At 41.2% G+C, this 72,089-nt stretch overlaps 1 protein-coding gene across 1 annotated transcript; it reads right to left on the bottom strand.

The window, feature by feature from the left end:
* Window positions 1–28,896: 28,896 nt before the first annotated feature.
* Window positions 28,897–62,313, bottom strand: LOC132391540 (methylsterol monooxygenase 1-like). The gene is made up of 5 exons (XM_059964861.1): window positions 61,963–62,313; window positions 44,671–44,819; window positions 42,629–42,755; window positions 39,645–39,799; window positions 28,897–30,095 (listed from the first exon to the last, which is right to left on the bottom strand). The coding sequence occupies exons 1-5, from the start codon at window positions 62,212–62,214 to the stop codon at window positions 29,891–29,893; spliced, it is 888 nt and encodes a 295-aa protein (XP_059820844.1). The 5' UTR covers window positions 62,215–62,313; the 3' UTR covers window positions 28,897–29,890.
* Between the last annotated feature and the right edge of the window lie 9,776 nt (window positions 62,314–72,089).

Raw genomic sequence — 72,089 nt, 5'->3', positions numbered from 1 at the left:
AGTTGGTTATATGCTAACAAACTATTGGTAACTTGCAGTTATCACAACTTGAAGGAAAGTATCCCGGCCCAAGCCATTGGACACAACTGGCACCCACTTACTCATAAGCAAGCCATTTTCCTCAAAGTAAGCATTCTTCTTGCTCCTGACTGTATCACCCTCCCTCACAACTGACCAACAGACAGTGAGGGAAGGATCTGCCCATTGATCGCTAACAGTTGCTCAGAGGTGGCCAGCAACTCAAGCATCACACTTCTGGATGGAATTCCCTTACGATGCTTCGCGGCAGAGTCCAGTGCTACTGGAGCCCTTGTGACTGAGCCCGGGTGAGGTGACACAAAGAAGGAGTTGGAGAGTTCCCCACTGCATCTCCAAATTTGTGGGATAGGAAACACAGAGGGGATATTGCGAGCAGACCCCTCATTCTGGGTTGATCCAAGGGTGTAGCTGCCACCTCTGGCTGTGGCAGCACTTCTCACCAGCCAGATTAGGGTGAACCCTCTGACAGGTGGCAAAGGCCTTACTTCAACTGTGACGAACACACTCACTGCAGTAGGTCCAACTGTAAATGGATCGTGTGTAGCGGAAATTTTAGACAACCCATCTCAACTCCCTGCACTTAGACGTGACCCACAAAACGTGTCCTCAGGAGAAATCTAGTGCATCAGAGCAGATAAGAGAGCAGTATCACGCAACATGGTCACTGAGACCTGTTCATCTGACAAATAAACCAGACTTGGAAACTAGCCCATGAAATATGAAAGGCATAAATCTAGAATCCGACTTGGGATTCTACATCAGCGAAAGCCCTAGGAACACCATGGACAATTTTTAATCAGTACCATGCTATGATCTAGTTGGGCTGTTGCCGCCACTGTTTACACTTCCGGCTCACTATTAAATGGCCTCACCAGTTAGAATAAAAACACAAAGATCTCTTCCATAGAACGACGTGAAGTGGGAGAAGGCTGTTTCTCATCATGAGCCTTAGCGACATTGACTCTTTTCCCATTGCTCCAAACTACTGCGCGGCGAGACACAAATACATTATTATGCCCAAGGCTAAATTCACCCATGAACATAGCAGCTTGAGACAAGGAACATACTTCCTGTTCTTTCAGATACAGCACAATACGTTCAGGTAAACCGTTTCAAAATCCTCCAGAAGTATCAGCTCCTGAAGAGAAGCAAAATCCACCCCATTTATCAAAGAGATGGCAATTCTCCCTCGCAAACTCAACATACAGTAGGTCTGAATTGTGATCTTTCTGTAAATCCTAAAGCTCTATCTATACGCCTCAGGAACCAGCTCATATGCACACAAGACAGCAGCTTTAACAATCTCCTAATCGGATAGCGACAGAGCAGAGCATACCTCCTGCGCTATTCCCACAAATTTACACTGTAATAAGAAAGGCTAGACATCTTTAGGCTTTTGCAATGACACTAATATGCGCTCAAAAGCGCTGGAAGTACAAATCCACCCATTCTCACAAAGTAGTGGCACTAGTTTGATGTGCTTACCTACATCACATCCAGTCTGTGGGGTCACTGGGCCAGAGCTCACAGCGGATGGGGAAGATGAAGTCGACCGCGCAACTGGAGCTGCAGCCATTTTCATCGCCTCAAACTCCAGCACTGCATTTTGATCTCCATCTCAGGCTCTAGCTCCAATCTGCAAACCTCCAGCCATTAGTTTAGCTTGGTGTGCAGCGCATGCTTTTTCTCCTCTGAGGCGAGTTGAAGATATGCCAGATGCACCCTCAAATGAGGATCACAGATTCTGGCCAGTGAACCTTCACCCTCAGATACAGTGGATGCATAAGGTGGCAACATGACTTTGGCCTCAGCCTCCACTTGCTCTACCTCTTGCCCCTCAGACTTCTCAGCTATGGGTACCTCTCCCTCATCAAGTGCCTGCACACCAAGCACAGAAACGCCACACTCCAGCAGACCTTCACACACAGCATGCTCAATGACCTTTGTTAGGGCTTGTTTCACCACAGGAATAGTAAAGTGCTCTGCCAGGGCCATCAGGTCATCCCTAAGACACTTGTCTAATTGATCTGCTGAAAGATCACTCAAAAACACCTGCACACTAAACTGGTCCTACGCACACTGAGAGATTTTCACTCGAATGGCAGTGAGTTTAAATACAATGGGTGACACAAACCAAACCAGCCAGCATGGTTTCAGTACACTCTCTGTCCCCGTCCACCTAACCAACAAACACTAACTAAATCCTAGCTGTTCTTCAAGGACTTTCTGGGTTAGGGGTGGCCTTAAACACTGGAGTATCCAGTGGAGTAATCCAAAAGCCAAAATCCACAATATGTAAACACAGGTAAGAGTACAAAGACTACAAGGTTGTCAATATGGAAATTAGTATGAGCCTTTAGCTATCAATTCTTCCCAAATGGCTCTTCCCCTCTCTCACATCCCAGGTGCTAGCTTCTTTAAATTGCACTCTCTAAACCCAAATTGGATGATTCCTGACAAGGAGACAGGACCAGCAGTGCTCCAAATGGAGTTTGACTGTGGCTCAGCACACCTGAGAGGGAGAGAACAGAATACTAACACATGGGCATGCAGTGCACACCCCTGTAACACAAAGGCAAACTGAAAGTGAATGTGAAGTATGGAGGCAAAACACAGCAGTTAGAGCTTTGTGTTGAAAACCAAACCAGACCAATGGAAGGAAGTGCAGAATAACTGGTTCAGCCAGTTGCCAAGTAAGTCAGAAATGAGTTTTGAGATTGGACAGGAAGTCCTAGCATGCGATTACCAAGAAGATAAGTGCACACACACCTGGTAGGATAGCTACAAGAACTGCATCACTGATGTACAAGGTGGATGTTGGAGTACACAATACATCATGTGGACCTGAAACTGGATACTCAATTGAAGAACACACCTGAGTCGACTGCATCCAGCAAGAAGGTCACATTAGTCACTGGACTTTCTTCTCAGTGATAATCACGTCATTAACAGCAGCATGACACCAGCAACTGAGAATGTTGTCTTTGACAAGACACCTGCCAAAGCTGATGCCTCTCCAAAGGCCCAAAGGCACTATCCTGAAAGAAACAGAGTGCTAACCAAATGACTGGATCTTCAGTACAGTGAACTTAGTTATGGGTTGTTATTTTTTTTAATTGAGAAAGCATTGTTATTGTGAAATCATGTTTATTTGAACATGGTCTGTTAAAGGGAAATTCAACATTTTGTTATATATACAGTCTTATGTTACAGTTACCTAAAGGATGAAGAAGTATAATGTATGGATCTATTTCTTTTAGTGGGGAAGCAGTGTATAATATCCCCTTAACTCTAATTATTGACTGATAATTTACCCATGTGCATTGGTTCATAGCTCTCTTTGCAAAGTGAATAGACAGGTTAACCACCTCTGTGTATGTGACTTTACTTATGTGATATGTAGTTGTAGTTGTACAGACACGACAGGAACGCTTATAATTTAATTCATATTTATGAAAGGGATGAGCGGAAAACAGTCTTTAATATGCCAAGAGGTCCTTATGAATATTTAGTGATGTCCTTTGGTCTGGTCAATGCTCCAGCAGTTTTTCAGACATTTATTAATGACGTTCTGAGGAAAATGATTAACAAGTTTGTCTGTGTACCTCAATTACGTTTTGAGTTTCTTCAAGCTCCTATGAGGAGCATGGTTCTTCAGTGCTTGGGAACAGCTAATTTCACAAACCTGTTGTGAAATTAGAGAAGTCTTGGTACACTTGGGGTTAATTTCATCAGCAGTTTGAACAGGGCAGGACTGCACAAGCATGTGAAGGTCAGCCTCTGAGAATAGCGGGAGAGTTTAAAAAGCGAGCCAATTGAGAAGGGGGAAGGTCATTGCTTCGGCAGCTTGAACGGGGCATGACTGCGCAAGCATGTGAAGGTTGGCCTGTGAAAACAGTGGGAGAGTTTAAAAAGCGAGCAGATTAACAGAGCGGGGATTGTAGGAGTGGGCAATGGAGTAGAGGGAGACAGAGTAGGAAGGCTTTGGTTCGAGAGGCTTCGGCGAGCAGAGGCTGAGGACGAGCTTGCTCCCAGTGAGGGAAGGCTGGGTAAGCTCCTTTAATTAATCTAATTAACTTAGAAATAGGTAATGGAGGCAGCAGTTAGGGCAGTCGGGTGCTCCGTTTGCAGTATGTGGGAAGTCAGGGCAAGCACAATTGTCCCTGATGTCTACTACTGTAAAAGGTGTATCCAGCTGCAGCTCATGACAAACCGAGTTAGGGAACTGGAGCTGGAGCTGGAGCTGGATGAACTTCGGATCATTCGTGAGGCAGAGGCAGAAATAGACTGGAGTTTCAGGGAGATAGTCACCCCTAAAAGTCAGGAGTCAGGTAGCTGGGTGACTGTCAGGAGAGGGAAGGGGAATAGACAGGAAGAGCAGAGCACCCCTGTGGCTGTTCCCATCAACAATAAGCATACCGTTTTGGATGCTGTTGGTGGAGACAACCTACCAGGGACAAGTTGCAGTGGTCACGTCTCTGGCACCAAGACTGGACTCTCAGCTCAGAAGGGAAGGAGGAAAAAGAGGAGAGCAGTAGTGATAGGGGATTCGATAGTTAGGGGGACAGATAGGAGGTTCTGTGGGAGAGGTCGAGAATCTCGGATGGTCTGTTGCCTCCCTGGTGCCGGGGTCCGCAATATCTTGGATCGAGTTCTCGGTATTCTCAAGAGGGAGGGTGAAGAGCCAGATGTTGGGGTCCATGTAGGGACCAATGACATGGATAGGAAGAAGGAGGAGGTCCTACAAAGAGAGGTTAGGGAGTTAGGTGCAAAGTTGAAGGACAGAACCTCCAGGGTTGCAATCTCAGGATTGCTACCCATGTCACGTGCTTGTGAGGCTAGAAATAGGAAGATAATGCAGCTAAATATGTGGCTAAGGAGTTGGTGCAGGAGGGAGGGCTTCATGTTTCTGGACAATTGGGCCTTGTTCCAGGTAAGGTGGGACCTGTTCCGACAGGACGGGTTGCACCTGAACTGGAGGGAGACTAATATCCTTGCGGGAAGGTTTGCAAGTGCTGCTCCGGGGGGTTAAATTAGATTTGCAGGGGGAGGGGAACCAGAGAGTTAGAGCAGATAATGAGGTGGAGGAGGATAAATGTCATGCGAGACCAGGTCCGGTCACAGATCTCTCAGTGGGTGAGCATCTGGGGGACAGTGACCACTGCTCCCTGGCTTTTAGCATTATCATGGAAAAGGATAGAATCAGAGAAGACCGGAAAATTTTTTATTGAGGAAGGGCAAATTATCAGGCTACAAGGCTAGAACTTATGGGTGTGAATTGGGATGATGTTTTTGCAGGGAAATGTACTATGGACATGTGGTCAATGTTTAGGGATCTCTTGCAGGATGTTAGGGATAAATTTGACCTAGTGAGGAAGATAAAGAATGGTAGGGTGAAGGAACCATGGGTGACAAGTGAGGTGGAAAATCTAGTCAGGTGGAAGAAGGCAGCATACATGAGGTTTAAGAAGCAAGGATCAGATGGGTCTATTGAGGAATATAGGGTAGCAAGAAAGGAGCTTAAGAAGGGGCTGAAGAGAGCAAGAAGGGGGCATGAGAAGGCCTTGGTGAGTAAGGTAAAGGAAAACCCCAAGGCATTCTTCAGTTATGTGAAGAACAAAAGGATAACAGGAGTGAAGGTAGGACTGATTAGAGATAAAGGTGGGAAGATGTGCCTGGAGGCTTTGGAGTGAGCGAGATCCTCAATGAATACTGCTCTTCAGTATTCACCAATGAGAGGGAACTTGATGACGGTGAGGACAATATGAGTGAGGTTGATGTTCTGTTGACATTAAGGGAGAGGAGGTGTTGGAGTTGTTAAAATACATTAGGATGGATAAGTCCCCGGGGTCTGACGGAATATTCCCTAAGCTGCTCCACAAGGCAAGGGAAGAGATTGCCGAGCCTCTGGCTAGGATCTTTATGGCCTCATTGTCCACGGGAATGGTACTGGAGGATTGGAGGGAGGCGAGTGTTGTTCCTTTGTTCAAAAAAGGTAGCAGGGATAGTCCGGGTAATTCTAGATCAGTGAGCCTTACGTCTGTGGTGGGAAAGCTGTTGGAAAAGATTCTTAAAGATAGTTTCTGACAAGCCTGATAGAGTTCTTTGAGGAGGTGACCAGGCATATAGATGAGGGTAGTGCAGTGGATGTGATCTACAAGGCATTTGACAAGGTTCCACATGGTAGGTTTATTGAGATAATCAAAAGCATGGGATCCAGGGAAGTTTGACCAGATGGATTCAGAATTGGCATTGCCTGCAGAAAGCAGAGGGTCATGGTGGAGGGAGTACATTCGGATTGGAGGGTTGTCACTAGTGGTGTCCCACAAGGATCGGTTCTGGGACCTCTACTTTTCGAAATTTTTATTAACGACCTGGATGTGGGGGTAGAAGAGTGGGTAGAACAAGTTTGCAGACAACACAAAGGTTGATGGTGTTGTAGATAGTGTAGATGATAGTCAAAGATTGCAGAGAGACATTGATAGGATGCAGAAGTGGGCTGAGAAGTGGCAGATGGAGTTCAACCCAGAGAAGTGTGAGATGGTACATTTGGAAGGACAAACTCCAAGGCAGAGTACAAAGTAAATGGCAGGATACTTGGTAGTGTGGAGGAGCAGAGGGATCTGGGGGTACATGTCCACAGATCCCTGAAAGTTGCCTCACAGGTAGATAGGGTAATTAAGAAAGCTTATGGGGTGTTAGCTTTCATAAGTCAAGGGATAGAGTTTAAGAGACGCGATGTAATGATGCAGCTCTATAAAGCTCTGGTTAGGCCACACTTGGAGTACTGTGTCCAGTTCTGGTCGCCTCACTAAAAGAAGGATGTGGAAGCATTGGAAAGGGTACAGAGGAGATTTACCAGGACACTGACTGGTTTAGACAGTATGCATTACGATCAGATATTAAGGGAGCAAGGGCTTTAAGCTCTGGAGAGAAGGAGAATGAGAAGAGACATGATAGAGGTGTACAAGATATTAAGAGGAATAGATAGAGTAGACAGCCAGCGCCTCTTCCCCAGGGCACCACTGCTCAATGCAAGAGGACATGGCTTTAAGGTAAGGGGTGGGAAGTTCAAGGGGGATATTAGAGGAAGGTTTTTTACTCAGAGAGTGGTTGGTGTGTGGAATGCACTGCCTGAGTCAGTGGTGGAGGCAGATACACTAGTGAAATTTAAGAAACTACTAGACAGGTATATGGAGGAATTTAAGGTGGGGTTTACATGGGAGGCAGACACATTGTGGGCTGTGGGGCCTGTACTGTGCTGTACTATTCTATGTTCTATGTTCTACATACTGGCACCAATGAGATAGGTAGGAAAGTTGAGGTCTTGAAGAGAGATTTTAAGGAGATAGGTAGAAAGCTGAAAAACAGGACCTCCAGGGTAGTAACTTTTAGACTGCTGCCCATGCCAAGTGCCAGTGAGGATAAGATGCATAAGTGATGATTTGGCAGGTGAATGTGTGGCTGAGGAACTGGAGTGGGAGCAGGCGTTCAGATTTATGGATCATTGGGATCTCTTCTGGGGAATGTACAACCTGAACAAAAGGGATGGGTTACCCATGAATCTGATAGGGACCAATATCCTTGCAGGCAGGGTTTAATTCCGGAGGGTTTAATCTAATTTGGCAGGCGGATGGGAACCAGAGTGATAGAGCTGAGGATGAGTTAGTTGGTTTACAAACAAGGGCAGTGTGTAGTGAAACTGCTAGCAAGGAGAGGCTGATGATGGTGCAAAATTGCAGTCAGCAGGATGAGCTGCAATGTTTTACAACTGAAAAGAGTGACTATAGGACTGAAGGTGCTATATTTGAATTAATGCAGTATACGGAATAAGGCAGATGAACTTGTAATACAGCGACAGATTCGCATGTATGGCATTGTGGGCAACACTGAATCCTGGGTGAAATAAGATTATAGCTGTGAGTTCAATGTCCAAGGATACCTATTGTATCAAAAGGACAGGCAGGTCGGCAGAGGGAGTAGCGTGGCTCTGTTGGTAAAAAATGAAATCATATTAGAAAGATATGACAGAGGATTGAAAGTTGTTGAGTCATGGTGGGTAGAGCTAAGGAACTGCAAGGGGAAAATGACCCTGAGGGGGTTGTATATAGACCCCCAAACAGTAGTAAAGATGTGGAGTACAAATTACAATGGGTGATAGAAAATGCATTCAAAAGGGTAATGTTACGATAGTCACAAGAGTTTCAATGTGCAGGTAGATTGAGGAAAATCAGGTTGGTGCTGGATCCCAAGAGGGAGAATTTCTAGAGTGCCTATGAGACAGCTTTTTAGACATCGTTGAGCCCACTAGGGGATCAGCAAGGGATTGGATGTTGAGTAATGAACTGGAATTGATTAGGAAGCTTAAGGTAAAGGAACCCTTGAGGTCAAGTGATAACATGATAGAATACACACTGTAATTTGAGAAGGAGTAGCTAAAGTCAGATGTATCAGTATTACAGTGGAGTAAAAGGCATGAAAGAGAAGCTGACCAAAGTTGATTGGAAAAGAACACTGGCAGGGATGGTGGCAGAGCAGTAATGTTTGGACTTTCTGGGAGCAGTTTGGAAGGCACAGGATATTTCCATCCCAAAGAGGAAGCAGTAATTTAAAAGTAGGATGACACAACCACGACTATCAGAAGTCAAAGCCAACATGAAAGCAAAAAAGGGCATGTAATAGAACAAAAATTAATGGAAAGTTAGAGGACTGGGAAGCTTTTAAAAACCAACAGAAAACAACTAAAAAAGTCATTAAGAAGGAAAAGATGGAATACAAAGTTAAGCTAGCCAATAATATTAAAGAAGTTTCTTCAGATACAAAAAGAATAGAAGAGATGAGAGTAGATATTGTACTGCTGGAAAATAATGTTGGGGAAGTAGTAATGGGGACAAGGAAATGGCGGATGAACTGAATAAGTAGTTTGCATCAATCTTCACTGTGGATGACACTAACGGTATGCCGGAAATTTGAGAATGACAGGGGGCAGAGGTGAGTGAAGTTGTTGTTACTGGGGAGAAGGCACTTGGGAAAACTGAAAGGTCTGCAAGTAGGTAAATCAACTGGACCAGTTGATGTACAACCGAAGGTTTTGAGAACGGTGACTGAAGAGATCATGGAGGTATTAGTAACGGTTTTTCAAGAATCACTAGATTGTAGAGTGGTTCCAGAAGACTGGTGTTACATACTCACAGTTTGAACACGGGACAGTGGGAGTATATAATTGTCTCATGACCATGGGGTGATGTTATGTCACGTGATGGCATGTTCCAAATAGTACTTAAACTAAGCCCGCAGTCTGTGACGCAGTTCTTAATTTTATTTTTGTGCAATGTTGTTGTCGCCGGTCAGAGGAGTGGAGGCTCCATCGGTTTTGTTTGTTGCACGTTTATTTTTCCCTTACAGTCCAGTATCAGAGAGTGAAGGCATTACCGGAGTTGTCCGAGTTCAAAGGATTGGATAAAGTTAATGTTGTTCAGCATCTTGGGGAATGATCAACCGTTTTGAATCTTCATTCAGGAATTGTGGCATCCACATTTGAGTTAAAACCCTGCAAAGTCGGGAAGGTTTGTGTAGTGACCACCCTCCAGTCAAAAGGTCAGTTCCTTTTATTTCCTTGTGGTTTCTTTGAACAAGGCATCTCTTGACTGTGGGATCGGCAAATTCATCATTACTTCGAAGGAATCGTTGTTTCAGGGAAGTCTCTTCTTAATGACTGTATACATCACCTGAACTTTTGAATTTACCACTTCAAGTCTGTGCTTGGATGAGAATTTGTTAAGAACAGTTTCTAAGTTTGACTGTTAGATATAGCCGCCTAACTGTTAACTTCTGGTTAAGTTAGTCATTTGTTTACTTTTCAATGTTTTTGAGCAGAGGTTAATAGATCTCGGGATTTGTTTATAAACCCTGTCTCAGTTTCATATTGATTGCTGCTGCATTTGTAACACTGGAAATTTGCAAATGTCACTCCGCTCTTCAAGGGAGACAGGCAGAAGAAAGAAAATTATAGGCCTTTCTCGTCCCTGCTTGGGAAGATGTCAGAATCAACTGTTAAGGATGTGGTTTTGGGTTCTTGGAGGCAGTAATAAAATAGGCTGAAGTCAGTTTGGTTTCTTTAAGGGAAAATCTTACATGACAGATTTGTAGGAATTCTTTGGAAAAATATCAAGCAGGATAGACAAAGGAGAATCGATGGATGTTGTGTACTTGGATTTACAGAATATCTTTGACAAAGTGCTGCATGTGGCTGCTTAACAAGCTATGAGCCCATGGTATCACAGGAAAAATTCTAGCATGGATTAAGCACTGGTTGTTCGACTGGAGGCAAAGAGAGAGATTATAGGAAGCTTTTCCTGGTTGGTTGCCAATGACTAGTGGTGCTCCACAGAGGTCTGTTGCAGCCAATTCTTTTTAAATTATAGGTCAATGATTTGGATGATAGATAGGTCCCCAGGCTGGACGTAATACAGCCCAGGTTGCTGTGGGAATTGAGAGAAGAGATCGCTGGAGCAAGAAGCTATGATCCTTGATCCTCTTTGGCTGCAGGGGAGGTGCCGGAGGATTGGAGAATGGCAACTGTAGTTCCCTTGTTTAAAAAAGATAATAGGGAGAATCCTGGGAACTATATCTTACGTCACTAGTCTGCAAACTATTGGATTATTAAGGATAGGATCTACGAGCATTTGGAGAAGTACAGTCTACTCAAGGATAGTCAACATGGTTTTGTGAAGGGAAGGTCGTGCCTCATGAGCCTGATTGAGTTTTTTTGAAGAGGTAACAAAAGAAATTGATGAGGGTCGGGCGGTAGATGTTGTCTATATGGATTTTAGCAAGGCATTTGACAAGGTCCCTCACAAGAGACTCATCCAGAAAGTCATGAGGCATAGGATCAGTGGAACCTTGGCTGTTTGGATTAAAAAAAACTAGTTTACAGGAAGAAAGCAGAGGGTAGTAGTGGAAGGAAAGTATTCTGCCTGGAAGTCGGTGACTGGTGAAATGCCACAGGGATCGGTCCTGGGACCCCTGCTCTTTGTGATTTTTATAAATGACCTGTATGAAGAGGCAGAAGGATGGGTGAGTAAGTTTGCAGATGACACGAAGATTGGAGGAGTTGTGGATGGAGCTGTAGGTTGTCAAAGGTTACAAGAGGATGTAGACAGGATGCAGAGTTGGGCAGGAAAGTGGCAGATGGAGTTCAATCTGGATAAGTGTGAGGTGATGCATTTTGGAAGGACAAAGCAGAAGGCTGAGTACAGGATTAATGGTCAGTTACTTAAGAGTGTGGATGAACAAAGGGACCTTGGGGTTCAAATCCATACATCCCTCTAGGTCACTGCACAGGTTGATAGGGTAGTTAAGAAGGCCTATGGGTTGCTAGGCTTTATTAACAGGGGGTTTGAGTTCAAGAGTAGAGAGGTCATGTTGCAACTCTACAAATCTCTGGTGAGACTGCATTTACAGTATTGTGTTCAATTCTGGCCACCTCATTGTAGTAAGGATGTGGAAGCTATGGAGAGGGTGCAGAGGAGATTTACCAGGATGTTGCCTGGTTTGGAGAACAAGTCATATGAAGCAAGGTTAGCAGAGCTGGGACTTTTCTCTTTGGAGCGTAGAAGGATGAGAGGGGACTTGATAGAGGTCTACAAGATTATAAGAGGCATAGATAGGGTGGATAGTCAGTACCTGTTTCCCAGGGCACGAATAGTAAACACCAGAGGGCATATGTGCAAAGTTAAAGGAGGGAAGTTTAGGGGAGCCATTTGGGGTAAGTTTTTTACACAGAGGGTTGTGGGTGCCTGGAATTACTTGCCAGGGATGGTGGTGGAAGCTAAAACATTAGAGGTATTTAAAAGCCTCTTGGACAGGCACATGGATGAAAGAAAAATGGAGGGTTACGGCATAGTGTGGGTTTAGTACTTTTTTTTAAGGAATATATGGGTCGGCACAACATCGAGGGCTGAAGGGCCTGTACTGTGCTGTAGTGTTCTAGAGTCTAGTGTCTAAATTGTATTATAACATATCATTCTGGGTCTGAAAATCAGAAACTTAATGCATTACCAAGACGATTCAAGCCCCCAGATATGGTGGAGAGGTTGGAACACTTTAAACCAGGTGAAAGGCTAGTGGACTAAAATTAGTGGGAAGATAAAGGATTAGGAAGCTTTTAAAAACCTATAGAGAACAACTAAAAGGATCATTAGAAAGGTAAAGATGAAATATGAAAGCAAGCTAACAAATAATACCAAAGTGGATAATAAAAGTTTTTTCAAGTATGCTAAAAATAGAAGAGAAATGAGAGTGGCTATAGGACTTCTAGAAAATGAGGCAGGAGGCATAATAACAACAGACAAGGACATGCCTGATGAACTAAATGAGTATTTTGCATCAGCCTTCACTGTGGAGGACACTGGCAGTATGCCTGATGTTGTAGTGTGTGAAGGAAGAGAAGTGAGTGCAGTTACTGTTACAAGAGAGAAGGTGCTGAAAGACTTAAAGGTACATAAGTCACCCAGACCAGATGAAATGCATCCTAGGGTTCTGAAAGAGGAAGCATTAGAGATTGTGGTGGCATTCGAAATGATCTTTCAGAAATCATTGGACTCTGGCATGGTGCAAATGTCACTCCACTCTTTAAGAAAGGAGGAAGGCAGCAAAAAGGAAATTATAGACCAGTTAGCTTGACCTTAGTGGCTGGGAAGATGTTGGGGTCAATTGTTAAGGATAAGGTGATGGAGTACTTGGTGATGGAGACAAGATAGTTCAAAGTCAGCATGGTTTCCTTAAGGGAAAATCCTGCCTGATGAACCTGTTGGAATTCTTTGAGGAGATTACATGTAGGTTAGATAAAGGGGGTGCAATGGATGTTGTAGATTTGGACTTTCAGAAGACCTTTGACAAGGTGCCACATATGAGGCTGCTTACCAAGTTAAGAGCCCATGGTGTTACAAGAAAGTTATTAACATGGTTAAAGCATTGGCCAATTGGTAGTGGGCAGCGAGTGGAAGTAAAAGGATCCTTTCCTGACTGGCTGCCAGTGACTACTGGTGTACCGCAGGGGTCGGTGTTGGGACCACTTCTCTTTATGCTGTATATAAATGATTCAGATGATGGAATAGATGGCTTTGTTGTCAAGTTTACAGATGATACAAAGATTGGTGGAGGGGCATGTATTGTGGAAATGGGTAGGATGCAGGACTTAGACAGATTAGGAGAATGGGCAAGAAAGTGGCAAATGAAATCCAATGTTGGAAAATGTATGTTCATCCATGCACTTTGATAGTAGAAATAAATTTCTCTAAATGGTGAGAAAATCCAGGAATCTGAGATTCAGAGGGACTTGGGAGTCCTTGTGCAGAACCCCCTGAAGGTTAATTTGCAGGTTGAGTCGGTGGTGAGGAAGGCAAATGCCATGTTAGCATTCATTTCAAGAGGTCTAGAATACAAGAGCAAGGATGTGATGCTGAGGGTTTATAAAGCACTTGTCAGGCCTCACCTTGAGTATTGTGAACAGTTTTGGGCCCCTCATCTTAGAAAAGATGTGCTGGCATTGGAGAGGGTCCAGAGGCTGTACAAGTTGGGCAAGCCCTCCAAGGGAATAACCAGGTTCCAGAGGTGATTCCCTTGGTCAATTATTTGTCTCGCCTGAGTTATGATTTGAGGTTCTCCAAAAGGATCACTCTTCTAAGATAATGAGTCATCCTAGTATCTCGTGGACTCCCGGGTTCATTAATAAAAGATACTGGTAGTCTGGTGTGTATAGACGTTAAGTTATTTGTGCAAGCTTGTGACATCGGTGCCTATTACAAAGATCCCAGTTCCCCTTGTTATGTATCCCGTAACTGGATAACTTACCAGCAAAGATAGAGAGGTCTGTTGAAGTCTGATGTCACTATTTTCAAATGTTTTTATTTATAAAGGGGCACAAAAGTAAGGTTAATGCAAACATTCAGATAATGCACATCACCAATACGCAATCTAAAGCCTGGATATAGTCATAATCATCATTAATCTCGGCTGTTGTCTAGGGGATAATATTTTTGTCCATTGGAAATCTAAAGAGTCATTCAGAAGTCTTTCGAGGAATTGCTGGGTTTCACGTGTCTTAGAGGGATCAGTGAGAACGAAAAGAAGACTTGCCCGTATCTTTTGGACCACTCCGTTAAAATCAGGGGAGCGTTGGTTTCCCCGTTGTTAGTTCGAAGTCCTTCTCGGTAGTATCAGCCACCCGCTCCCCAGGCAAAGGAGTTAGGAGCACACGTGGCACTGAGTGGCTTCCAGCTCTCCCGGGAGCGTTGAGCGAGCAAGTTCCTCTGGTGCATCGCTAGGGTACTGCCTCCTGCAGTCCGCTTTTATCTTTACTTGCAGAGTTGTAGCTGTCCATCAAAGTAGGGGGATGCAATCTCCACCCCCACATGGCCCGCAGGTGTTCAGGTCCATGGTAGTTTTCACATAGCCGGAACTTGCACGTGACACAGGTGCCTCTAAGAACAATGGTCAAAACCGTTGCATTGTCTCTCACTTCCGAGTCCCGAATTAATAGCGATCTTGCGATTCTCCAGTAGGAGGGGGCTGCTCCTGCTCCTTCGGCCCCTCAGAGCTGTGGTACCTTCATAACACCCTCCTCGAGGCCTTCTTCATCCTCTGCCCATTTCTTCACACACCTAGTTTTGTCTTTCTCTTGATTTTGTTAATGATCTGCCCTCATCACATTCCTTTGACACTATTTTAGTTGTGGTTGAGACGTTTTCCAAGGCTTGCCGATTCATTCCTCTAACCAAGCTACCATCAGCCTGAGAGAGCGCAGAAATTCTCATGCACCAGGTTTTCCCAGTGATGCTGTTTCAGACAGATGTCCCCAATTCTACTCTCAATTTTGGCAAGCTTTCTGCAAGTTGATTGGGGCTACCTCTAGTCTTTCCACAGAGTTGCATCCCCAAATTAATGGACAGACTGAGGACAAACCAGGACCTGGAGTGAACCCTTCACTGGCTGATGTCCGGTAATCTGTCCTCTTAGAGTGATCATTTGGTCTGGCTGCAGTTTGACCACAAAATCCCTCAACATTCATGATTGGGTTTCATCCCTTTCAAATGACAGTTTGCTTTTCAACCTCCTCTCTTCCCTGATCAGGAGGCAAAGGTTGGTGTCCCCTCGAGTGAACAATTTGTACAGGGGGCAAGTAAAGGTGGCTCAAGGCCAAAAAAACTCAGAAGGAGATTTCAGCCCAGCAACAGGCCAAGGCCCACAGAAGGAGATGACTGTGTCCTTCTTTCTACATTGATCAGTGGGTCTGGCTTTCAAGTAAAGATCTTCCACTCAAACTAGTGTTACGAATGTGCCACAACTCTGAGGGGCCGAAGGGTACAAAGTAGCCCACTCCTTCTTGAGAATCGCAAGATCACTATTAATTCGGGTCTGGGACCCAGGAAATGAGAGAGAGACATCCAGAATACACAAGGTTTGGAATGTGTCCTGGCCTCAGCAAGATGGAACCACTGATAACGGCTATTGTCTCTTGGAGACGGAATTGTGTATTGAGTACTGTACTATTCATTGAAGCCCTCAGGGGACAACCAGAGTGGGCTGGTTGAGGGATTGCTTCATCCCAAACTGATTGACATCTGAGATCCAGTGAGTAAGGATAAAAGAGGGTCTGGGTAACAACCCCTTTAGATGCACCAGGAGAAACACTAGAAATCCCATGACAGCGTTTAATAGCGACAGCCGGTGGGGGGGCTCGCGTGCGTCCTTTCCCATTGCCTGGGATTGGGGCCTCACCACAGAAGAACGGCTTTAGCTAAAGGACCGGCTACACCAAACGGAACTCTCGAAGGATCGAAATCATAAAAAGGAAAAGCTGGCAAGTTTCTAAAAATCTCTCTTGACTCCAACCAAAGGCTGCAGCCTGAATGAACTGAGTGACTTTTATATTTCCATCGGACAATACATTATCCCCTAGACAACGATAGAGCTTATTTCTTATTGATTATTATTATACCCGCACTTTTAGATTTAGTATTGACGACGTATATTATCTGTATGTTTGCATTGATATTATTTTTGTGTATTTTTACTAATAAATATTGTTAAAAATAGTACCAGCAGACTTCAACGGACCTCTCTATCTTTGCTGGTAAGTGACCCAGTTACGGGGTTCATAACACTAGAATCATGGAAACTACCCCTCACTTTACTGGCTTCTTTAAAAGTCATTCAGAAAATTAATACAGTAACATACAAGTTACAATTTCCCCATTCTACCAGAATTCAGTCCACCTTTCATGTATCCAAATTGAAGCCTTTACATTGTAGCTCTTGGCCCCAATTCCCAAGCCACCTTTCGCCCCTTACAAAGGATCATATGACGGTGAAACTGTCTACACATTTCACAGACAGCTTAATTCGCGAAAATTAAGGGGACAACTACAATAATTGGTGTACTGGGAGAAATATGATCCTGCTTCCTCAATTTTACCTGCCCTCCAGCTATCTCCATATCATCTGCAAACTTGGCCACAAATTCTGTCATCCAAGTCATTGACATATAACATGAAAAGACACAATCTCAAACACTGACCCCTGTAAAACACCACTAGTCACTGGCAGCCAAATAGAAAAGGCCCCCTTATTCCCACTTTGCCACCTGCCAGTCAGCCAATTTTCTATCCATGCTGGATCTATATACTCATGGTCCAAACTTTTTCACTTTTTCAGGTTGGTGACACAAACCACAGACTGAGGCTCACCCATCCCACTTTCTCCTCACTCTATAAACTGCTCATTCTCAATGATAGGTTTGAAGCTGGAGAAGACTAACTTACATGATATACATGCGACAAATAAAACTAATCTCTCTTTAACATGGTGCTCAGATACCAAAGTCACTCACAATTATTTTCTGCTTTGTCATTTCTATCTGGTGAAAAGTCATGAGCATTTTCCCACAAACTCTATTCTTGCTCTTGTTGGATTGGTGATGCTGTATTGATAGATTTATGTCTGCCTACTGTACATAATTTGATGGGAAGTTCAATCCCAACTCTGTCTGTAGAGAGTTTGGATGTTCTCCCTATGACATGGCCATGACCCATGACCATGCAGGTTTTTTCTGGGTGTTCCAGTTTCCTCCCACAGTCCAAAGACACACACTTTTTGGTCATTGTAAATTGTCCAGTGATTGGGCTAGTGTTAAAAATAGGTGGGTGTCTGAGCAGTGCAGCTCATTGGGCCAAAAAAGCATGTTAAACACTGTATCTTTAAATTTAAAAAATATATAAAATCAGACCATGAAAAATACAATTAAAATAGATAAGTGGGATTATTAGCTTTTAGCCAATCATTCAGAATTGATTTGAATCTTCCAAAATTAAAACATTCTTCTACAGAAACTGGTTAAAGCAGCCTGAGATATAATAACATCAGCTATTTAGAAATAATATGCTTTAAACATTATTAATAAACAATGAGGAAAAGGAAAGAGTTCTTTAATATCTAGTCAGATAATTAAGGAGCTGATCACTCAGCAATTACAGAGGAGAGGCAGAACAGGAGGAAACCATTTGGCCAGCTAACTGTGGGACTGGAGTCTTCTCCTGCCTATGTATATTTCCACAGGACCAGAAATGTATGATTACACTCTGTGCAAAAGTCCTTGCAAAGCATTTTAATAAATAACAAAAGACCAAGGTTTCCCATTCTGTGGTGAATGTCTTTTATTCAAGGTTGAAAGATTACAATAAGTTTATTGAAACAGCTGACACTATGATTGCTTTTTCCTATGATGCTTGAGCTCAAATCTGCTGAGGTCTGTCTTCTGCAATCCAATGATATGAGTTCTAGTGCTTGGCCAGGTCACCTTTCCTGAATCACTGGTGTCTTGGTGGCCAAAAAGTCTTATTTTAAGGTAAAACCATATGAGACAAATAACTCTTATTGCAGTTACCTCTTTAATCTAACATAAAGTACCGCATCATCACTTTTCTTAGCTTCAGAGAACCTGTTTGGTTTCTATATAAGCTATTTGATACAATTTTGTATATATATATTTTTTAAAAACATACCCAATTGATCAACAACAAAGGGTAAAGATGAAATATTAACTATGAGGATTTGGGGTATTTGGAAACTAATGATGAAATAAGCCAAAGTCAGCATAGTTCTTGTAAAAGGAAATCTTGCCTGACAAATCTGTTAGAGCCCTTTGAAAAAGTAACAAGCAGGGTGGACAAAGAAGAGGCAGAGGATGTCATTTACTTGGATTTCCAGAAGACATTTGATAAGGTGCCACACATGAAGCTGCTTAACAAGATAAAATCCTGCAGCGTTACAGGAAATACTGGCATAGATAGAGGAATGGCTGATAGGCAGGAGGTAATGAGTGGGAATTAACGGGACCTTTTCTGGTTGGTTGGCAATGATTCGTGATGTTCCACAGGGGTCAGTATTGGGACCACTAGTTTTGACATTGATTGTCAATGATTTGGATAATGGAGTTGATGGCTTTGTGGCAAAGTCTGCAGATGATATGAATATAGGTGGAGGGGTAGGTAGTGCTGAGGAAGCAATACAATTGCAGCAAGACCAAGACAATGGTCAAAAGAAGAATGGGCAAAAATGTGTGTCTTTACTCTTACCTGATAGGTTAAATTTATTCTCCTGGAGCCCTGTATGTCTCTTCATCTGCTCCCCTTCTTGTCCCTCTACTCAACTCCAGCGGCGGTCACCAGCTGGTATGGGACAACTCCGTCTCCAGCGTCCAGTCTGGATTCCTCTTCCTCAAGTGAGTCTCATGGATAGGCACACCCCAATCCCATCTTGACTTCTATCCTTTCAAGCATGTCTCATGGATGGGTTTGTTTGGAATCCTGTGTAATAGGGATCCCATCCGCATCGCCAAATTGCTGTCGAAGAATCTACCCTGAATTATTGTATATTGCTGTAAAAGAATTTTGTTACCAAATTACTATGAGAAACTTTACTCCATTAACGAGCAGAAATAAAGACGCAGACCTCGGTATAAAGGTTAACCCTTTAATACGTGATCACGGGGAGCTGTTGTCTTACAACTCCACCAATGTTAGGTTACATCTTAAATTTATACAGTAAATTTTCAGCAAAAGCCAACATACTTGATCAGCGATTTCAAGAAACACTTGTTAGGTATCAGCCAGTCTACATTTCCTCCCACATTTCAAAGACATTCAGGTTCATAGGTTAATTGGTGGCATGGGCTCACTTGGCTATAAGGGACTATTTTCTATGCCGTACCTCTAAACAAAACAAGGCTAAGCAACTGGACTTCTGAAACACTAGCTTTGGTGGCAAATGAGATGGGCACTGTCCATGTAAGTGTGAAAACTAAATGTATGTTTTCAAATGACATTTCTGAAGATCCTGAGCTGGTGAAAGCCAAGCAGGTCATGGGTGGATTCTGAAAGCAGCCTGAATGGGAGTGAAAATTGATGAGTTGGAACTTTTCTGTGGTCAACCCAATGATTGCAAGGACAGGCTGGGAGGTGAGTGTAACTCTGGGGCAAAGTCCTTCCCACCTTGCATATAGAAACCACCCCAACCCTCCTGTCAATTGATCAAATGGACTGAGAGACTTGTCAGATTATTCCGACAATCTTCTGTTGTGACACGTTGACTGTGAACCTGAAACTAAGATATTTTGTTGTGCCCGGCCAACAGAATAATTACTGATAATCATGGCTGATTGTTTTAGCTATCCGAGATTGAAGGGACAAAGATAAGCATGTGATTAAACTGCAATCGGGCAGCAGAGACAGAGGCAACAAGCACAAATGACAAAACTGCATTTTATAGACTGGTTGAAATCAAGAAGACAAATATGTCCAAGAAGAGGCTGGGATCAAATTTCAAAGGTTCAATTTAATGTCAAAGAGATGTATACAATAGACATCCTGAAATGCTTTCATTTCGCTAACACCCACGGAAACAGAGAAGAGCCCCAAAGAATGAACGACAGTTAAACATGAGATCTCTAAAGTCCACCCCTCCCAGCTTCCCCCTCCCACGCATAAGTGGTGGCAAGCAAAAATCTGGAACATTCCTGGAACATTTTATTGCCTGCAATCTCTGCTTGGTCTTGTCTGTAGCCAAGTAAGGATGATAGATAGTGTAGATACAGGATATGATAGGTTGGTAATTGGGGAAGGAATCTGAAGTGAGAGGCATTTTCACTGCCTTACTTAAATTAGATCCCCCTTAAAGTTTGACCTTCCTGCGACAGACTTCTGGCCAAGAATCAAGAGGAGGGTATTTAGGGAGTATTCTGGGGTCATGTGAACATTAATTCAAACAAGAAACAGGCTTCAGTTCTTAATGTAAATTGCAAACAAGAAACTGAAGTTAAAAACTCATCTTTGCAAAGTAACAATACTATCTACCCACCTCACCACTCTCAGACTAAGAAATATGGTTTGCAAAATGGTGACAATGAGATGACATCAGCCAAACTTTAAACAATGTGTTTGCGTTAATAGGCCAGCATCAATTCAGGCAATTATGGGTTAAAGTAGTTTGTGCTACTGGACACCAGTTTAAGGAAACTTGTGGGCCAGACTGTTATTATCACTTGGCGCATCAAATAGCAAATCTATAAATAATTGGGGTATTTGTGTACTCAGTCAGCAAACAGTAATCTTAAGCATTTGGCGCTGTCTTCAGAAGTTTTCAGAATATGTGTTAATTACTTTGTCCTAGCAGATGTATTTGAACATTCAGTGGTGTCTCACACTGTAGATATGTCATTCATTGTCAACCCAAAATAATGAGGTAAACAATGTCATTGTAAATTGTATTGAATCACCTATCTTTGATCTCAGTATAAAAACGTGATATACTTTGGAGCCTGTGAGACTCTACCATGAAGAGAATGCCTGCATGTTGTGATAAATAAAGATGTCTATATCGCCAGTTTCTGTGTTTCTCCAGCGACTTCAATCACAGCCACTCCAGGAGGCGTAGTTTGTTATTAAATCAGAGAAGTCATTTCATTGATATTGTGGTTCAGGAAGCTGATTAGAGGATGTTAAGTAAGAAGCTACTCTAGGGAAAAAGAGGGCACAGAATCAGTAGGCAAGAGCAAACTAATCAACTTTAGAGTGAAAGGAGAGACTAAAGATGTCAATATTTTTCCCAGAAGTATTGAACATCATTTAAAGGAAAGCTGATAACAGCTGTTTTTAATGTTGGCAAGGAAACTGTTTCTGAGGGGAGGATATGAAATATTCTCTGTCCACTCGCCATGGCTCCCATGACTGATGGTCAATTAGTGATCTCCATAAGATATTACCTGGGTGACCATTTACTGAAAATCCTTAGTGAGTACACAGTCATTGACCAAAATACTTCAGCTTTGTGTGTTCTGATGTGAGGTTGTTGAACTCAACTGTTAGTTTTATTTCTTCCTCACCATCTGACCAACATTTTCTGTTTTTATTTCAGCATCAGCAGTGTGTGCCCATGCTATCTGTTTCAAGGTCACTCCAGCTCTGTGGGGTGCTGTTGATGACTTTGCTCAGGGTTCTGATGCATTTAGTAAAGTTGTTCATACAAGTAACATATCTGAATAAGCAAGGTCATCCAACACTGACTAACTCAGTAAAGGTCACACGTGATGTAAATCCAGGTCTTCTCCACAGGAATGTCCTCTATCAACCTACCTTCAGAGCACCACATCACCTCCTGACAACAGAGATCCAAAACATCCCCTAGAAAATACGGAGCACCTTCCTTGTCTCAGAAGTTGCCGCTAAGTGGACATCAATTCCACTACCACCTGCACAGTAAAGACTTTAACCACCTGAGGAGAGGAGAAGTTGAAGACGAGGCCCTCAGACAGCAGAGATCATTTTGTGAACTGCCTACCACAGTTACCTCAAAACACTGAATCCATAAGTGCCTCCAAATCCTTTGGTTGGATATGTGAATCAATGTGAACATCACTCCCACACAAACGCCAAGTTTGCCAGCCACCCTCAATAGTGTCTGCCAGCCAGACACCGTACTACCAATGGTACCCTGTCTACTCCAACTTCAGTCATTGTATATGATATTCAGAACAAAGGAACCGCTTCAAGGATGTTCTCAAAGCAGTTGTGTGAAAAAAATAGTGCTCTCATTGTTGGTGGGAATCGATGAGCCACAGGAGCATCTGTGGTCTCAGTAAGAACATTACATTTATTCAAGAAGACAGGAAGGTCAAGCCAAAATGCTCTGACCACCTACTGCCCCAGCTGTGGTAGACTGGTGACCCAGCATAGTGCTCCTCAGCCACCTTGCAGTCAAGGAACAGGAGTGTAAGCAAATCACCCCAACCCCACAGAACTTCATCGGAGGGAGTGAGGACAATGGGGCTGGGGTCCAAGGTGACCTCTAAAATGACTGAATGGAAAAGTGTTGTATTAGGATAGTGCAGGTATGAGATTTAAATGTTTAGCATCACACCAATCACAGTTACATACAAGTACTGACACATCATGCCCTGCTCAAATCAAATGTAAGCAGACTCGTTGAAGCAGATCCACTTTATGGCCATGGCATGAATTCAAACATCTGGCATAAAATATCATTACTAATGGTTACATCTGAGTGGTATTTAACACTGCCATCTAGTGATGTTGTTGAAAAATGTATGCTTGTGACATGAGATTTTCAATACATTTTCAAATGGGATATTTTATTTTTATTTAGAGAGGCAGCATGGAACAGGCCCTTCTGGCCCAATGAGCTGTGTTGCCCAGCAACCTATCTATTGAACCCTCACCTAATCACAGAACAATTTATAATGTCTAACTAACCTACTAGTCGGTGTGTCTTTGGAATGTGTGAGGAAACCAGAGCACCCGGAGGAGATCCACAGGGTTCACGGGGAAAGCATACAAGCTCCTTACAGATGACATCATAATTGAATAAACTCTGAAATGCTCCAAGCTGTAAAAATGTTGAGTTAATGCTGCACCACTGTGGCACCCTATAATTCAACATACAGAATCAAGGGAGAAGCTAAGACTGCCTCAAATTCTGTGTCCTTTTATGACAGCATTGCTACAAATCATCGAAAGAGACGTGGCTGAATTTACAAATGCCAGTCATGTATTAAGCTGGAGTTTTGTGTGGTTGGGAAATTTGAATAAATATTTGAATAGGGAATTTTATCAACTCATTAACTAAATATTCAGAAATTGGTGAAATTTGTGATAAATAAAGCCTTATAAAAAGGAGCAATTTAGCTAATGACTCCTGTGGAAGAGTTACTTCATGATCAATATTGTCTATGCAAAATCACAATACAAAAATAAAAGTCAGAATCAGGTTTATTATCACTAACATGCACACAGTGGCCATTTATTACCTCCTGTATCTAATAAAGTGGTCACTGGGTGTACATTCATAGTCTTCAGCTGCTGTAGCCCATCCACTTCAAGATTTGATAGGATCTTCGGCACATCACTGTTCTAACATGTGGTGATTTGAGTTCCTGTCACCTTTCTATCAGCTTGAATAAGTTCAGCCATTCTCTTCCGACCTCTCTCATTCCAAGCCTTTTTTTGCTCATAGACTGGATTTTTTTTGTTTTTCCACACCATTCTCTGTATAATCTAGAAACTGCCGTGCAATGACAATCCAAGGAGATCAAGTTCAAGTTCAAGTTTAACTATCATTCAACCATACATGAATACAGACAAACGAAACAGTGTTACCCAGGGCTAAGGTGCAAACCACAGTACTAACATTCATACAAGCACAAAGTTTACATACTACATATAAGGCAGCAGTAAAATATAATCACATAAAAAATATATAGCCCACATCCCTGAGTCCATGAGTTTTGCAACAGTCAGCAGTCAAACGCAATATATCTTGTCTTCTGCCAAGCAGACACTCGAGGACAGCACCAACTCTTGCATGTATGCCATGCCACACAGCCTTCCACACTCTGGTGGAGCGCACCAACTCTGACTCCTCTCTCCTGGGCAGCCACAAGCAGGTGACACCACAGCTTGAGGCCTGGTCCTTGCTATGACCGAGGTCACTCAGCTCCCTGCCATTCGCCAATAAACTAATGAATTGGACTTGCAGCATTCCACTTTAACAATGTCCAGCAGGGTCTTGCAATCACAGGAAAAGAGACGAAGGTGATCATTTGCTGTTAGACTGCAGACATCCTTCATGCACCCACACCAATGTCTCTCTGACGCAGGCAGGAGCACAGTCTGCATCAAGTCCAGCTCCTCTGGTTTCTCTGCCAACAAGAAATTAGCTGATGGTGTAGGGCTAGAGTACTTTAAGTCCTTAATGTCCAACAGGGTTTTGCAAACATAAAAATACATTAAAAAAGACAATAACACCTTTGGTTTGCCCCATTGAAGCCACTGTGTCCAAGTGCACTGCCATCTTACTGGTAGACAGTTTCTCAAACCACCCCATCTGGCACCAACAAACATTCCACAGTCAAAGTTGCTTACATTTCTTCCCCATTCTGATGTTTGGTATAAACAACAACTGAATCTCTTGACCATGTCTGCATGCTTTTATGCATTGAGTTGCTGCCACATGATTGGCTGATTAGATCATTAACGAGTGGTGTACTGGTGCTAATTTGCAGCAGCAGTACAGTGTGATGCATTAAAATACTAAATGTTATAAATAAAAAAGTAACAACAGTGAAAAAAGAGAGTAAAGTAGTGAGTTAGTGTTCATGGACAGAGATCTGATAGTGGAGCTATCTGATGCTGAAACATTGAATATATGTTATCTTCGGGTCCTCTGCTTTTCCCTGATGGTAGCAGTACTGAGAAGAGGGCATGTCCTGGATGGTGAGGACCCTTAGTGATGGATGCCACCTTTGTGAAGCACTGCCTTTTTGAAGATGTCCTCAATCCTGGGGAGGCTAGTGCACATGACACTCTGCGGCCTCTTGTGATCTTGTGCACTGGAGTCTTCATACCAGAATTTCCCCCATGGTAGTATATCTGTACAAGTTTGTAAATGTCTTTAGTGACATAACAAATCTCCTCAAGCTCCTAATGAAGAAGAACCATTGCCATTTATAGATGTGTTTGAGTTGTGTCTAGCTATGCTGTCATGAGTGTAGAGAGGGTAGAACAGTGGACTTGAGGTTAGTGCCTGTGTTGATTGTCAGCAAAGAGGAGATTGGAGCTGGTAAACAAAGATAAGACAATTAGCCTGATTTAAGAAGAGGGCAAACACAGAGTCACAGAGTAACACAGCAGGGAAACTGGCTCAATCATCCCTGCTGACCAAAGTAGTCATATACGCTATTCCCACTTACCTGTAGTTGACACACATCCCTATAAACTTCTTATCCATCAACCCATTTAAATGTCTTTTTACATATTGTTAATGCAACTGCCTCAAATACTTTCTCTGGCAGCTCATTCCATATAATCATCACCCTCCGGTTCCTATTAAATCTTTCCTTTCTCACTGTGACCATACACTCTCTAGTTCTCAATTCATCAACCCAGGAAAAAAGACTGCGTGCATTCACCCTGTTCATTATGATTTTGTATACCTCTATAAAATCACCCCTCAATCTCCTATGCTCCAATGAATAGACTCAACCTGCACTTCCTGTCTCAGTCTCTTGAGTCCTGGCATTATCCACATCTTTTCTGCATTTTTTCCAGCATAATGGCGTCTCTCCTGCAGTAGGTGACTAAAACTGAACACAATACTCCAAGTGTGGCCTCACCTATATCCCATGCAACTGCAACATAAAATTGTAACTTCTATACTTAATGACAAACAAGAGAAAATCTGCAGATGCTAGAAATCCAAACAACACACAGAAAATGCTGGAGGAACTCAGCAGGCCAGGCAGCATCTATGGAAAAGAGTACAGTCAATGTTTCAGGCTAAGACCCTTCAGCAGGACTGAAGAAAAACAAGTGAGGAGTAGAGTAAAAAGATGGGGGAGGGGAGAGAGAAACACAATGTGATAGGTGAAACCAGAAGGGGGAGGGATGAAGTAAAGAGCTGGGAAGTTGATTGGTGAAAGAGATACTGGGCTGGAGAAGGGGGAGTCTGATAAAAGAGGACAGAAGGCCATGGAAGGAAAAAAAGGAGCACCCAGATGGAGGTGATGGGTGGACAAGAAGATAAGGTGAGAGAGGGAAAAGGGGATGGGGAATGGTGAAGGGGGGGGGACATTACTGGAAGTTTGAGAAATCAGTGTTCATGCTATCAGGTTGGAGGCTACCGAGATGGAATATAAGGTGTTGTTCTTCCAACCTGAGTATGGCCTCATCAGGACAGTGGAAAAGGCCATGGATAGAAATATTGGAATGGGAACGGTACAAATCAATCCATCTTTGCAAATACATATAGATCTCGACTCTCAGAATCCCCTCCAATGACTTGCCTACAGTCGATGTTAGGCTTACTGGTTAATACACAGCTGTTTTTTATTTGCAACTTCCAATTTAAGATGGTGCTGGTGATGTTCAGAAACTCACACAAAATGCTGGTGGAACACAGCAGGCCAGGCAGCATCTATAAGGAGAAGTACTGTCGATGTTTCGGGCCGAGACCCTTCGTCAGGACTCAGACGTTCAGAGACCACTTGCTGGTGGCGAACAAAACAAAGAGAATTTCTAACTACTTTATTAATTACAGCTCTCTAACTTTTGGAGTTGAGCTTTGTGACCTGGTATTTTGTGGGTGAAGTGAAGCCTTGAAGGTGCAAGACAGTTACGGCATGGGTGCACAGGCCAAACCAAGGCAGCTTGGCCCGGGCATGAGAGCGGAAAATCCACCGATGTTCAGGTATTGTCGGAAGAGACTTGGAGACAATTTGATACAGCAGAACCAAGGCAAGCAAAGGCAAGGCAGAGTCGGGGTGGAGCCCGGGCCCAAGAGTGAGGAAAGACCCAAGGTTTGATTGATTTAAATGCTGGGCCAAATTAGAAAGATTGGGTATGGGCTATGTATGACGAGGCAGCAGGGGTTGGGCCCGAGGGCATATTGAAGCAGCAGGGTCTGGGTCCAAGAGCAAGGAACAACCTAAGGTTTGGGCAATATAATCCGGGCCAGATTGAAAAGGTCAGGGTGTTTGGGCCGCAGGTGGGGAACGGCCAGTTCAGCTCAGTGCTCTGTGAAGTTTACTCATCTCTGAGACTGTGGTCTGGATCAGCTGTGGCTGTGGAGTCACTTCTGTGGACATCCGTTCTGAATGTTATTTGCTTACTTCTATTGCTTTCATGATTTCTGTTTTTTTCCTACACAGTGGGTGTTTGACGGTCCTTTTTAAAGGGTTCTATTGGATTTCTTTGTTTTGTGACTACCTGTAAGAGATGAATCTCAAGGTTGTATATAGTATACATACTTTGATAACAAATGTACTTTGAACTTTTTAGATAAAGGCATAACCCTCACTGCCACGAAGGATAATGCATGTATGTGAGCCAGGGCACTTGCAATTTCTCCTCTAGCCTTCTGCTCTAAGATGGCACTGGTGAAGCTCAACAACTTCTTGCTGGTGGCAATTAAAGAAAATCACTAAATACTTCATTAATCACAACTTTGCTGGCAAATAATCACTGCAAGCAATAGCCTGTAACTTCCCCATTGGAGTTGAGCTCTTGAAAGGCCTATATAACCTGGCATTTTGTGTGTGAACTTAAGTCTCGTGGGTGCAAGACAGTTGTGGCCAAGTGTGTACAGGCCGAATCGAGGTGGTAGGGGTGAGCCAATGTATGCTTTGCTGGTGCAGACTTGGAGGCAATTTGATGTGGCAGAACTGAGGTGAGGCAAGTGGAGTCAAGGCCGAGTTGAGGTGGAGCCCGGGACCAAGATGTGAAGAAAGACCCGAGGTTTGATCAACTTAAGCACTGAGCCAAATTGTAAACACTGGGCACAGGGCAAATCAGGACAGTGTGGCTCGGGCCCGAGGTCCAAGAGCAAAGAACAAACTCAGAACTTCAGTGCACTCTGGTTTTAAGTGCCAGGCAGATTGAAAAGGTCCAGGTGTCGGGGCTGGAGGCAAGGGACAGGCTAGTTCAGTTGCACTGAACTGACTTTGCGGCCTGTAACTAAAGGGCTTTTGAATCTGCTGCAATACCTCACTTCCATGAGCTTCAGTTCTGAATGCTACTTGTTTGTACGATTTGGTTTTTTCCTCTCTGCACATCAGGTGTTTGATGGTCTTATAATGGGTTCTATTAGGTGTCTTTGTTTTGTGATTGCCTGTAAGGAGATGATTCTCAAGGCTGTGTAATGCACCAGCCCCTTTGTACTTTGATAATAAAATGTACTTTGTATTTTGTTCTTGAATATATCTGATCAGGTCCCAGACATTGTGGACACCAATGAAATCCAATGACACACAGCACCTCCTCTACTGCAATGTGAACTATCCTCCAGACAGCCCCATGAACTTTCCTGAGTTTTCTACTCTTGATGTTTTCCACCACAGGACTTAATTTCCTCACCAATCTCCTGTGGCTCCACATTTGAAAGCCCACTTCAGTCTTTGAGGAGCCCTATTCTTTTTCCCTGAATATACTTACAAGCATTTTGTATTATCTGTATTGTTTCTGCCACAGCTATCTTGTGCCCTTTTTTGCACCCCACCCCTGATTTCCTTCTAAAGTATAGTTCTTCATCTTCTGCCCACCTCCAGCTGCCTGAGTTTGTGTTTCAAAATTAAATCACTTACGTTTATTACCAATCTAATGCATAGCAATAGTATATTGCAATTTAGGAAGTACCAGTGATTAACAAGTCCATACATGTCATGTACACAAAGTGATCAGGAATTCCCTTGGTTATTCATTCTGGTTTACCATTGCTTTAAACCAGTCAAGGTTGCATGGGTAAAAAGCTTTATTGAAAATTAAATACAAATCAAATACAGACAGACTTTTCAAAGTATCCCAGTTCAAATATTAATCCAAGGACCACAAAATATAGAGCTCCAAATAATAAATCTAGAGCTCCAAATAATAAATCTAGAGCTCCAAATAATAAATCATTTTTTAAAAAATACTTTAGATAATAAAAGCTGACAGTGACAGGTTTTTGTAACAACTCATGTACCCGCCCCAATCCCAATTAAACTACTGGACACAAGATGAAGAAAGGACACGTCAATTGCAAATCCCAACGATACAAGCTCAGAATGTCAATGTATTCTGGTTTTACCATTAAAATAAAGATATTATGGATAAATTATACACCTAACAAAGAAGACAACAATCCTAATAAAAATAGAATAAGCAAATTTGATCAGTTTAAGATACATTCTTTTCCACTGAATTCACATCTAAGAGATCAAAGTGATTATTAGTTGTGGTGCAAGATAATACAACTGCTGATTTAAAAGTGAAGTACAGTTTTGGATCCAGCAAGGTGCATGATGCCATTGAGATGGGGAGCAGTCAATGCACAAAAATGCTGTGCACAATTCATTAGCTCAAATAGTTGATCACTGTAGCATTTTAGACTTTTTAATATGCCTTTTAAGAAATTCGTTGCAAAATAGCAGCAATTCAACTACAAAGGATCCAACTCTTTGGACCTCAGGATGTGGAATTTCTATCTCCCCTTCTCCAAAGTCTCCTGGGGATACACAAGGGATATAAATTGGAAATATAGTGTAGCAAAGGTTCCAGCACTACCAATCTAATAGCTTGCATGGTAGAAGTGGGCTTAATGAAACCTTGGTGGATGTGTAAGGCATTACATTCCAGAGTTTCACTGGCAAACATTTTCATTTTCTAACAATGGTAATAAATACGTCTGAATGAAAATGGGAATTTGAAAAGAAATTGCTGAACAATGAGTTACGTATTGGCAGATGTCATTGTCTTTTCTTATCTTCAGGCTCTCTGTTTGCCACCTTTGTGTTGTAAGCGTTGAACTGCGAATCAGTGTTGAAAACTTTATCCCAGTAAGTGAAAGTTGAAGCATAGTTTCCAACAAAGTTCATGTGGTGAAAATCGTGAAAACGGGCTCCAGCATAAAAGGGGATCAGATGCAAGGGATTTATGGGGATGTAATAACCACTGAAAATTAAAAAAAAATAACATATTAAAATAACACTACACAAGAGTGGTACAGAACCAAATTAAATATATTATCTAAGACATTCACTTCTCTCTTCTCAGATATTTTTTCAACTTGATAAGCAATTGTGGCGTTTTCTGTTTTTGTTTTCTATTTCCAGCTCCTGGACTCCTATAACTGTAATTATTTAATTTTGAAAGAATAACAAGTTATCAAGGAAGCTTCAAGTCTTCCTCAAGTTATGCATGTGAAAGGGCAAAGGAGGCCTACACAGAGAATCATCAAGTTTTATGTAATAAGGTGGTTTTTAGATCATGACTTTGAGGAACCAACTAGGAAAAAGGTTATTAAGGATCTTGTTTTGTGCAATGAGAAAGGATTGATTGGAAATCTTGTTGTCGAGGGGTCTTTTGGAATTTTACAGTGGGTTTGAAATTGATGTAGTTCAGTTTTAGGTTCAAAGTTGCTAAGATTAACTGTGAGAACACACTGAAGCACACGATAATGGATGAACAATGATTAGCAGTTAAAGTAGCAATGCACAGGAAAGATATTCCTTTCAGGCACAAACCCTGAAAAATAAAAGCAATTCATCTGTGGCTATGTACTAAATAAACAGAGTTAACTAAGTAAATTTGTTGGAAACCGAATAGTGAGCAATGTAAAAGTCAGCAAAGGAGGATCAAAAGTTGATAAAGAAAGTCAAGACAGAATATGAGAGGATACTGGTAAATATTTAATAGACTGCAGAGCTTTTTGAAGTTTGCTAAATGGATCAGGATGTTCTTTATCAACCACAGCTCAGCATTCAATAACATCAACCCCTCAAAACTAATCAATAAGCTCTAAGACCTTGGCCTCAATATCACTTTCTGCAACTGGTTCCAGGATTTCCTCACTTGCAGATCCCAGCTAGTTCCATTTGACACCTCCACAATCTCCATCAGCACAGGGGCGCCACAAGGCTGTGTGCTTACCCCCTGTTCTACTCACTTTACACTCATGACCGTGTACTTGAGCACTTTTTCAATGCCATATTCAAGTTTGCAGTCGACATCACTGTCATTGGCCAAATCAAAGCTGGAGATGAATCAGCACATAGGCGGGAGATTCAAAATCAGTCTGAGTGCTACCACAACAACCACCCCTTTCTCCACGCCAACAAGACCAAGCAGCAGAGTGTAGACTTGAGGAGAACGAAAGCAGAGGTCCACGAGCCGGTCCTCATCAGAGAATCAAAGGTGGAGAGGGTTAGCAACTTGAAATTCCTTGGTGTTATTATCGCGGGCCCAGCATGCAAGTGCAATTATGAAAACGCACGGCAGCGCCTCTACTGCCTTAGGAGTTTATGGATATTCGACATGACATCTAAAATGTTGACAAACTTCTTTAGATGTGTGGTGGAGAGTACATTGACTGGCTGCATCACAGCCTGGTGTGGAAACACCAATACCCCTATACAGAAAATCCTACAAAAGTAATGGATTTGGCCCAGTTAAAGTCCCCCCCCCCCCCCCCCAACCACTGAGTACATCTAAATGAAGTACTGTCACAGGAAAGCAGCACACATCAGGGACTTGCTCTCTTCTCATTGCTGCCATCAGGAAGGTGGTACAGCAGCCTCAGGAACCACACCATCAGGTTCAGGAACAGTTATTATCCCTCAGCCATCAGGCTCTTGAACCAAAGCTGATAACTTCACTCAATTTCATTTGCCCCATTGCTGAAATGCCACCACTAGCAAAGAATTCACTTACAAAGACACTTCATCTCATGTTCTCAATATTTATTGCATATTCATTTATTCTTTTTTCTATCTACACAGTTTGTTGTCTACTGTACTCTGGTCAAACGCCCTAGGTGGGTGGTCTTCCAATGATTCTGTTAGCATTATTCTATAGATTGGTTGAGTATGCCCACAAGAAAATGAATCTCAGGATTGTACGTGGTGATAATAAATTTACTTTGAACTTTGAAAAGACCTGCAAGAGCAAGTATTTGCTCCAATGACAGATTTATAATGAGAATTTTTATTAGCAATTAAAGAAATGGATAATTGTTTATCGGGATGGAGGCCGGTGACTAGTGGGGTGCCTCAGGGATCTGTTTTGGGCCCAATGTTGTTTGTAATATACATAAATGATCTGGATGATGGGATGGTAAATTGGATTAGTAAGTATGCCGATGATACTAAGGTAGGAGGTGTTGTGGATAATGAGGTGGGTTTTCAAAGCTTGCAGGGAGATTTATGCCGGTTAGAAGAATGGGCTGAACGTTGGCAGATGGAGTTTAATGCTGAGAAGTGTGAGGTTCTACATTTTGGCAGGAATAATCCAAATAGAACATACAGGGTAAATGGTAGGGCATTGAGGAATGCAGTGGAACAGAGAGATCTAGGAATAACAGTGCATAGTTCCCTGAAGGTGGAGTCTCATGTAGATAGGGTGGTGAAGAAGGCTTTTGGAACGCTGGCCTTTATAAATCAGAGCATTGAGTACAGAAGTTGGGATGTAATGTTAAAATTGTACAAGGCATTGGTAAGGCCAAATTTGGAATATTCTGTGCAGTTCTGGTCACTGAATTATAGGAAAGATATCAATAAATTAGAGAGTGCAGAGACGATTTACTAGGATGTTACCTGGGTTTCAGCACTTAAGTTACAGAGAAAGGTTGAACAAGTTAGGTCTCTATTCATTGGAGCGTAGAAGGTTGAGGGGGGGATTTGATCGAGGTATTTAAAATTTTGAGAGGGATAGATAGAGTTGACGTGAATAGGCTGTTTCCATTGAGAGTAGGGGAGATTCAAACGAGAGGACATGATTTGAGAGTTAGGGGGCAAAAGTTTAAGAGAAACACGAGGGGGTATTTCTTTACTCAGAGAGTGATAGCTGTGTGGAATGAGCTTCCTGTAGAAGTAGTAGAGGCCAGTTCAGTTGTGTCATTTAAATTAAAATTGGATAGGTATATGGACAGGAAAGGAGTGGAGGGTTATGGGCTGAGTGCGGGTAGGTTGGACTAGGTGAGATTAAGAGTTCGGTGTGGACTAGGAGGGCCGAGATGGCCTATTTCCGTGCTGTGATTGTTATATGGTTATATGGTTAAGAATTAAACAATTACCTGTGACAGTCTTTACCTGTCACAGACTGTTCCTGTTTGAGCAACTAACTGAATTGCCCCAGAGGCTTTGAATAAAGGATTTATACTTATACGATCTCTAAACGAATTTATCCAGATTAGACTTCCACATTTGGCACAGCGAGCCAGATACCAACATAGGGGTTGTGACACGAAGGCAGACTGAGTAAGCAACAGACCAAACATCCTATCTATGGGGACTGATCAGGCCTGCAAAGACAAATCGTCTTTGTCGCTCCCTACAATACCGGTGTGAGTCTCTGCCCCTAGCCCGGACCTCAACATAGGACCCAGATCGAATCTGCCAAGAAACTCGTATAAGGTAGGACAATTATTTGAAAACTGGACAGCTGACAGGTGTCGGGTAAAGGAACCAGGGGAATTGAGCAGCAGACACGGTGCCTGGTAAAAAGACAAAAACATGAGACAAGACCTATCGTGTGATAAAAATAGTACTGGAACTTCACTATGCAAAAAGTCCGAGTTGTTTCATAATAAAGAGAGAGATTTATGTGTTTTAAGTGTTATGTTATGTAAGAAATTGGGGGATGAAGTGTGGCCAAGGGGAGGGACGTGGGATGTGACAAGCTGTGAACAAGCTGTGAAAATGGTCCGGAAAAACATCAGTCATAATAAATGCAAAACCTTGATCAAGGAATGGAAAGAACAGGCAGATAAGAAATAGAATGAGTCGCTATTGCAAGTTGGCAAAATAATGCATTTGATAGAGGGTTAGAAGTATGTAAGTTAGACGGAGAGCCAAAACCCTGGGAGACCCTTAAAGTGGAATGCGAATGGATAGACGGCAGATGAGAAAGAGAGGGAGGTTAAGGCAGAAAAGGATAAAGCCGAAGGCCAAAAGCGACAAACGCAGGGACTAATAGGGAATGAAACACAGGATCTGGGACCTTGTCTAGTTACCGACCCTGTTTGATGAGAGTGATTGCGATGAGGACTGGCTAGAGACAAGAACCCCACCACCATATCGGGAGCTGCTACTAGCCATGGGAGCTGAAAATTCTCCAGGGTTCTCTGACACCGTGGGAGGCAGGGTGAAACAGAGGGGAAGGGGAAGGACAGAGCCCCTATATCCAACCATCCCGTGAGGTGATACTGAAGAACGGATAAATACAATCCATGAGAGAAGTCCCCCACCCAAACCTCAGAGACAGCAACTTACCTGACTGATGCCTTTCCACGGGGTGGGGGGACAAATCAGCTGGCGGTTATCCCAGTCTATGCCCCATGGAAGCCACAAGAGATGATCATGATAAAGAATCAAGCGCCTGACAGAAAGAAGAAACCAGCACTTTTTGCACAATATGTGCAGAGCACAATTCAGATGTAAAATGTTACACCGCAGGATCTTTTCAGACTTTGTTGCATGTTATTACCTGCAGATGAGGGATGGAAATGGAAGGCAGAACTGAGATACTGGACTCACAGGAGAGGGAATGGGTACTAACCGAGGAAGAGCAGACCAATCAGATAATCCAGGGCTTGGAAAAAGCACTCCAACAGCCTGTTAACATCACTAAAGTACTAGAATATAAGCTGAAACCCAGAGAAAATCCAAAAATCTGAGATGCAAAGGGACTTGGAAGTCCTTGTGCAGAGCACCCTAAAGGTTAACTTGTAGGTTGAGTTGGTGGTGCAGAAGGCAAATGCAATGTTAGCATTCATTTCAAGAGGTCTAGAATACAAGAGCAGGGATGTGATGCTGAGGCTTTATAAGGCACTGGTGAGGCCTCACCCTGGGGATTGTGAACAGTTTTGGGTCCCTCATCTTAGAAAAGATGTGCTGGCATTGGAGAGGGTCCAGAGGCTCTCACAAGGATGATTCCGGGAATGAAGGGGTTATCATACGAGGAATGCTTGATGGCTCTGGGTCTGTACTCGCTGGAATTCAGAAGGATTTGGGGAGATCTCATTGAAACCTTTCGAATATTGAAAGGCCGAGATGGAGTAGATGTGGAAAGGATGCTTCCCATGGTGGTAGTCTAGGACAAGAGGGCACAGCCTCAGGATAGAGGGCCCTTTGGAAACAGAGATGCAGAGAAATTTCTTTAGCCAAAGGGTGGTGAATTTGTGAAATTTGTTACCACATGCAGCTGTGGAGGCCAGGTCATTGGGCATGATTAAGGCAGAGATTGATAGGTTCTTGACTGGATGTGGTTACCGGGTGAAGGCCGGAAACTGGGGATGAGGATGAGAAACAAAAAGGATCAGCCATGATTGAATGGCAGGGCAGACTCAATGGGCCATATGGCCTAATTCTGCTCCTATGTCTTATGGTCTTAAATCTGTACAACTGGCTCGGAAGAACAGCAAAAGAAGACAGAGTCTAAGGGAGCTGCAGGTATGGGATATATGTATGATGGCAGAATACAGTATTAATGGTAAGACTCTTGGCAATGTGGAGGATCAGAGGGATCTTGGGGTACAAGTCCATAAGGCGCTCAAAGCAGCTGCGCAGGTTGACTCTGTGGTTAGGAAGGTGTACAGTGTATTGGCCTTCATCAATCATGGAATTGAATTTAGGAGCAGAGAGGTAATGTTGCAGCTATATTGGGCCCTGGTCAGATCCCACTTGGAGTACTGTGCTCAATTCTGATCGCCTCACTACAGGAAGGATGTGGGAGCCATAGAAAGGGTGCAGAGGAGATTTACAAGGATGGTGCCTGGATTGGGGTGCATGCCTTATGAGAATAGGTTGAGTGAACTCGGCCATTTCTCCTTGGAGTGAAGGAAGATGAGAGGGGACCTGATAGAGGTGTATAAGATGATGAGAGGCATTGATCATGTGGATGGTCAGAGGCTTTTTCCCAGGGCTGAAATGTGTGCCACAAGAGGTACAGAGAAGATGTCATGGGTAGGTTTTTTTACTCAGAGAGTGGTGAGTGTGTGGAATGGGCTGCTGGCAACGGTGGTGGAGGCGGATACGGTAGGGTCTTTTAAGAGATTTTCGGATAGGTACATGGAGCTTAGAAAAATAGACGGCTATGGGGAAGTCTAGTAATTTCTAAGGTAGGGACATGTTCGGCACAACTTTGTGGGCCAAAGGGCCTGTATTGTGCTGTAGGTTTTCTATGTTTCTATGAGATTCTGTAGCCCAGAACAAGCCTCCCAGCTGCCAGGATTAAAAATGCCCGAGCAGTTGCAGAATATTCCCAAAGAGGAGGGAGAACAGCCAGATATCATTGTGCACATTGACAACATGGGCAGAGTGCAGCAATGAAGCCAAACTGAGTCAGTACAGCCAGTAAGGCAGAAGGTAAAGAGTTGTGAACACTGGATTATTCACTGTCCCCTCAGATGGTAGGAATAGAAGGACAAGACATCTGACTGCATGGCTGAAAAGCTGGTAGAGAAAGAAGGACATTCTTGGATCACTGGGATCTCTTCTAAGACAGAGGTAACATGTCCCTATTCAGGTAGATGGGTTACACCTGAACTGCAGAGAGAGCAAATATCCCGGCAGGAAGATTTGCTAAAACTACTCAGGAGTGTTTAAACTGGTCTGGTGATGGCGGTAGTGGTGGGGGGTGGGAGGAGTGGAACCAAGGACATTGAAGGGAATATGGAGGTTAGAGCGGACAAGTCCAGTAGGCAGGGCAGGATGTGACCTACGGGCTAAATTGCAGTTGTTATAATGCAAGAAGCCTGGCAGGAAAGGGAGATGGACTTGGGAGACGGACCGGCACTGTTGAAGGATGGGCTGGACTGGCTGCTCAGTGCTTTGGAACACTTCTTTACATGTCTGATCAACGATGAGGCAGACGGAGAATAAGGGGTGGAAATGTGAAGTTCTTTTTTTGTTTTAGGGAGAATAAAATAAGGTAATTACAAAGATATAAATGGATCTCGACAACAAATCACAGAAAATATGCAGGTGCAACATGCAAATGGGAAAGAGATGGTGCCAAAGTAAGGAACTCGTGTTACAATCATGTTTACACACCAACAATTTCAGTCCTTTTCATCATGAAGTGATATCTTTGTCCTAGAAGCATCCCAACAGTGATTCAAGATAGATTTCTGATATAGGGAACCGTCTTATGGCAGCTATTGAATGGAATGGACCTAGATTTTCACAAGAATGGGAGGTGACATGAATGAAAGCACACACAATTCTGAAAATGCTGCAGGATCCTCCTCCTAACGGATGGATCTCAAAATGTTCGAAGTACATTTATTATCAAAGAATGAATACCATATACAATCTTGAGATTCATCTTGCAGGCAGCCATGAAACAAAGAGACACAACAGAATTCATTAAAAAACCCACAGCACTCATCCAATGTGTGAAAAAGATCAAATTGTATCAACTGTGACGAGATCTGAAGGATTATTCTAAGTGGACTGTTCCTTTAAAAAGAGGGAGAGGGAGCGAACAGCATGTGTGCTATTTCAGCGACAGAAAGAGAGAAAGTCTGTGAGCTTCCTTGGAAACTGAAAGGCGGAACCATATGATGGACAGCTAGTGTTCAGCACTTGTATAATATATACAAGGTCAGTTGGCTTTGTTATCAGACATGCCAGACACCAAGGAGGACACTGGGTGAGCTTTGTGTGCCCACGACAAAGGTGGGGTTTTTGCTCACAGTGTGGACAAAGGGGTGACTAGTGGGGAGCTATCAGTGTGTTTAATCCTGGCCTGGGTTGATGACTCCACCACAGAAGGCAGTCTCCTTTCTGTGGTCACAGTTGGTGACTTTAAATACGTTTCGGGAGCAGGAGGACGACATGGAAGATCAACAGCATCGGCACTGGGAAAACAAAACATCTCTCCCTCTCTCTCCCCCTCCCTCTCCCCCCCTCCTCCCCCCCCCCCCAACTCTACTCAAATCAAATTCCAGAACTGAACCGACTACTTACCATACCATCATAAGACTGTATCATCTAACCACCTGAGCTGGGAGGAGCGTGGGAACTTTATTCACTCACTTATACATGCATATACTCTGCTAACCTGTTTGCCTTATCTTGTTTTATATTACTTTATCTTGTAGTTATTAATAAAATAGAGTTTATAACGGAAGACTCCGACTCCAGGTGTGTTCATTTCTGCTGGTTCTTTTTAACCCGTTACAGAGTACGTAACAAAACAATAAAGAAAAAGGCAAACCAACAATCCACAAAACATGAACTGCTGAGTCCCAAAAGCAAGTGCTCAGCCACATGGCCAGTTCAGCGCTGCAGTGGGTCCAGGAGCCTGATGGCTCTAGGCCCTAGCTGCACAGCCAGTTCAGTGCTGCAGTGGAACTGGTCCCAAGTCCACCCCAGCAATGGCCACCATGGCCATACCTGTATTCTTGAGTGTCCTGTTCACCAAATATTATATTTGGTAGAATTATTAGTAGTTTTGCTTGAGGCCTGCAAAGTGTCGCTGTGTCTTATCAGTGGCATCTAGAGCTTAGGTTAGAAGAAATTTCTGTGGAATTCTAGTGTATACCCAAAGAAACATGACTAAAATCAGGAGATTTGTTGCAATGAGGGAAGTGAGGAACATGGAGGAAATTAGGTACAAAAATGCTTATAAGGGCAAACTGGCTTTTGTTCTTTAAGATAATTGCAGATTAAATGAAATCTGTCAGTAAGGTAACTCATTAAAATAAATCTATACAAGCAAAGATCCCTCCTTATGTTTGACATGAATATGACAAAAAATGTCCACTGAAATAAAGTGGCTTTTCAACTTCATTGAAAGTGTACTTGCTTTACCATGCCATAGTCACAAATTGGAAGTTCTGGGTCAAGTCAGTGGTTTGACGTGAATACATTTACTTGCATTGCTAATAATAGCAATATGGTTTCATAGTAAATAACTTTCAATCCCAAAATGATCACAAAGCTGAACAGCTCATTGGTCATGATTCAAATTACAGAACGCATGTTTAAGAAGAGCAAGAAGCAATTCAAGTGATGGAAGAATAGAGTTGTGAAAAATGTTAGCAGAGGCGGCTTTGACATTAGGGGCTTATGGGTCACAGTAATAAAAAGTCTTGCTTGAAATAAGAGATAATGACTCGCTAACTTGATTAATAAATAATTCAGTAAGGTGTCATCATGCTTAGTCGCAGCGGCCTATGTGGGTTCAGCAAATGGTGCAAATGTTTGTCTTAAGTTGTTTATTTTTCAAAACGCCAAGTACTGCATACGTAGTCATTTAATATCAGGGAACATATACAGTTTACAACCTGAAATTCGTACTCTTCATAGACATCCATGAAACCCCACAGAATGACAAAAACGTTGAAGCCCCAAATCCCCACCCTTTGCACAAGCAGCAGCAAAAGAATCAGTTCCCCCCCCCCATTAGTATGGTTGAATGACAATAAACTTGAACTTATATCAAGTACACTGGTTAATCAAACTTCATTAAATATATATATATAATGTTTAAACTTACCTATGAACATCAATCGTTTCGAGAAGGCGGACAGCAACCCAAGCCCACAGCAGCATTACATGGTTACAGAAGATCATGATTCCAATGAAAAAGCCTGATCCAAGGATAATTGTCTCCAATGGATGAGCATATTCAGCCTGCATACCAAACGGAGACTGGAAGAAAACAGCTTAATAAATATAGCTCTCTGGAACTAGAACTGGTTTACTATTGTCTTGTCTTGCATACTCTTCATGCATATCAGAAGAATTACACAGTGCATTGAGGTAAAGCAATAATAATGCAGAATAAAGTGTAACAGCTACGGAGAAAGTGAGGTGCAGGAAGATCATAATGAGGTAGATTGTGCGATCCAGTCCATCTTGTTGAACTAGGTAGATGCTGTCCTTAGGCCTAGTGGTACATACTTACAGACATTTTTGTATCTTCTGCACAATGGAGGAGGGGAAAAGAAAGAATGGCCGGACACATGGGGTCTTTGAGTAATGTAGTGAGGCAGTGTAAAGTATAGACCCAGTTCAAAGAGGGAAGGCTGGTTTCTTACTTTCTGCAGTCTTAATTTACGCCAAAAATTAGAATATCATACATTAAAAAATAATGTATTTCATGGAATTAGTATTTACAGGCTATCCCATCATGTACATACTGTCCTATCACATAACCTTCTAAATATTAAAACATAAATGCAAACATAGAAATTAGAAACAGAAGTAGGCCATCCATCAGAATGAAACTAGACCACTAATCATTAAGATCAAAGCTGATCTGACTGTAACCATTAGTTTATATTCCCATCTATCCTGAATAGTTTGCCCATTTGCTTATCTACCTACATTAAAAATGTTTAAAGGTTCATCCTCAGAGCGTAGCAAACAGACCAAGCCAAACACTTGCAACACTGCAAGAAGAATCTTGCTTCGTTTCTGCTTTAAGTGGGTGGCACATTAGCACTGTTAGTGTGATCACTTTACATCCCTAGTGATCACCCTTCAGGATTCAATTCCCACCACCGTCTTCTCCCTGTCACTGCATGGATTTCCTCCAGGTGCTCCAATTTCCTCCCACATTCCAAAAGGCGTACAGTTAGGGTTAGTGAGTTGCAGGCATGTTATGTTGATGCCGTTAGAGTAGCAACACTTGCAGGCTGCCCCCAGCAAATCTTCGGATTGCGTTGGTTGATGGTGCAAAATGGTGCTTTTCACCGTATTTTTCCATGTACATGTGACAAATAAAGCTAATCTTAATCAACCCCATATCCTAAAATAGTCATCCTTAGATCCTCCTTTAAAAGGGAACATTTCTACATCCACACCACTCAAAATGCTTCAAATTAAATCAAGTTCTTCCCTCATTCTTTTAAACTGCAGTCTGCTTGGACAAACCTAGCCTGTCTAACCATCACTTTACTCTACACAGCACTATGTGCTGTAGTCTCACCAATACCCTTTATAATTTATGTGTAACCTCCCAACTTCTGTATCCAATTTCTCTCACAATAAAAAGCGACAATCTATTAGCTTTCCAAATTTCTTTTGTACGTGCGTATTAGCCTTTTATGAATCTTGTGTAAGGATGTCTTTAAGCTATAATATCTCACCATCTGTGTTTACATTTTTCTCAATATGCCAGCTATTTTCCCACTTATATATCTTCTGGTAAATCATGCCCTCTTCACTTACTTTCTGACCTATCTTTGTGTCAGCAGCAAATTTAACAAGCATACACTTAGTACCTTCAGCCTAGTCATTTATATTAATAGTAAAAACCTGAAGTCATTCATTATTTGGCCCACACAGGTAAATTTCACAATCCCACAATGTTAACAAACTTTCAAGGACAGTTACTGTAGAGTTCATTTATCCATGAACATTTTTAATCTGCATTTGTAAAGCTCAAAAATTGCTTTATTTGTCAGCAACAACTGTTCTATTTTGGTCTTCAGCTAGCCGACAAGCTGTTTGTAAATGAGGAAGATTTGGCTCTCTTGTTTGTAGAGGGTTTTGTCAACTCTTTATATTGAGTATTCTGGGCACTTTTATGTCTAGAAATGAGTACATTTGTTTAAACAGAAATGTCAACCCTCTGAAAAATTAACAATTTTCGATGCATCTTTAAATTTTGCACTCCTACTTAAAGCTCGCTTAGATACACATTTATTGTGTCTTTCAACATTTTACAAATTTGTAAAAAAAAGTGTATTTCTTTCAAAGAAAACATTGAATGCAAAGCTTCCCAAAAGACATTTCATGACAGCATTAAACTGAGATTTTAGTTTCCATGACAGGTAGGCAAAAACAATATTATTGTTTCATTATTTATTTTGTTAATTTAGACACTAGTTTGTTGGCAATTCAGCAGTTTTCTCTTTCAAGGTATGTCAGAACTTAGTTGAAGCAGTATGACATTTTTCTTCTATCTCTTATTATATAGATATGAGATATACAAAAAGTTGTAACCATATTGTAAGGATATAAATGATTAGCTACAAACTGCAGAATGAGAACGATTCTGGTGAAATAGCTAAATGTAATAGGAAAACAAAAAAGATCAATAATTTTCAGGAACTGTCCAGTAGATACAGGTGGCACACTTCCACTTCTCAAGACCAATTAGACGTGGTCAATTAACACTGGAATTCCAAATCATCCAAATTCCAAGAATGAACAAATAAAATTGACAGCCAAAATCTAATTGTTTTCTTGCTTAAGTAAAACAAAGGTTATTACATTTCTAAGCTTAAAAAATGTATTTTCAAAGGTTAGCAACACACCTGAGGAAATTAACCATATAATAGGTTTAAAGCAGGCTTGCAAGCTGGGCCCTTGCTTAGTGATATGGGTCCATGGCATAATGAATCCATTAAAACCCCTGGTTTTAAGAGAATTTAATGAAGTTTAACAGGGAAGTTTAATCACAATTTAGTATCAACTAATTAAATCAAAGACCAAGACTCTTGTACAAGTAGAATATAACTTTGAACTTACTGAGAAATCATGGTGCATCTTGTGAATATGCTTGTAGATCTTTCTATGATGTAATAATCTGTGCAAGAAGTAATGCCATGTGTCCTCAATAACTGCACAACCAAAGCACTGGGCTAGCAGCACGTACCTAAAACAATTCACAGGATATAGACAGAAGCATGTTTCCCAATTAATACGAAATCCACGACAATATTCAGTTCAAAACTTTAGAACAGTGGTGGAATAACAGTGTTTAGCAGTAGTATAATTAATCCATAGCACTGGAAAAAAGATATGAAAGCTTTGCAAAAATTATTTACATGTAACATAGATAACAACTGAGGAAGTTTGGACCTATCTCAAGCAAGTCTGGTTGTAAACAGCAAGCCATGTGTAAATTCTCAGGTGGAGTGGAGTAAGGTAAAATTATTTCCAGCTTCACTATCACCGAATTAATTTTCATTTACTGGGATCAAAAATAAATTCTACGATATAGTTCAGGTAAAGTATGTTGCTTTGTATAAAAACAATCTCTCAAATGTTTATGCTAAATGAGGAATGTTGACAAGGGTAAGGCAGTGGATGTAGTCTATATGGACTTCAGCAAAGCCTTTGACAAAGTTCCACATGGTAGGTTAGTTAAGAAGGTTCATTCGTTAGGTATTAATGCTGGAGTAATAAAATGGATTCAACAGTGGCTAGATGGGAGATGCCAGAGAGTAGTGGTGGATAATTGTTTATCGGGATGGAGGCCGGAGACTAGCGGGGTGCCTCAGGGATTTGTTTTGGGCCCAATGTTGTTTGTAATATACATAAATGATCTGGATGATGGGGTGGCAAATTGGATTAGTAAGTATGCTGATGATACTAAGGTAGGAGGTGTTGTGGATAATGAGGTGGGTTTTCAAAGCTTGCAGGGAGATTTATGCCGGTTAGAAGAATGGGCTGAATGTTGGCAGATGAAGTTTAATGCTGAGAAGTGTGAGGTTCTACATTTTGGCAGGAATAATCCAAATAGAACATACAGGGTAAATGGTAGGGCATTGAGGAATGCAGTGGAACAGAGAGATCTAGGAATAACAGTGCATAGTTCCCTGAAGGTGGAGTCTCATGTAGATAGGGTGGTGAAGAAGGCTTTTGGAACGCTGGCCTTTATAAATCAAAGCATTGAGTACAGAAGTTGGGATGTAATGTTAAAATTGTACAAGGCATTGGTAAGGCCAAATTTGGAATATTCTGTGCAGTTCTGGTCACCGAATTATAGGAAAGATATCAATAAATTAGAGAGTGCAGAGACGATTTACTAGGATGTTACCTGGGTTTCAGCACTTAAGTTACAGAGAAAGGTTGAACAAGTTAGATCTCTATTCATTGGAGCGTAGAAGATTGAGGGGGGATTTGATCGAGGTATTTAAAATTTTGAGAGGGATAGATAGAGTTGACATGAATAGGCTGTTTCCATTGAGAGTAGGGGAGATTCAAACGAGAGGACGTGATTTGAGAGTTGGGGGCAGAAGTTTAAGGGAAACACAAGGGGGTATTTCTTTACTCAGAGAGTGATAGCTGTGTGGAATGAGCTTCCTGTAGAAGTAGTAGAGGCCAGTTCAGTTGTGTCATTTAAGGTAAAATTGGATAGGTATATGGACAGGAAAGGAGTGGAGGGTTATGGGCTGAGTGCGGGTAGATGGAACTAGGTGAGATTAAGAGTTCAGCACGGACTAGGAGGGCCAAGATGGCCTGTTTCCGTGCTGTGATTGTTATATGGTTATATGGTTAAATTGATTCAGTAAATTGGTACATCTCAGATTAGATGCCAGTCTATGCAGAGTGCTGGAACACTGAAGATTGCATCTTTTTTTTATTTCAAAACCAAATTTATAAAAATTTGAATGGACTGCTGGAGAAAGTAGTGGAAGAGAGCTGCTAACAGCACTTGAATCACCTAGGTATAGAAGGGTGTGGGACAAGTACTAGACGAGTATAGATGGATATCCACTGACTGGCATGGATATAGTATAAGACTCCACTCTATGATTTATGCCAAAAGGGAATAAATTAAGTACCATCTTGGCATGGTGTCCCAAGTGTAGGGGATGTTAAAATATTCAGTGAAATAATAGGTCCCACAGATCATGGGTAGCTGGATGCAGAAATGGTTGAACAGCAGCATCTTGAAACACTTCCATTGCTTCTCCCAAGTTTCTGGTTTGTCCTAGAAAGGAAAGGAACAATGCATAAGATAATATAACACCGGAAAAACTTGCATTAAAAGAGCAATGACTGCTAGCCTATTAGATCCATTGACCAAATCTAGTGTGTGTTCAGCTTTAAAGGCTTGTTTAGTTGGGGGACTAAGCCACTTACTTTCATGAGTACATTTACACAGAAACACTTTTCTCCCAGTCTTTCCAAAACACATTCGGATTCTGCACAGATACATGTAAACTATATTAATATAGAAAGGTTTATAATCCAGCTAAATCCAGATTTCAGGAGATAGTATGTGACCCCAAAGGAGATAAGTGGCCACAGTTATTTCTTCTGATCACTGTAGCTCACTCGAAGGTGGAGTTCACCTGTGCTGGCCCTACGAACAAACAGCTACCAAAAATCAACAGTCAAGCTCTCGTATTCACAATGGAAACATCAATCCAACTGCAACAGTAAAGCTTTGTAGGAAGATTCAATGGGCTAATTGCTGTAAGTGTTTCCCCTCACGGAACCGAACAGGGCTGGCAGCACAGTGACAGTAGCTTTACTAGCTCTTCAGTGACCCAGGCTCGGTCCTGATCTTCGACACTTTCTGAGTGGTGTGCACATTCACCTGCTGACCACATGGATTTTCTGTCTCCACCACCATTCCAGAGGAAAAGAAAATGTTCTTAGGTTCCATCTAAACCTCTTGCTCCTCACTTCAAACCAATACCCTCTGGTTTTAGATGGGTAAAATGTTCTCATTACTGCCCTATCTACACTTATTGTCTTGAACAGGTTGCTCCTCTGAGGACATTGACATGTAAAACATTAAGTTTTGATTTAAAAATGCAGCAGGTCTTATTAAAGTCTAGATAAAGGTCAATAAGGCAATGCGATTATTTCTACAAAATTATTAGAACAGTGAAGTTGTGCACAATTTTGACAGATCCTTGCTGATCATAATTAGTTTCAAAATGTTAGTAAAAAAAGGCCATAACGGCAAAAAGTGCCTATAGAACATCAGGAAAAACAAGCAGTCAGCACACTAGTACAGCTATCAATGCTATGCCTCTCAGCTCCAGATCTGACCTCTGCTGTACGTTCTCCACGTGATCGTGTGGGTTTCCCCACAGGTGCTCTGGTTTCCTCCCACATGCCAGATGTGTGGATTGATAGGTTAATTAACCACTGTAAACTGCCATTGTGTGGATAAATGGTAGTATGTAAGGGAAGTTGATAAGAGTAAAAGGCGGCGTTCATCATTAAGGACGCCTGTCATCCAGGTCATGCTTTGTTCTCATTGCTACTGTCAGACAGGAGGCGCAAAAGCCTGAAGACACACACTCAATGATTCAGGAACAGCTTATTCTCCTCTGCTGTCCAATATCTGAATGGACAATGAACCCATGAACACTGCCTCACCTTTTATTTCTATTTTTTGCACTACTTATTTAATTATATAAACACACACACACACACACACACACACACACACACACACACTTACAGTAATTCAGTTTTTCTCCCTATTATTATGTATTGCATTGTACTGCTGCCACAAAGACAGCAAATTTCATGACATATGCCAATGATGTTAAACTTGACTCTGGTTCCAAGTACGAGGAGAAAAACTGAAAATAGTGTAAATGGATGCCTGACTGGGCCAAAGGCCTCTTTCTGCACTCTATGACCATGACTCTACACCAAAGATACAACTGAAAGGGACAGGGATAAAATCCTTTAAAATGACGAATTGGCCCAAAAATGTATATGTGGAGGAAATGGCACCAATAAAGACAGCTGAACAATCACTGTTAATGTGGTCACACACAAAATGCTGGAGGAACTCTGCAGGCCAGGTAGCATCTATGGAGAAGAGGAAACAGTCGACATTCTGACCCAAGACCCTTCATCAGGAACAAAGATTCTTAGCCTGAAACGTCAACTGTACTGTTTTTCAAAAATGCTGCCTGCCTGCTGAGTTCTTCCAGCATTTTGTGTGTGTTGCTCGGATTTCCAGCATCTGCAGTAGTTTGTGCTACTGTTAATGTGGTGCTCTTTATGTAAACCTAACATCAACTTCTTATGTGTGGACTTGCATAATTAAACATGGGAGTCACAGTCAATTAATATGTCTAAACACAAGAGATTCAATGGACGCTGAAATTCTTGAGCAACAGCCACACACAATGCAGGAAGAACTCATCTAGGCAGGCAGCAGCAATAGGTGAAAGTTCACCTGGCTATGGTCAGTAAGTTTTGGTGAGCACATGGTTGAAGAGTTGGAGAGCAGCAGAGTTCACACTGGTGGGGGGTGAGAGAGGGTCTCACTGAACTCCATCAAAGAGAAGATTTAAACTTTTTCAGGGTAGGAATACATCGAAGAAACACAGAAGAGCAGCAAACATAAACAAAGATTTTGAGATGCTGGAAAAGTTCAGCAACACACAAGATCCTCCAAGAGGATCACAACCTTGTCGGGGTTTGGAGAGCTATGTTGGCTGGAGTTAGGGCTTTGTGTCACTCATGCCAAATAGGTTAAAGGGTAGAGGCCAGACTAAGAATGGTCTACTGGTCCTCCAGGTTTAGGGGTTCAACTCCGGGCTAACAACCCTGACTGGTCAAAAAAAAGTTATTACAGAAACAGCAATGAAGCTGAGTGCGTCAGTACAGTCGGCCCTCCTTATTCGTGAGGGACTGGTTCCAGGACCCCTCGCAGATACCAAAAAATGCGGAAGCTTGAGTTCCTTATTTAACATGTCTCAATACAGTGGACCTTAGGACCCAGCAGAACCCCAGACCTTATTTAACCTGTATCAGTACGGTGGACATTAGGACCTGGTGGCAGAGATCTGAATCCACAGCGTTTCTGTTCACGAAAATAATCACGATTGAAAATAAAATAGAAATAATAAAGCGACATTGGAAAAGTGTTAGGCTATGTCGGTCAACGATCGGAACAATTTTAAAGAATAAAGTGAGAAAGGCCCTGCCCCGAAGACAGCTACAATTACTACTAAACAACGCAGTGGTTTAATTATTGGGTTTTGGGTTTTTGATCCTCCACATCAACCAGGCACGAATGGAGAGCGCACTCGGGAGCGATCTGTCACTTCCGTTCCTGACACTGGCGCTGAAACATATGTTCTTAAGCGTTTTATATGCATAGAAAGGTAAAATATATACTATATACTAAGACAAACGTTTGACTGACTAATGCTAAGTAATACTGGATGTACCTGTTCCAACTTACTAAGAGAACTTCCGATTTTTTTCAATCCCGATCCACGATAACCCACACACATCCTCCCGTATAATTCAAATCATCTCTAGATTACTTATAATACCTAATACAATGTAAATGTGTTGGCGCGTGGGCTAGTGGGCAAGGCATCAGACGAGTAACCTGAAGGTCACTGGTTCAAGCCTCAGCTGAGGCAGCCTGTTTGTATCCTTGAGCAAGGCACTTAACAACACATTGCTCTGCGACGTCACCGGTGCCAAGCTGCATGGGTCCTAGTGTCCTTCCCTTGGACATCGGTGGCGTGGAGAGGGGAAGGCCTGCAGCTTGGGCAACTGCTGGTCTCCCATACAACCCTGCCCAGGCCTGCGCCCTGGAAACTCCGGGCGCAGATCCATGGTCTCTCGAGACCGACGGATGCCACCACCACCACAATGTAAATGCTGTGTAAAATAGTTGTTATACTGCATTATTTAGGGAATAACGACAAGACAAAAGGTCTGGGTTTTCTCGATTCACGGTTGGTTTAATTCACGCATGCGGAACTCGCGGATAAGGAGAGCCGACTGTATTCCTGAGTCTCCACCTAGGGCTTGCATGAATGACAGAACTGAAAACAGAGAGGAAGCTACTGCATGATGAAGGAAACCCTGAACACCACCAATGAGCAGTCCGTAAGAAAACTTCTGGTTTAAGGTAGCGCTACTGAAGATGTGTGACAGCTTACTGGTAGTTTGAAAGCACAGGAATTTGATCATTATTTGTAAGACCTTTTTTTGAGGTAAATTGTAAGAAGAGAGTGTTTTTAGAGGATAATATATATATATTTCGACCAAGATTACCCCCCCCCCCCCACGGTCCTCCAGAAATGCAAAGAGTACTCTGAAGTAAAGTGAGTACTAAAACAAAATAAGATTAGATTTCAAACTCTATACCCTGCTAAACTTCGAGTGTTTTATGACAACGGGACACAGTTGTACCAGACAGTGGAAGAGGCAACTACAGACATGAAGGCCAGAGGGTTGCCCGTCAGCATGACCAAAACGAGGGAAAGCCTGGCTGAGGAATTATCCCGCTCTGCTTGGGAAATCGTGCGAGAAACGAGAAGGCAGGTAACGGGAAGAGGCCCAGAGAAACATATCAAGAATAGACCGGGAGTTTCCCAAAGACAGTCCTCACCCCCTCCAGAAGAGCCATAAGGTTTGGCGAACTTTAAAAATGTTGAGAAGCTAAACAGAAGCAAAAGTACACAGTGATATACCTATCCCAAGAAATACCCTCAACTCACAAGTAGGAGGGGTTATCCCCCACAGCTAGATATTTCCTCTAGCTCAACGCAGGGCCATCTACTAGAGACCTCAGCCTTGGAATCATACGTTAGTTGCCATTTTTGTTATTATTTGTGTTTCTTGGTTCTTATCTGTTCAGAGAGTAGATCGATTAAGTTTTGTTCTAATTTCAATGACACATTGACAGATAAATACAGAAGGCTAAGGACAAGGTAAAATTCATTTCTTTTAATGTAAATGGGCTATTAAATCTAATCAAATGTAAGAGAGTTTTATCCAAAATGAAAAAAGAACAAGCCCATGTAGTATATTTACAGGAAACTCATTTAAGAGATAATGAGCATAAAAAACTAAAGAGAATGGGCTTCACTAATCTGTTTTTCTCCTCATATAAATCAGGACATAGGAGAGGAGTTGCTATTCTTATCTCAAGTAAGCAAAATTTTGAAAAAGTATTCGAAATGGGAGATAAGGAGGGCAGATACATTCTGGTGAGGGGGAATATAGACAGCAATTCAGTTACTCTATTGAATATATACACAACCCCAGGAAGTGATATTGGTTTCTTTCAGAAAGTTACTGATATTATGGTAACGGAAACAGAAGGTCTCCTGATATGTGGGGGAGACTTAAATTTACAATTACAACCAAACTTAGACTCTTCCAATAGAAAAACCTATGAAACAAAATCTTTACATAAGAAAGTTAATACACTTTTTGAGGATGTTGGTTTAATTGATATATGGAAGGACCTTTTCCCTGACAGAAGGGATTACACTCATTATTCTGCTCCCCATTCTGTATATACAAGAATAGACTATTTCATAACATTTGGAAAAGACAAAGACAAAATAAATACCTGTGGAATTGGGACATTAGATGTAAGTGACCATACACCTATATATTTATATGTTGATTTTGACCTACAAGCAAAGTATACTGTTTGGAAACTAAATTCAAGTCTATTCAATGATCCGTACTTTAAGGAACAAATTAAAAAAGAAATTGGTCTCTACTTAGAATTTCACCTCCCATTTTATGGGATACTCTGAAGGCTGTCTTAAGAGGGAAAATTCAAATAAGAAAAAAATAAGGAATAAAACATTAGAAGAATTACAAAATAGGCTGAAGGAACTAAAGAAAAAACACAAATGGAATTTGGCACAGGATACATTAGGGGAAGTTAAAAGAATTAGGAATGAAATAAATAATTTGGCTATGCAAGAAATCAGGAAAAACTTGATGTTTCTGAAACAGAGACATTATGAAAGTGGATCAAAATCTATGAAAATACTGGCGTGGAAACTGAAAAAGAAGATAGTAGAAAATACAATTCATAGAATTAGGGACCCATGAACGAAAATGATTAAAAAAATAAACTCAGTGAAATGCAAGAAGCTTTTGAAGTGTTTTACAAAATGCTATATTCCAAAGTTCCAATGGGAAGCATAACCCAAATTGACACCTCCTTGGATTCTCTAGAGTTACCCACTTTAAGCGAAGAACAAAATAGAACGATGACTACTGACATAACTGAAGGTGAATTAAAAGCTGCAATTAGTAGGCTTAAATTAAGCAAGTCACTAGGATCAGATGGGTATACGGCAGAGTGGTACAAAGTATTTAAAAATGAGTTAATTTCTGTTTTACTCACCACACTGAACTGGGCTCTAAAAAAGGCACAAATGCCACCCAGTTGGAAGGAAGCGATAATCTCAGCTATACCGAAAGAAGGCAAGGATAAAACGGAATGCGGGTCTTTTAGACCAATATCCGTTCTTAATGTAGATTATACTGTCCCTTAAGTCCTTTATTATTTAATATTGCATTAGAACCTTTAGCTATTGCTATTCGTGAATCTCCTAATATTTTTGGTATTACCCGTAATGAGAAGTTATACAAATTATCACTTTATGCTGATGATTTGCTGTTATATATTTCTGACCCTGATAGGTCTATTCCCGCTATTTTATCCTTGTTGGTTCAATTTGGTACTTTTTCTGGTTATAAACTAAATTTAGATAAGAGTGAATTATTTCCTTTAAATGCACAAACTTTATTGAGTGATAGGATACCATTTAAAGTTGTTACTGATAACTTTACCTATTTAGGTATAAAAATTACCAAGAAATATAAAGATTTATTTAGACTGAATTTTTTACCTATGCTTCATCAAATTCATCAACTTACTACAAGATGGTCTCCTTTGTTTTTATCATTAATTGGTCGGATTAATGCTATTAAAATGATGATTTTACCGAAATTTTTATACTTATTTCAAGCCCTACCAGTTTTTATTTCTAAATCTTTTTTTGATAACATTGATTCAAAAATTTCCTCATTTGTGTGGCAAAATAAAAACCCTAGGTTAAGTAAAAAGCAATTACAAAAATCAAAAAAAGATGGTGGTTTAGCTTTACCCAATTTTAGATTTTATTATTGGGCAAATAATATTCGTAATTTAATGTATTGGAAACTAGATTTGGATTCACCACTGTGCCCACAGTGGGTAAATTTGGAATGTAATGAGGTAAAGGGATATTCTCTATTCTCTGTTCTTGGTTCTTGTCTTCCTGCGGATTTAGTTAAATTTAATAAACAAATATCTAATCCTGTTATTAAACATACATTACGAATTTGGTTTCAATTTCGTAAGTTTTTTACTTTGAAAAACTTTGCTCTTGATAGCCCTATCTTACTTAATTTCTTTTTCAAACCCTCTTGGACAGATCAAGCTTTTAACATATGGAAAAGGAAAGGTATAAAATGTTTTCGTGATCTCTTTTTTGAAGATACTTTGATGTCATTTGATCAACTTTCCAACAAATTTGAATTACCTAAATCTAATTTTTTCAGATATTTACAAATTAGAAATTTCTTACATAAAGTTTTACCATCTTTTCCTAATTCAACTTTGGTGGACTTTACAGATTTGATTTTTACCTTAAATCCTTGTCAGAAGGGATTAGTAGCTTTTATTTATAATATGATTATGAAGATACAACCAGAAATATCAGTTAGAATTAAACAAGAATGGGAAAAAGAACTTCGATATAATATATCAACAGATAAATGGGAAAAAATTTTGCAAATGGTTAATTCTTCTTCTATATGTGCTAAACATGCTTTAATACAATTTAAAATTGTACATAGAGCTCATATGTCTAAAGATAAACTTGCTCGATTCTATTCTCATATTAACCCTCAATGTGACAGATGTCATTCAGAAGTGGCCTCATTGACCCATATGTTCTGGTCATGTCCCACTTTACATAATTACTGGAAGGACATATTTACTACTATTTCCTCAATTTGGAATATAGATTTACAACCTCATTTTATTACTGCAATTTTTGGCATACCAAATGAAGATGGTAATCAGTTTTCCCCTTCAATCAGACGAATGATTGCTTTTGTAACATTAATGGCCAGAAGGTCTATATTACAAAATTGGAAAGAAGTAAATCCTCCTACCACGTTTCAATGGCTTTCTCAAACTATTTCTTATCTGAGCCTGGAAAAAATTAGAAGCACTATTTTTGACTCATCAATTAAATTTGAAGAAACTTGGAGACCGTTTATTCGACATTTTCATATGAATTAATTTGGCCTTTCCCAGACCTTCTCTCTGTTCATTCTTGTTCAGGTATGGAGTTCCGGAGTTCTTTGACACTATCATATACTTGTAAACTGTTATTATTGCCCATGTTAGTTTAGTTTAGAGTTTTATTTTTCTTAATATATACTTTTTTTCATATATTTTCAAATTTTTTTTTCTCTTTTTTAATGGTTATTTTTGTTTTTTTTCATATATAATCATATGGACTTGATTGATTAAGGTATTTTCTTCTGTTGATGTTTAATAGGATATTGTTATCTTATTATCAATGTGATTTCAAGTCTATTGTATTCATAATTTACTCATTATTATGTTATGTTTTTTTTGTGTATATATGAAAATCAATAAAAAGATTGAAAAAGAAAGAATGTAGATTATAGGTTATTTACCTCCATCATGGCCAAACGATTAGAGGAGTTTCTACCCATACTGATACGTAGCGATCAGACAGGTTTTATACGACAACGCCAGACTCAAGACAATATACGAAGGACACTTCACATTACGGATCATATACAAAAAAATAAAATTGAAGCAATAGTGACGCTGAAAAAGCATTTGATTCGGTTAATTGGAATTTTCTTTACAGAGTTTTACATAGATTTGGTTTCAAAGACACAATTATTAAAACTATACAGACACTATATGACAACCCTACTGCTAGGATTAAAATCAATGGATATTTATCAAATACTCTTACCCTAGAAAGGGGCACGAGACAGGGTTGTGCATGGTCACCACTACTCTTCGCGTTATATCTGGAACCATTAGCTCAACACATCAGACAAAATGAAGATATCAGGGGAATTACTATTAAAGGGACAGAGCATAAATTGGCTTGTTATGCGGATGACATTTTGATCTATCTAGAGCAGGGGTCGGCAACCTTTCCCACTGAAAGAGCCATATGGAGCCATTTCCCACAGAAAAGAAAACACTGGGAGCCACAAAGCCCGTTTGACATTTAAAATGAAATAACACTGCATACAACGTTTTTTTTTTGCCTTTATGCTATGTATAAACAAACTATATGTGTTGCATTTATGAAATTGATGAATTCCTGCAGAGAAAACAAAATTACATTTCTGCATTCAACAAAAACATTTTGAACTCCGAAAAAAAGACGTTGGGATGAAGGTTACTCCATAGTTAGCCTACCTTGGATCGAAAAATTAAAAATCGCGCACTGGCGGGTGTCAGGCATTGACAGTGGTGACGTATATTAATAGCAATAAAAAACATGTTGTAGCGGTGTGCTACACGCAGCGCTAAAATAACGACACTGCAGTCAAAGATAACTTTATTCGAACTAAACAGCCTTGCTTTAAAGCCTCCCTCAACCCGCCCACCCCCCCCCCCCCCCCGTGGGCGCGGATGCTCCAAAGGACACGTACTCACAAACCCCCGTAGGCTATCTCCCTTAGCCGGAACGGTGGCTAATTGTGAGCCGGTTCGGATGTGCCAGGAAATGGGGTCACCACAAAGTTTTTAGATTGTACAAGATCACCATAATCTTCAAATTTCGAATTACATTTCAAAAACTAACAAACCATGGGGAGCCACAGCACAGAGATGAAAGAGTCGCATGCGGCTCCGGAGCCACGGGTTGCCGACCCCTGATCTAGAGCAACCAACAAACTCTTTGCCTAAATTGATGCAATCCTTTGAACAATATGGTCAATTATCAGGATACAAGATCAACATAGATAAAGCTCAATTACTTTCATATTACTATAGCCCACCAACAGAAATTGAAAGTCGATACCCCTAGGCATGGCACACAGAGACTTCCAAATATTTGGGCATCATTATGCCAAAAGATTTGGCAAAATTATCAGAATGTAATTATCAGCCTTTATATAAAAAAATTAAGAAAAATGTGGCAAGATAGAACCTGACTCCTTTTTTTAGTCTCAGTTCAAGGATTGAGTCTATTAAAATGAAAATACTGCCCAGACTGTTATATCTTTTTCAGACCCTACTGATAGAGATTAATCAAAATCAATTCAATGAATGGAACAAGATGCTATCAAGGTATATTTGGCAGGGTAAAAGGCCTAGAGTTCGTCTCAAAACTTTGCAATTTATTTTACAGCACAGTAGAGAGCTGTGATATGTTGGTGCAACCCATCATATGACTCTCAATGGAAAAACATTGAGGAGCGGGTACTTCCCATCCCCATACAAGCAATTTTGGCTGATAACAAACTGCAAAGGTACATAAATACTATCGATAACCCATGGGTGAAATTGACTCTTAAAATATGGAAAACAACTATAAAAGAATATAATCTAGAGGGAGAAATTGCAATTCTTAAATGGTGTGCATATGACTCGGATTTTACACCAAATAAATTGGATGCTAGATTTAAGGACTGGACAGTTAAAGGAATAACAGTTCTTTGCAACATAATGAAAGAAGGAACACTGTTCAGTTTTGAAATGCTTAAAGAGAAACACTTATTAGAAAAACAAGACTTTTATCGGTATTTACAGATGCGACAATATGTTAATAAGATGCTTAAAAATGCAACCAAGGCAAATACATGCTTGATAGGGCTCTTTAGAAAAGCATGTAATTCAGATAATAGTAGTAGAATCATTTCAAGCATGTATAAGGGGTTGTCAAATCTTAAAACACATTCGACTTCATGCATTAAAACAAAATGGGAGAAGGAAGGAGGGATAATTATATCTGAGGAAGAATGGACAATAATATGGAGATATCAATTGAAGAGTACCAGTTCACAGAAATGGAGGGAGTTCCGGTGGAAAAACTTGATAAGATATTTTGTTACACCCTCTCAGAAATCCCTTTATGATAGTAACCTCCCTGTTTGCTGGAGAAATTGTGGAAATCAAAATGCAAATCATTATCATATTTTTTGGGACTGCCCTGTTATCAAAAACTATTGGAGGGCGATACACAATGCCCTACAAGACATCTTTAAATGTGAAATACCCTTAGAGAGTAAGACCATACATTTTGGATATATACCTCAAGAATGGTTGAAAAGAGATAAATATTTAATGAATATACTGTTGGTGGCTGGTAAAAACTCTTACTAGGAAATGGTTATCACAGGAGAGCCCAACTTTAAATACATGGATGGAAATTACAATGGACATTTACAAAATGGAGAAGATAACAGCATCTGTTAATCATAAGCTGGAACAATTTGATTCATACTGGGAAAAATGGTTTAACTACATAATGCCTCATAGGCCTGATTTTATTCTCACAAATCAATAAATCTGTTGTAAAAAAAAAGATCACTCCCTACTTGTACATAGTTCTTTCCTTCTGCTTGTTTTTTCTTTCCACTCTTTTCTATAAGTGTAAACCTCAGATAAATACTTTGTGATTTGTGACATATATGATTATATGATATATATGTACAATGTCTGAAATACATCTTATGGAAATGTTTGTTTGATGATGAACTTCAATAAAAAAATAAATTACGAAAAAAAAAGTGAGAACGACTTCTTCAGCAACAAAATCTGGGCCCGGAAATGTTCATTTCTATTACTTGTCTGACCTGTTTTTTCTCTCTTTATTTCTCTTTGCGCATTGGGGGGGTGGACTTTATTTTTTTTTAAACTGTGCTCTTTAAGGGCTCCTTGCTTTGCAACTGTCTGTAAGCAAACGAAACTCAAAGTTGTATAACTTATACATTTTTGATTATAAATGCACTTCAAATATTTTGAGCAAGTACACACAAAATACTGGAGGAACTGGGCAACTCAGGCAGCATCCATGGAGGCTAATAAACCATCAGCTCTGCTTCTCCACAGGATGTGCTATGGCAGTCTTCATAGCTGCAAACAATACAGTTAATAATATATCAACTCCCATATTTTAATCCCTATTCTCACTGTTAAAGCAAGTGAAAACGTATAACTTGCTGGAAGTGTGAGTTTTTAAGCAGGATGTAAAATTATAATAACTGCTGAATAAGCATAGCACTAAAAAAGCTACTTTTATGTGTAGAATCTCAGGGATGTATCAGAGTAACCAAATCCAGAAACAAGTAGTTTGGGGAAGAGGAATCTTCATGCCTGTGTGTCTTGGTCAATACATAAACATGAATTCCAAAGCCCAACTTGAGGTGGAGTATGATATAGAGGATGTGAAAAGTTTATTTCCTTTTAATGGCATCTGACTCAAGGATACACAGGAATAAGGAAGAGTGTGTCCAAACACACTCAACCTCTGAGTGCAAATTCTTGAGGTCGGGGACAAATTCTGCTCCTTTGCTGCTGAATACAAAGTCGAGGTTCAAAAGACGAGTCACAAATAAATTCATATTAGAATACAGGGGGATTTCCTTTTAATATTAGGTAAGCTTCATCACTATCTGGTATGGGGGGGGAGGCTACTACACAGGATCAAAAGAAGCTACTTAAAGTTTTTAAATTAGTTAACTCAGTCTTGGGTGCTGACCCCTGTAGTATCCGACATCTTCAAGGAGTGGTGCCTCAGAAAGGCGATGTCCATTATTAAGGACCCCCAGCACCCAGAACATGCCCTGTCATGAAGGAGATACAGAAGCCTGAAGGCACACACTCTGTGATTCAGGAACAGCTTCTTCCCCTCTGCCATCCGATTCCGAAATGGACATTGAACCCTTGGATACTACCTCACTTTTTTCATTATTTCTGCGTTTGCACTATTATAATAACTGCTGAATAAGCTCCATAGCACTAAAAAAGCTACTTTTATGTGTAGAATCTCAGGAATGTTATCAGAGTAACCAAATCCAGAAACAAGTAGGTTGGGGAAGAGGAAACGTCATGTCTGTGTGTCTTGGTCAATATATAAACTATTTAATATACACTTAGACACTCACTGTAATTGTTTACTTTTTCCCCTATATTATCATGTATTGCATTGAACTGCTGCCACTAAATTTAAAAATTTCACAAAATATGCCGGTGATATTCAACCTGATTCTAATGCACACATTACCACATAGCAGAGTACATATCATAGGAAACTAGACACATATATAAGCAAAGTTATTGGAGAATATGTTGATAGAATTTGATAAAGAGGGGTAATGGTGATGAAATGCTTCAAGAAGAGGTTGGTCATGAAGCATATCAACTCCTGCTTGAGAGGTGACAAAGAGCTGCTCCAATTTGCGTACTGTCAACATGTCAACAGCAGATGCCATTACATTTTGGAAGGCCTGGACAATGACGTTGCAAACATTTGGATACCCTTCATAGACCACAGCTCAGCATTCAACATTATCATCCCCTCAGAAGTCTTTACTAATCTGCAAGAACAAACATGGGAAAATCTGCAGATTCTGGAAATCTAAGTAACACACACACACAAAATGCTGGAGGAACTCAGCAGGTCAGGCAACATCTATGGAAAAGGGTGTTTTTCTCCCCATAGATGCTGCCTGGCCTGCTGAGTTTCTCCAGCATTTTACGTGTGTTGTACTAATCTTTAAGACCTGGACCTCAGTACCCCCCCTTGCTACTGGATCCTTGATTCTCTCACTGGCAGAACCCAATTAGTACAGATTGGTAAGAATACTTCCTGCACATCACCATCAGCCCCGGTCCACCACAGTGTTGTGTGCTTAGCCAACCGTTTGATTGTATGGTTAGTACAGATCCAATGCCGTATTTAAGTTTGCTAACGACACCAATGTTTGTCGGCCAAATCAAAGTTGGTGACAAATTGGCACATAGAAGGGAGATTGAAAATCGAGTTGAATGGTGCTGCCACAACAACCACCTCCCACTCAATGCCAGCAAAACCAAAGAGCTGATTATCAATTACAGGAGGAGGAAGCTGGATGTCCATGAGCCAGTCCTCAGTATGGTAACACAGGTAGAGAGGTTCAGCGGCTTTAAATTTCTTGGCGTTAACTATCAGAGGATTTGATCTGGGACCAGCGCACAAGTGTCATCACAAAGAAGGCATGACAGTGCCTCTACTTTCTTAGAAGTTTGCATAAATTTTGTATGTTCTAAAGAAATTTGCAAATTTCTGTAGATGCACTGTGTAAAGTATCGTAACAGGTTGTATCACTGCCAGGTATAGGAACACCAATGCCCTGAAATGGAAGAGACCAGTGGTGAATACAGCCTAGGCAATCAAAGGAAAAACCCTCACTACCATTGAGTACTTTTAGATGGAAGCAGCACCCATCATTAAAACCCCCAACCATCCAGGCCATGCTCACTTCTCACTACTAGCATCAGGCAGGAGATACAGAAGCCTCAGCTGACAGAATCAGTTCAGGGCGTGGTGAATAAAGCTATCCACAGCACCAGGTTCAGGAACATTTGTTATCCTACAACCATCAGGTTCCTGAACTGGGGTGGATAACTTCTTTCACTGATCACTACTCTGAACTGATTCTATCACCTACACTCACTTTCAAGGACTCTTCTTCTCAGTATTATTTTTATTTACAACAGTTTGTCTTTTTTTGCACATTGTCAGTCTTTATCTGCTCATCTATAGCTTTTCACAAAATTCTATTGTATTTTCCTGCAAATACCTGCAAGAAAATAACTTTACCTTGAAGAGAAACTGACGAAGGGTCTCGGCCCGAAACGTCGACCGTGCTTCTCCTTATAGTTGCTGCCTGGCCTGCTGTGTTCCACCAGCATTTTGTGTGTGTTGTTACCTTGAAGAGAGGCTGGTTTGCAATCTAACCTACTTAAGCTAACTTACTGTTTCTATGCTGCAAGATTCTGTGGTCCAGAAATTGTAACACATTTGGAAATGGGTGAGACACAGTGGGGACAGTTAAATTTCCCACTTCTACAAAATTCTGCATATAATGAGACCAAATGCATGATACGATAGCAAATAGGCCTTGTACTGGTTATAATTTATGCTGAAGGAAGTGAAGCTGGGAGCCTATGGGAAAGGTAGCTGTGACTGGACTTTGTTGTGGAAGTGGAGGGAAGGAAAGAAGTGGTGTGCTGAAGGGAGGGCCAGTCTGAGAGAACACAGCACAGCACAGCACAGGCTCTTCAGCCCCCTATGTTGTGCCAAGCTTTTATTTTACTCCAAGTTCAATTTAACCCTTCCTTCCTACATAATCCTCCAGTTTTCTATCATCCACCTGCCCATCTAAGAGCTTTTTTTTAAAAAAAGGCCCTAACCTATCTGCCTCTACCACCACCCCTGGCAGGGTGTTCCATGCACCCACCATTCTCTGTGTAAAAAAACTTATTGCTGACAGCCCCCCCATACTTTTCTCCAATCACTTTAAAATTATGCCCCCTCATTTTAGCCATTTCCGCCCTGGAAAAAAGTCTCTGGCTATGAAGTCAATCTATATCTCTTATCATCTCCTACACTTCTATCAGGTTAGCTCTTCTCTTCCTTCTATTCAAAGAGAAAAGCCCTAGCTCAGACAACCTTTTCTCATGGGACATGCTTTCTAATCCAGGCAGCATCCTGGTAGATCTTCTCTGCACTCTCTCTAAAGATTCCACATCCTTCCTATAATGAGGAAACCAGAACTGAACGTAATATTCTAAGTGTTTTATGGAGATGCAACATGACCTCACGGCTGTTTAACTCAATCCCCCAACTAATGAAGGTCAACAGATCTGCCTTCATAACAACCCTATCAACTTGTTCGGCAACTTTGAGGGATCTACGGATGCGGACTCCAAATTCCCTTTGTTCCTCCACGCTACTAAAAATCCTGCCATTAACCCTGTATTCTGCATTCAAATTCACCCTTCCAAAGTGAATCAATTCATATTTTACTGGGTCAAAGGCCATCTGCCACTTGTCAGCCCAGTTCTACATCCTGTTGTCACATCCTCAAATAATTCAATCAGGCTTCTGATGCATGACCTGCCCCTCACAAAGCTATGCTGACTAATGTGAATGTAGATCACATTGCCAGATCTGCTAGGTAATTTGAAGTAACTCTCACTAGTCCTGTGAATGCCTTCTCCTTCACAATCGCCCTGTCTAATCCATAAACCATGCAGACAGCGACTAAGTCACTGATTTTGATTACAGGTGCGCATTGCATTCACTTGGGCATGGCCAGGCTGTTTCCAGTCATTAATACATCAGGTTAAGAGAGATCTCAGGAGGAACTTTGAAGACTTTCTACGAAATCTGTTGCATGTTTGTGATGTTAATCAATAATTGCTTTTTATTGAAGATAGATCAAATGTTTGTACCAAGCCATACATTCTAAGCCTGTACAAGTTTTAGGGTTGGATTTTCTTAACAACTAGTGTAACAATGTGTGGAGCCATACCAGACAGGAGATGTCTACATTGGATATTGTACTTCTCATTTGTATTTGCTGGGAAGGATAGGAAAGCTATAGCGTTCAAAGAGGAGGATAGCATTACCTTGAAGCAGGTCAAAATCCAGAAACTCAACAGCTGGATGAACACCTTCACGTCAAATTTACAATAGGTCAAAGGGGTCCATTCAGTCTACACCCCCCCCCCCCCATGAAGGGCAATAAAACGACGGCCTTGCCAAAGACAAACCCTGAAGAGAGTTGAAAGGAGTACTGTACAGGAGCTTGCGGTCCAGATGCGGAGGTGTGAACCCGAACCCCGGCACCCAAGTGGCATGGGGCTGCCAAAGGCGACTTGGCCTCTGCATCACCCGGCGGCCTTTTGACAGCGGTGGGTTGACAGACGGCCATCAGCCAGCAACTCGTTGATGTCCAAACCCTTAAACAGAAACAGAGAATGCAGAAAAGGCTCGAGCATGTCAGGCGGTATCTGTCGAAGAGTTTGAAATCTTTCGACAGATTTCCATCATCTGCAGGGATTTGATTTTGATGTTCAGTGTAGGAATAAAGAATAAATACAAGCCGGGTTATATCTACCCACTCAACTGAGCTCAAAGCAACCACATAAATTAGTTTACTCTGAAACAACTTTACAAAGACTTCGCCCCGAAGCAAATTGAACACAACTGTCCATTTTTTCGACGGGCAGACAAGAAGCCCCCCACGATCCCAACCCCACCAGTCCATTTTACCTGCTGGATTTTGTACTTCTGCATATAGGGTATGAACTGAAAGATGAAGCCAGGTAAACAAAAGGTGAAGTATGTGAGCTCGTGAACGAGGAGGGAACCCCAAGTGGCGATCTGGAACTTGGTGTAGTTGGTCAGCATGTAGTCCCAGGCGCTGTGGAAGGGTCCCTGCAGCGGGTTTACGGGAAGCAGCGAGTCCACATATTCCAGGAGCAGACGGGCCGAGGTCACGATATCTCCGCCACTGGCATTCATCACGCCGGCCGCTGCTTCATCAGCTCCCGGGACCGTAAGAAGTCAACAATGCGGCGAGTACAAACCCGAATTGGGACCATTAGCTGTTACTTCAGGATCGCCCTCTCATTGGCCAGCGGAGGAAGAGCGTTCTGACGTCGCGGGAAATTCCGCACGCGATTGGCAGGGACGGTGTACTGATGTCAGGAGACTACGCGCCTGAACCAATAGCGGAAGGGCACCTGAGACCCGCCTAGGCAAGGACTTCGGGGGCAGGTGCTGTAACCTGCATTAACCTGGGACATCGGGGGTTCGCTTTGAACAGATAATCCTGACTCAGTCGAGGGGTAGAAATTTGCCAGATTAGGGTTTTTCTCATACTGCCCATAGTGAACTTTGATGACTTGCTCCCTTGAGGATTTGTGGATTGTTAACGTAACAATCCATTCAGCTTTTTATGAATAAAATCATAGATGATTGATATCTAAGCCCAGGCTTCAAATTCCTTTGTCTTTTCAGGTATATACTTAACTCAGATTCGAAAGACGATTAATTGAGTTATAAAAACACGCTGTGAATCTTCAAGCAAGAATGCTGGCAGCGGAAAGAGAAACAGAATTAATGCATGGGACTTTAGGAGACCTCGGCCTCATATGGAGCCAGTGATCATTAATGGAGAATGTGTGGAGCAGGTTAAGACATACAAGTATCTGGGAGTGCAGTTAGACGAGAAGCTAGACTGGACTGCCAACACAGATGCCCTGTGCAGGAAAGCACAGAGTCGACTGTACTTCCTCAGAAGGCTGGCGTCATTCAATGTTTGTAGTGAGATGCTGAAGATGTTCTATCGGTCAGTTGTGGAGAGCGCCCTCTTCTTTGTGGTGGCGTGCTGGGGAGGCAGCATTAGGAAGAGGGACGCCTCACGTCTTAATAAGCTGGTAAGGAAGGCGGGCTCTGTCGTGGGCACAGAACTGGAGAGTATGACATCGGTGGCAGAGCGGAGGGCGCTGAGTAGGCTACGGTCAATCGTGGAAAACCCTGAACATCCTCTGCACAGCACCATCCAGAGAAGCAGCTTCAGCGGCAGGTTGCTGTCAATGCAATGTTCCTCAGACAGGATGAAGAGATCATTACTCCCCAACGGCATTCGGCTCTACAATTCAACCACCAGGGGCAAGACATGTTAAGTGCCGGGGTTAGGACTGAGCTTAAGTTACCACTCAATGCACTTTAGTAAACTATTTAAGAACTTTTAAAAAGCTATTTATTAATGCTTTTTGGGAGGGTGATTTTAGATGCATATCATATTTATACTGAGTTAAATACTGTATGTAATTAGTTTTGCTACAATAAGTGTATGGGACACTGGAAAAGTGTTGAATTTCCCCTTAGGGATGAATAAAGTATCTATCTATCAATAATCCTTAATCATGAGAAAGAGTGAAAAAAATTAAGGAACATACATTACTTTTCCATTTTTTATTTGAATCTCCAATAATTATCAGAGAGGGAAATCCAATTGTTCCTTCGAAGGTATATTTTTAACCCTTTGAAGGTGAATTCTTTTTGATTAAGATGGTGGTTTTTTGAAAAAGATTTTTGGTTTTGTTTAAGATGGCGTTATATTTTTTTCACTCGTCTTCTTCCTACAATGCATCGCTTATCATAGCTTAAATATTTTTTGTTTTGTCTGGGCTTTAGCCCGATTTATAAGCTTTTAGTGACTATATTCTTATTTTTTACAACTAACTATATTTAGAAGTATGGTTTTTAGTATAGTGATTTTAATTTTTAAAGTTGGGGTGGTTTTTTATATATCCTTTATATACGGAGTGGTCTTCCGCTGACATGGGGGTAGAATTAGTCTTATTCTTTCCTTTTTCAAGCCATATTTTGGCTTTTTCTCTTTTTCTTGGGGGGGTGGGGGATGGTCTGTTTTTTAATTTTATTTTTTCTCCATCAGTTTGTTTTAGTTTTTTCATTTGGGCTGATTTTGAACTTCAAATATGTCTGCGTTGTCGTCACTTCCGGGTCCTCTCTTTACTTTTGTTCCTCTTCCGGGTGCATGAGTTTACAAGTTGGTTAACCCTTTCTATACCAAAGGGTTGATTTTAGAATTATGGCTCAGACCATTAATTTTGTGTCTTGGAATACTAATGGTTTAAATCATCCGATTAAATGAAAGAAGATTTTCAAAGTATTCCAAAGACTTAATGCTCATATCATTTTTGTACAAGAAACTCATGTGGGGAAGGAGGACAAATTTCACTTTTTTAGGTTTTGGCGGGGTCAACAGTATCATGCAAATTCGAACACCAAAGTAAAAGGAGTTTCAATTTTTATTGACTCCTCTATTCCATTTGTTCAACATGATATCTTTTCGGATCCGAATGGTAGATTTTTGTTAATTATGGGTTTACTTTGGAATAAAAAGGTAGCTTTGGTTAATGTTTATGCTCCAAATGTGGATTGTCCTGACTTTTTTAAGTCCTTATTTACTTCTTTACCCAATCTAAATGAATATAAGTTAATAATGGGTGGTGACTTTAATTGTTGTTTAAATCCTTTGATGGATAAATCTTTATCTATTCAGACTTTACCTAATAAGTCGGCCACTCGTAATAACTCCTTTTTGACTGATAATGGAGTTTTTGATGTTTGGAGATTTCGGCATCCTAACGACAAAGAGTTTTCTTTTTTCTCACATGTTTATCATTCTTATTCGAGAATTGATTTTTTTTTGTAGACTCTTGTTTTATTCCATCGGTAATCGGTTGTAATTACGATATTATAGCTATCTCTGACCATGCTCCATTAATACTTTCCATTAAATTTACGGATACCGTTTCTAATGCCAGACAATGGCAATTTGACTCTACCTTATTGCAGGACTCGGACTTTATAAAATTTATGAAGGAGCAGATCGATTTCTTCTTTTCAACTAATTTCACAAATGATATCCCCTGCGGAACACTTTGGGACACTTTTAAAGCATATATACGTGGACAGATTATCTCTTACTCTGTTGGTTTGAGAAAATGCATTAAGAAGGAAACTCTTTTATTGGTCGATAAAATTAAAGAGATTGATAAGAAATATTCGATCACTCCTAGTAAGGAGCTTTACGAACAAAGGGTTGAACTTCAAATGGAACATAATTTATTACTTACATCTCCGATTGAAAATCAATTAATGAAAACCAGATCTGATTTTTATATACATAGTGATAAATCTGGTGAACTGTTAGCTAGTCAATTGAAGAATGCTTTGGTTAAATGTCAAATCACTAAGATTCGTCAGCAGAATGGGAATTTGACAGTTAATCATGATGAGATAAATAAGGCATTTCAAGACTTCTATACCTCCCTGTATCAATCTGAATTCCCTCAGGATCGTAATACCATGTGTGATTTTCTTGGGAAATTAAATTTCCCAAGATTATCATCCGATGATCTTTCAATATTAGATTCTCCTATTACGGATGTAGAAATTAAAGGGGCTATTTCCTCAATGAATTCTGGGAAAGCACCAGGTCCAGATGGGTATACAGTAGAATTTTTAAATTTTTTTTCTGCTACTCTTTCTCCTTGGTTACGTAAGGTTTTTGAGGAAGCGATTAGATTGGGGAATTTGCCACAATCTTTTTATAGAGCTTCCATTTCTCTAATATTGAAGAAAGATAAAGACCCTACTGACTGTGCATCCTATAGACCAATATCTTTATTGAATGTAGACTCCAAGATTTTTTCCAAGTACTGGCATCCAGATTGGTGAAGGTATTACCCAAAATTATTTCAGAAGATCAAACTGGTTTTATTAAAAATCGCTATTCTTTTTTCAACGTTAGGAGATTACTGAATATTGTTTATACTCCCTCACATGACACTTCAGAATGCGTGATTTCATTAGATGCAGAGAAAGCATTTGACAGAGTTGAATAGCCTTACTTATTTAATGTGTTGGAGAAGTTTAATTTTAGTCTGACATTCATTTCTTGGATTAAATTGATTTATCACACTCCAGTAGCCTCAGTGTTTACCAATAATCAAAGATCTCCCTTTTTTCGCCTATTTCGGGGCACTAGACAAGGATGTCCTCTTAGTCCATTACTATTTAACATTGCCTTAGAACCTTTGCCAATTGCCATCAGAGAATCACAGGATATTTTGGGTATTAATCGTGGGACAGACATTCATAAGTTATCTTTGTATGCAGATGATTTATTATTATTCATTTCTAACCCTGAGAAATCTATTCCAGCAGTTTTATCATTGTTGGCTCAATTTAGTGAGTTTTCTGGGTATAAGTTAAATCTTAATAAGAGTGAATTGTTTCCTTTGAATAGACAAGTCCCAATATATGGAAATTTACCTTTTAAATTAGTTAATGACTCTTATTTATTTAGGGATCAAAATCACAAAAAAACAAAGATTTATTTAGGTTTAATTTTTTACCCTTAATTGATCAGATTAAAGGCTTGTTTACTAAGTGGTCACCATTATCTTTAATAGGCAGGATTAATGCTATTAAGATGGTTATTTTACCTAAGTTTTTATATATTTTTCAAGTGGTACCAATTTTTATTCTGAAATCTTTTTTTACTAATGTTGATTCAAAAATTTCCTCATATATATGGCAGAATAAAAATCCCAGGTTAGGTAAAATATATTTACAGAAGACAAAGAAGGAAGGCGGGTTAGCATTACCTAATTTCAGATTTTATTATTGGGCAGTTAATATTAGATATTTGTCATGTTGGTTGAAAGATTGGGGTGGATCTTTTGGCCCTCATTGGGTGAGTTTAGAAATTAAATCTGTATCAGGTTATGCTCTGGGTTCTATTTTAGGGACTTCTCTCCCTTTTGCTCTCTCTAAATTGCCGAAACGAATTGACAACCCGATAGTTAAACATACTTTACGTATATGGTTTCAATTTCGGAAATTTTTCGGGTTGACTCAATTCGTTTTAAATAGTCCTATTGTATCTAATTGCTTTTTCCACCCTTCCATTATAGATCAAGCTTGTTCGGCTTGGAAAACTAAGGGATTACTAAGATTTTCTGATTTATTTTTGGACAATTGTTTTATGTCTTTTGAGCGATTATCCAACAAATATAACTTGCCTAGATTTCATTTTTTTAGATATTTACAGATTAGACATTTTTTAAGTACTGTACTCCCTACGTTTCCAAATTTTGTGCCTTCAGATATTTTGGAGAGTTTGTTTGAATTAGACCCTTTTCAAAAAGGGCTTATTTCAAAACTTTATAATATAATTATGAAGATACGTTCAGAGCCCCTTTATAAGACCAAAAAGGATTGGGAAAGAGAGCTTAACCTTATTATTCCTAGTGAGAATTGGGATAGAATTATTCAATTAGTTAATACATCATCGATATGTGCCAAACATTCATTAATACAATTTAAGGTCATACATAGGGCCCATATGTCCAAGGATAAATTAGCTAATTTTTACTCTTATATAAATCCTATTTGTGATAGATGTCATTCTGAAATTGCATCTTTAACTCATATGTTTTGGTCATGTCCGCTTTTGAAAAAATATTGGAAAGATATTTTTGATATTATCTTTGCGGTTTTGAATAATGATTTACAACCTCATCCTATTACCGCAATTTTTGGTTTACCAATGATGGACTCACTGCATTTATCTTCTTCCGCCCGTTGAATGATTGCATTTCTAACTCTGATGGTGAGAAGATCTATATTGTTGAATTGGAAGGAAATTAACCCTCCCACTGTATTTAATTGGTTCTCTCAAACTATGTTATGTTTAAATTTAGAAAAAATTAGAAGTGGTGTTTTTGATATTTCTATTAAATTTGAAAAGATATGGAGACCATTTATTCAATATTTTCATATGATGTAATATGACCCCGTTCCAAGTTCATTTGACTTTCCAGATTTTAGCTTATGTATGTTGAGAGGACCAGAAGTGACGGCATTGATGATTATTTATTCTTGTGAGATATTATAAACAGCCTTTTTTTTCTCCCGTTTCTTTTTTTTCTTCTTTTTTTTGCTTCTTTTTTCTTCTTTATTAGTCATTAGATTAATAGATTAGTTAATTTTGCATTATATATATTTTTTTTCTTTTTTCTGTTTTTTTAATATGATATATTATAAAATATCTAGACTTACCATGTTCATACATATACTGTATGGTTTATGTCTTGGTAAACCCATTTATACCGTAACTATTGTAGAGGGGGGGAGAGGGGGGGAGAGAGGGGGAGAGAGGGGGAGAGAGGGGGAGAGAGGGGGAGAGAGGGGGAGAGAGGGGGAGAGAGGGGGAGAGAGGGGGAGAGAGGGGGAGAGAGGGGGAGAGAGGGGGAGAGAGGGGGAGAGAGGGGGAGAGATATGATAAGATAGAGTTAGAAGATGGGGAGAGGGGAGGAAGTGACAGGTGAAACTGAGGGAGGGAGGGATGAAGTAAAAAGCTGGGAAGTCGATTGATGAAAGAGACACTGGGCTGGAGAAGGGGGAATCTGATAGGAGAGTACAAAGGCCATGGAAGAAAGAAAGGGGTAGTATCACCAGAGGAAGGTGATGGACAGGTAAGAAAGGAGAAAGGGAATGGTGAAGGTGGGGGGGGGTGGGGGAGGATTACCAGAAGTTTAAGAAATTGATGTTCATGCCATCCAGTTGGAGACTACCCAGACGGAATACGAGATGTTGCTCCTCCAACCAGCATGTGGCCTCATCCAAACAGTAGAGGAGGCCATGGACTGACATGACAGAATTGGAATGGGAACTGGTAATAAAATAGGTGGTCACTGGGAGATCCTGCTTTTTCTGGCTCACGGAGTGTAGGTGCTCGACAAAGCAGTCTCCCAATTTACATCAGATCTCATTGATATATTCAGGAGGCCACATAGAGAGCACCAGAGACAGTAGATGACCCCAGCAGACACACAAGTGAAGTGTTTGCTCGCCTGGAATGGCTGTTTGGGACCCTGAATCGTGATGAGGGAGGAGGCACTTCTTCCGCTTGCAAGGATAAGTGCAGGAGGGAGATCAGTGGGGACGGACGAATGGACAAGGGAGTTGCATGGGGAGCGGTCCCTGCGGAAAGTGGGGGGAGGTGGAGGGAAAGATGTGCTTGGTTGTAGGTGGCAGAACTTTCAGAGAATTATGTGCTGGACACGAAGACTGCTGGGGTGGTAGGTGAGGACAAGAGGATCCCTGTCTCTGGTAGGGTGCTGGGATAATGGGGTGAGAATAGGCGTGTGTCAAATTGAGTGTTGAGTGCAGTTGAGTGCAGCATTGATGATGGGGGAAGAGAAGCCTCTTTCTTTAAAGAACACAAAACAGGCAGGTAATCTGAAATTGGTATATTCAATATTAAGACTACAGCATACCAGGTTGAAACAGACTCATGACAACCTTTCTGTCAAATTCCTCAGGAATAGGTGTTTTGATCAGTCACCATTCAATCATCCAACTTCAGCAAATGCAAGCCCAGTTTATCCAATCTTTCCTATAAGATAACCTGCCAATTCCAGATGTTAAAGTAGCAAATCCTTTCTGAATTGTTTTCATGACATAATATTCTTAATTAAAGAACAATATCATATGCCCAGTACTCCAAGTGTGATTACACTAGGCCTCTGTTTAAATGAAACTTATCCTCACTACCTCTTTCCCTCAGCACAACTGTAAGTTTCACTAATGACTTGCAAGCCCTACATATTTTTTGCAAAACATTCTGACACCCAGATCTTTTGTATTTCAGAGTCCTGCAAATTCGCAGTATTTAAACAAGTCATCACTTTTTATTGTCATTTCGACCATAACTGCTGGTACAGTACACAGTAAAAACTAGACAACATTTTTCAGGACCATGGTGCTACATGAAACAATACAACAACTACATTGAACTACGTAAAAACAACACAGAAAAAACTACTCTGGACTACAGACCTACCCAGGACTGCATAAAGTGCACAAAACAGTGCAGGCATTACAATAAATAATAAACAAGACAATAGGCACAGTAGAGAGCAGTAAGTTGGTGTCAGTCCAGGTTCTGGGTATTGAGGAGTCTGATGGTTAGGGGGAAGAAACTGTTACATGGTCTGGTCATGAGATCCTGAATGCTTCAGTGCCTTTTCCCAGATGGCAGGAGGGAGAAGAGTTTGCATGACGGGTGTGTGGGGTCCTTCATAATGCTGTTTGCTTTGCGGATGCAGCGTGTGGTGTAAATGTCTGTAATAGTGGGAAGAGAGACCCCAATGATCTTCTCAGCTGACCTCACTATCTGCTGCAGGGTCTTGCGATCCGAGATGGTGCAATTTCTGAACCAGGCAGTGATGCAGCTGCTCAGGATGCTGTCAATACAACCCCTGTAGAATGTGATGAGGATGGGGGTTGGGAGATGGACTTTCCTCAGCCTTCACAGAAAGCAGAGACGCTACTGGGCTTTCTTTGCTATGGAGCTGGTGTTGAGGGACCAGATGAACACCAAGAAATTTGATGCTCTTAATGATCTCTACCGAGGAGCCGTCGATGTTTAGCAGAGAGTGGTCACCCGGTTCCCTCTTTTGTTCACATTCAGAGACAGGTTGTTGGCTCTGCACCAGTCCATTAGCCACTGCACCTCCTCTCTGTAAGCTGACTCATTATTCTTGCTGATGAGACCCACCATGGTCGTGTCATTGGCGAACTTGATGATGTGGTTTGAGCTGTGTGTTGCAGTACAGTCATGGGTCAGCAGAGTGAACAGCAGTGGACTGAGCACACAACCCTGGGGGACCCCATGCTCAGTGTGATGGTGTTCGAGATGCTGCCTCTGATCCGGACTGACTGAGATCTCCCAGTCAGGAAGTCTAGGATCCAGTTGCAGAGGAAGGTGTTCAGGCCCAATAGGCTCAGCTTTCCAATCAGTTTCTGAGCGATGATTGTGTTGAATGCTGAACTGAAGTCTATGAACAACATCCGAACGTATGTGTCTTTTTTGTCCAGGTGGGTTAGGGCCAGGTGGAGAGTGATGAAATGCTGTCGTCTGTTGAAGGGTTGGGATGGTACGCGAACTGCAGGGGGTCCAGTGAGGGGGGCAGCAGGGACTTGATGTTCCTCATGACAAGCCTCTCGAAACCATGATGATGGATGTGAGTGCAACGGGATGGTAGTCATTAAGGCAGGACATTGAAGACTTCTTCGGCACGGGGACGATGGTGGCGGCCTTGAAGCACGTTAGAATGGTGGCATTGCTCAGGGAGATGTTGAAGATGTCAGTGAGAACATCTGCTAGCTGGTCTGCACATCCTCTGAGCACTCTACCAGGGATGTTGTCTGGTCCAGCAGCCTTCCGTGGGTTGACCCTGCACAAGGTTCTTCTCACATCGGCCATGGTGAGACACAGCACCTGGTCATTTGTAGGAGGGGTGGACTTCCTCGTCGCCATGTCATTTTCTGCCTCAAAACGAGCGTAGAAGTTGTTCAGTGCACCTGGGAGGGAGGCATCAGGTGATGTCCTGTAGTTTGCTCCTCGTCTTTTTCCTGCTGAAACAGACAATGTCATATCTTTCCCCGTATCTCTCTCCATTGCCAGAACTTCCCTCCCACTTTCTTTCTCTCGAGGCCTCCCGTCCCATGATCCTTTCCCTTCTCCAGCTCTGTATCCCTTTTGCCAATCACTTTTCCGGCTCTCAGCTTCACCCCACCCCCTCCAGTCTTCTCCTATCATTTTGCATTCCCCCCCCCCCCCCACCTCCTACTTTCAAATCTCTTACCATCTTTCCTTTCAGTTAGTCCTGATTAACGGTCTCGTCCAGAAACGTCGACAGTGCTTCTCCCTATAGATGCTGCCTGGCCTGCTGTGTTCCACCAGCATTTTGTGTGTGTTGCTTGAATTTCCAGCATCTGCAGATTTC

Source organism: Hypanus sabinus, chromosome 3, assembly GCF_030144855.1.
Source record: "Hypanus sabinus isolate sHypSab1 chromosome 3, sHypSab1.hap1, whole genome shotgun sequence".
Taxonomy (NCBI): domain Eukaryota; kingdom Metazoa; phylum Chordata; class Chondrichthyes; order Myliobatiformes; family Dasyatidae; genus Hypanus; species Hypanus sabinus.
The sequence above is the reverse complement of the archived record's forward strand: the minus strand, read 5'-3'. Positions and strand labels throughout refer to the sequence as shown.

Coding starts and splice junctions, on each gene's coding strand:
- LOC132391540 (XM_059964861.1), bottom strand. CDS start 62,214: ATGAATGCCAGTGGCGGAGATATCGTGACCTCGGCCCGTCTGCTCCTG. Junction 44,820..61,962: donor AGAAGTACAAAATCCAGCAG/GTAAAATGGACT, acceptor TTTCCTTTCTAG/GACAAACCAGAAACTTGGGA. Junction 42,756..44,670: donor TGGGACACCATGCCAAGATG/GTACTTAATTTA, acceptor GAATTGTTTTAG/GTACGTGCTGCTAGCCCAGT.